This window comes from Cryptomeria japonica, chromosome 11 (assembly GCF_030272615.1).
Source record: "Cryptomeria japonica chromosome 11, Sugi_1.0, whole genome shotgun sequence".
Taxonomy (NCBI): Eukaryota; Viridiplantae; Streptophyta; class Pinopsida; order Cupressales; family Cupressaceae; genus Cryptomeria; species Cryptomeria japonica.
Genome location: NC_081415.1, coordinates 261,377,631 through 261,449,719, shown reverse-complemented (window position 1 = coordinate 261,449,719; position 72,089 = coordinate 261,377,631). Strand labels below are relative to the sequence as shown.

Sequence of the window (72,089 nt, the reverse complement as noted above, 5' to 3'; positions counted from 1 at the left end):
ACTAAAGATTAGATGTCTCAAGCACCGTCAAGCACTGAAAATGTTACAGCTAAGACTCCTAGTACCAAGACACCCAAGGACACCATAACAGCTACAGGAACCTGTGTGGGGGAAAAAGCGAGACTAGGCTAATATGCCCTAATCCTACCTTTTGACACACATTATGGAATACGAAAGAGCCTAGAGGTATCACACAATTGGCTACTTCTTTTTGTAGAAGAGAGAGCCACGGGCTACCTATTAGGATTTCTATTCCTTTGTTGTAATTGAAAGATAAAATGATGCAAGTTCAATCCCTAACCCCAAAGTGCAAGTATGAACTAATAACAAGATTGCAGAATTGAAACTAAACAATGGAAAGCTGTAAACACCAAGACAAAACAAGAGTGTAGATGCGTACCCAGAGTCAAAATCTGAGTGAAAATGTTTGGGATGGGGGCACGAGCGCCACTATCCTGATTCTGCCCCTGAAATTGCTCCTGAAACTACTGTTCTGCAACCTGAAAAGCTGTCTGAAACTTGCTGTCTGACAGAAGGACCAGGGCGCCCAGCACCCCTGTCCTGGCAAGACCAGGGCGGCCCACGCCCCTGTTCTATTCTTTTTCTTTGAAACTTGGTGTGGAGTTATGTCTCGGTCTGCTTTCGTCAGATCTACAACTTGCGGCGTCGTCTGAATCCCGAAATCTGCACTTATATCTGAAAAGGTATGGTGGGCGGCTATATAAGGTTTTGCCTTAATCAAACCCCCACTTTGGTGATTTCCACCTCCATGAATAGCCAAGTTGTAGTGTAATAATATTGTGTGTGCAGATCTTGTGTGTGTGCAAGATCCTAAAAATGCAACTAAGCAAACTAGAGCAACCTAGAAAGTAAACCCTAATTGCTTGTAAATGATAATGTGAATGCTCCAAATCAAGATGCAAAGTGATCTAAAACATGAATACAAATGATATAATGAGGCTTATGGAAAGACATGAAAACAACATGAAATCATACCCAACCCCAAGGGAGGGGTACAAGCCAATCTTCAGTCGGTGATCCCCTATTGCTCTTCAATGCCTTCAAATCCCTAAATGGATGAATGAAATTGATGAATGCTTGATGGATGGATGTTGAATGTTGTTGAAGTCTTCAAAGATCTGCTCTTTCGCTACATAGAAGGTCCTTGAAAACCAAAATTCCCTCCCTTCAAATGAAGAAAGAGAGCTCTTATATATGAAACCCTAGGTCTTAATTTCAACTTTTGGGTGACCTAGAGATTGAATCTCCCACCAATTTCTTGGGGTTAAGCTTTATTTTATGATTGGATTGCACTCCTAAAATTTTGGGAAAAATGTCCGGGACCATGTGCACTTCGGGCGCCATGGTCCCAACAACTTTTCACCAAATTTTCAGGGCCATCAGATATGATGATTTTAGAGAGAATCCCAAATTTACAAGTGACTTCAAGATGTTTTGACCCCCGAAATCAAGCCCCCAAGTTCATAATAGGACTTAATTAGGGTTTTTGATTAAATGATGTATTGGAGGAATAAAATGAAAAGGGCACACTTTAATGAAAGGGCCCAACTTTATGATATAGGAGATGATGAAATAGAACCTTAGACCTAATTAATTTAATTAATTAAGTGCTAAAGGGGAAATGCGATGCAAAGTGCAAGATGCGCCAAGGCGGGTGCTAAACTAGGTGTGAAATTGTACCACCCTAGCAAGTGCGTACAATTTATGATGCTACATTTAGCCCCCACTTTAGCGGTCATATGAACACTACGTGCATATGCAAGATAAAGTACAGAAAAGTAAACATTATTTGAAAAAGGATATATCCATAAGTCTGTCGAACGAAGCCCCAGCGGTATATGCAGTACACAGTTAGGAACCACACCCTACAAAACACATGTTAGATCACAAAATCACCTAATGCTTACTAAGGAAGGTGATGAAAATTCGAGGGTAGCTATATGCCCCCCCTGTTTCGGCTTGCTAATTTTAGTGAGTTGAAATAGGGTATCATGTTTACCACTTCGAATTGTTAAAGAATATTGATGACAAATGCTCCCAAGAAGATTTGATATGAGATCAAAAACTAATGGAGAATCATTTGGTAAGAGAGAGGACTAAATCTCAATTCCAACACAACAAAGAGTGTGAGGATTTGAGAGTTCTCTAACACAAGATGAAGGATATAAATGGAAACAAAATGCAAAGAGAAGAAAAGAAAGGAAAAAAAAGCATGAATACACACATTGGTGATCCATGAGAAGAATAGTGAGAGAGAAAACATGGACTTCTCGCCCCTAGATCTTGTCTAGGTGATCCATGGGAAAAAGGACATGGAAAACTAGCCCCTAGAGTCTGTCTAGGTGATCCATGTAAGGGAGGAGAGTGAGAAAGTCTAGCCTTATGCCGCTAGTTCCACTCAACCTCGTGCATGTGTGTGTAAGGGAGGTTAGAATCACCTCATAGGAGTCTATGCCTGAGTATGCTACAACCTGTATATGTATAGTACAAAAGCGTGACATCTCGCTCTAAGAGTCTGTGCTCTGGTTCCAAGAATGACCCATTGCTCAAAAGGTGTAATGTTTATGTCATAAGCAAAGTAGAACAAGGATACCTACCTTCCTCACAAAAGAAGATACCCCAAAAATGCAACAATGTCATAGATCCAAGTAAGAGAGTTTTGCACTCTTTAAGCAAGGATAAGATAGTTGAAAAGGGATATCTTGTAGTATGTGTAAAGGAGATCCTTAGAGGAGAAGAAATCTTTGTACAAAAGACACCTATCCCTGAGAGGAATTGTCTTAGACAAATATAACATCTTCTAGAATAAGACAAAGAAGAGAATAAGAATGCAATACTTCCTTCTTTTGCGAGGTGAAAGTGTTTCTTAATGAAGGATGACACTCTTTTTAACCCAATTGGGAGAGTGAATTCATTATGGATGTATTTTACCAAGTGCAAAAGAGGTTGTAGTCAAGGACTTACACCTCTTGTAAGAGAGAATCCTTGAACAAACAACAACAAATGCATACAAGGAATAACATCAAGTAATAAAGTTCACACCATCCACGAAATAGGAAAAAGTGGATCCTTAGATAAAAATAAGGAAAGATCATTGCCTCCCAAGGATAAGGACAATGAGAAGGACTTACACAATCTTCTAGGGAGAGATTTAGACATAAGCAAAATGTACTACATACTCACATGAGTTCATGCAAGCAAGACATTAGTGTATGTAAAATGCTCCTCACAAGAAGTGGGTAGGATAAGAAAGAGAATACGCATCTTCTCCCATATCTAGGAAAAGAGGATTCTAAAGAAAAGATGATCAAGATTTCCACACTATTACCCAAAGGGAAATTTTAACCATAAAAAGAAGAGATGTATGAAATCACTCTTGTCCCCATAGGAGCAAGAGATAACATAGAAAATTAGGCTATTATGTTGCTTCAAAAATATGATTGCACTTGAAATTGTACCATCATGAATGACAATGAGCCCCCAGTAAATGAGCTACCAATGTCACATAATGATGAGCAACATAATAGCCATTAATGTTATTTAAAGACATGACGGATTGAATGAGGTATTTGAATATGACATGCTAAATGCTCAACTATAAGTGAGATCAAAAACATGTATAAAATGATAAAAATTGAAGAAGAAAAGTCACAAGAAATCTTAGAAGAGGGATGAGTGTAATTTATTAGAGCCTTATCCCTAGAGGAAAGGACTTTATGATGAATAGGAGATAAAGATTCCTAAGTGGATTTAGAAATTTGAGGGGAGTCATAAAGAGATTTGTTCATCGCCAAGATTTCCTTATGAGGGGAATGAGAGTTGATAGAAGTAGAAGATGATTTAGTTGAAGTGAGATCATCATCACTATTAAATATAGCATTCACATTGAGAGATGGTCTTTTAGATGCTTTGGTGCGCTTGGAAAGATTATATCCAAGTCCAAATGAATATTCATGTATGTTATGTTCTAAAGGAATTTTAATTCCTTGTTCATTTGTGCCACAACCATTTCCACTATAGCCACTCTTAGCCAAAATATGAAAACCATGACCATAACGATTAGCCATTTCAGAAAGAGAAGGTGGTTTTTCATAAGACAAAGAATCAAATCCTTCAGAATTAGAGGTGTGAGGAGAAGAAGTTTGAGAAGCAGCCACAAAATTATTGTTCATAGGTTCAGGTAAGGTTGATTGATCTTTAGTTTCTTCCTTCTTTTTGACTTTAAGCTCTCTAGGAGGAACCCTATACTCACCTACAAAGGTGGGATTAAAGTCAAGAGATCCCCAATCGTCTTTTGCGAGAACCTTCTCAGGATCAAAAACCTTTTCATGTGTAGATTCAAGTTGAGAAGAATATTCTTCAAGAACTTCAGACTCCTCCAAAGAATTCTGATTATCAGAGGGTGATGATTCATCCATAGGTATCTTATTTAAAGAGTCATCACTAGTAGAGGAAGGTTTAGAAGAACTCCCTTTGGAAGTAGATGTTTGCAAACAAGCTTGAAAATTAGTGTCACCTATCAAAGTATATGTCTTATTGTTATAAATAAATTTAACTTGTCTATGCAATGTAGAGGGGACAACTTGCATACTATGAATCCAAGGTCTCCCTAATAACAAGTTGTATGTTATATTTCCTGACATAACATGGATAGGAGTAGGCAAAGTAACTGGTCCCACTGTGATGGGTAAGGTGATAATACCTAATGAAGACTTAGCCACATTACCAAAGCCTTGAATGGGACGAGAGTCAGGCTCAATAAGGGATGTATCCACATTCATCTTATGCAATAGATTAATGCTACATACATTAAGGCCAGAGCCATTATCTACAAGTGTTCGTCTTATAGCAGTGTCATTTATGATAACCACAATCATCAAGGGATCATATTGATGTTGAATTTCACTAGTAGGCAATTCATCTTGAGTAAACACAATTTGAGCTTTAGGATTCATCACAGAGTTAACCAAAGATACTATATTACTAGATGTATTAGGTGGAGGAACATTCAAATCTTTCAAGGCATCTTGTAACATTCCATGATGAGCAGAAAAAGTTTGGATCAAATCCCAAAGGGATATCTTAGCAGGGGTAACTTTAAGTTGTTCTATGAGATCATATTCCTTCCCCATAACTTGTGAAATGCGTGGAGCTCACGGAAGAATTGTTTGAGGATTAGGAAGAGAAACCAGAATAATAGGAGGAGGATTAGGTTGCCTATTATTTCTATTATTATAAGTATGGGCAACTGCATGATAACTCTCCCTAGTTAATTGCTTAGCATACTCATAAGGGCTCTTAGTAGAATAACCTCCTTGCATAGTAATAATAGGTTTCTTAGGAGTGCAAAAAGAATCATTAGCATAACCACATTGAACCACTAAGATAGGCTTATTTAAAGGTTGAGAATTTTGAGAAGGACAAGCACTTTGGACAGTGAAGAGAGGTTTGTTAGGTGTTTCATTCACATGTATCAAATTGATTGAGGATAGTTTAGAGGAATGAACAAAAGTGTTGGAAGAATTATTGATAGTCTTCTCTTGCACTAAAATCTTATCACGGATTAAATCAATTTTAGGAGAGAGACAAGGGATATGCATTGATGCTCTAGTAGGAAGAGTAATACTAGGAAAGGTCATATCATTCTCTACCATCAAAGGATCTACATGGGGAATAAACTCTCTAGGAGAAGGATCAACATTACTCTCTAAAGTCTCACTTTTGAGAGGGAGATCTTTGAAAGAGATGTTAACCATCTTGCTTTGAACTAGGGTATCCTTATGAGTAGAACCAAGTTGAGGAGAGGGAGATGCTTTATTTTTAGAGGGAGAATAATTGAGATTCAAGGAAGGTGAGAAACTATCAAGGGAGTTTTCAATCTTGATTTCATCCCCTTTGGCTAGGGTTCTCTCATGGGATAGAGAATAATCTACACCTTCTTCTAATGGTTCATCCCAAATAGTGAAGTGATTGAAAGGAATGTTTGAAGTATTGTCAATTTCGGGAGAGGAGATAACATTGTTTATTAATTCCTCATCCTTAGGAGGGAGAGCATCAATAGATGTGTTAAACTCATCCTCTTTCCTCAATATATGTTCAATATGATCTTTAGGGGAGAGAGAATTAAGGAAATTGCTTATTATTTCATCTTCTTTCTCTAAGGGATGCTTATGGGTAAGACTAACTTTAGGAGAAGGGTAAGCGTTTATCATTAATTCATTATCTCTAGTGGGAATTTTGTTGGAAAAGGAAGTGCCATCACTAGGAAATGTAGGGATAATGTCATCTTCTTGCACAAAAGGATCCTCATGAAGGGAGTGTTTTTTAGGAGCCACAAAGTCATCAAGGGCATCATCCAACAAAGCATGATCATATCTATTAAAAGGTTTATCTTTTGATTCAAAAGGAGACATCTCTTCATAGAGGGGATCATTGAAAACAACCATGTTACTAGATTTAGTGGAAGAGCTGATAGGAATGTACCCTTGAGAGGAATCATTCGACTTATCTTTCTCATCACAATGAAATAGCATAGTAACAATGTTTATGAGTTTTTGGTAAAATGAAGGTTTGGTATCTTTAGGGTTCAAAAACTCATCTAAAGCTTCATCTAATTCATCTTGGCTATGCAAATAACAATCTGACATTTTGAAATAAAGATTGCATAAAACTTAAACACACAATGCAAAGAAACAAAGAAACACACTCTTTCTTTTCCCTTTTTTTTTTCTCTCTTTTTTTTTTCTTTTTTTTTTTTTAATGAAAATGCAACTTAAATGAAACACACTAAATATAGATCTAGATCTAACAAATGCAATGCAAGAGAAAGAAATAATAGATTTCATGTCGGGTTCACCAAAATGTGTGGGGGAAAAAGCGAGACTAGGCTAATATGCCCTAATCCTACCTTTTGACACACATTATGGAATACGAAAGAGCCTAGAGGTATCACACAATTGGCTACTTCTTTTTGTAGAAGAGAGAGCCACAGGCTACCTATTAGGATTTCTATTCCTTTGTTGTAATTGAAAGATAAAATGATGCAAGTTCAATCCCTAACCCCAAAGTGCAAGTATGAACTAATAACAAGATTGCAGAATTGAAACAAAACAATGGAAAGCTGTAAACACCAGGACAAAACAAGAGTGTAGATGCATACCCGGAGTCAAAATCTGAGTGAAAATGTTCAAGACGGGGGCACGGGCGCCATTGTCCTAATTTTGTCCCTGAAACTACTCCTGAAACTACTGTTTTGCAACCTGAAAAAGTTGTCTGAAACTTGCTGTCTGACAGAAGGACCAAGGCGCCCAGCGCCCCTGTCCCAGGGACCAGGGTGCCCAGCGCCCCTGTCCTGGCAGGACCAGGGTGGCCCACGCCCCTGTCCTGGCAGGACCAAGGTGGCCCACGCCCCTGTCCTAGTCTTTTGCTCTGAAACTTGGTGTGGAGTTATGTCTCGGTCTGCTTTCGTTGGATCTGCAACTTGCGGCATCATTTGAATCCTGAAATCTGCACTTATATCTGAAAAGGTATGGTGGGCGGCTATATAGGGTTTTGCTTTAGTCAAACCCCCGCTTTGGTGATTTCCACCTCCACGAATAGCCAATTTGTATTGTAATAATATTGTGTGTGCAAATCTTGTGTGTGTGCAAGATCCTAAAAATGCAAGTAAGCAAACTAGAGCAACCTAGAAAGTAAACCCTAATTGCTTGTAAATGATAATATAAATGCTCCAAATCAAGATGCAAAGTGATCTAAAACATGAATACAAATGATATGATGAGGCTTATGCAAAGACATGAAAACAACATGAAATCATACCCAACCCCAAGGGAGGGGTACAAGCCAATCTTCAGTCGGTGATCCCCTATTGCTCTTCAATGCCTTCAAAGCCCTAAATGGATGAATGAAATTGATGAATGCTTGATAGATGGATGTTGAATGTTGTTGAAGTCTTCAAAGATCTGCTCTTTCCCTGCATAGAAGGTCCCTGAAAACCAAAATTCCCTCCCTTCAAATGAAGAAAGAGAGCTCTTATATATAAAACCCTAGGTCTTAATTTCAACTTTTGGGTGACCTAGAGATTGAATCTCCCGCCAATTTCTTGGGGTTAAGCTTTTTTATGATTGGATTGCGCTCCTAAAATTTTGGGAAAAATGTCCGGGACCATGTGCACTCCGGGCGCCATGGTCCCGACAACTTTTCACCAAATTTTCAGGGCCGTCGGATATGATGATTTTAGAGAGAATCCCAAAGTTACAGGTGACTTCAAGATGTTTTGACCCCCGAAATCAAGCCCCCAAGTTCATAATAGGACTTAATTAGGGTTTTTGATTAAATGATGTATTGGAGGAATAAAATGAAAAGGGCACACTTTAATGAAAGGGCCCAATTTTATGATATAGGAGATGATGAAATAGAACCTTAGACCTAATTAATTTAATTAATTAAGTGCTAAAGGGGAAATGCGATGCAAAGTGTAAGATGTGCCAAGGCGGGTGCTAAACTAGGTGTGAAATTGTACCACCCTAGCAAGTGCGTACAATTTATGACACTACAAAACCGACCAAAGTGTTGCATCTACCGAGCAACCTACTAAGGGTCAGCAAGCCTCACAAGCACTTGTCTTAGTACAACCGACCAAAGGTAAAGAGAAGAAGGTGAGAAAGCATAGTTTCAAAGTTGATTTAACCAAACCGATAGTGTTGCCCGATGTGGATATCTCAAAATTAAAAGGGCAAGCACTTATTGATTTTGGTGAACAATACAAAGCAAAGGCCGAACAAGAAAAACAATTGGCCATTCAAAAGAAGAATAAAGTACTACAAAAGGTAAAGACACTACTAATAGATATGCTACCTTCAACAACAGTGTCAACAGATGCAGCCATCCACATTCAACTGGATGAACTCCTTACTCAAATAGAAACATATGGAGTTGATGCATCTAAGTACTTGAGCAAGCTAAAAGATAAAGAGCTTACTGCAAAGATGATAGAAGAGGTACAAAAAGCTCTCGCTATAGGAAAAGTAAAGCTTGTCAAACTCATTGCGGAGTTGTCCCCTCAACTCAAGCATATTCTTTATTTATTTCAGAAACTTTGTACATTTTCCTTATTCATTAAAGATATCAAGAATAAAACTGATGCAATTGAGAAAGAGATCACTGATCTCTCAACTAAGTTGACCACCAAGCTTAATTCAGTTCATAATTTTTATACCAAGCTTCAACAACTCATGGCTCAACAATTAGAACTCAGAAATGAAGAGCATAAGATCAGGATGGATATAATGACCCTCCAGACATTATTCCTTCCTCATCTCTCATCAATTCAAGAGAAGATTAACCATGCTACACGCCTATCTACTACACAAGAGGGAAGCACTCTTGATGGCTTAATATCACTATTGGTTGATATTCAAGCACAAAATTCTTTAATGGAAAGTGTAAAGGATGCACTCTTAGTCGCACTCACTGATGCTCGGAACAAGTATAAATCTATTTTTGATCAGTTACCGCCCCCAGATGGAAATTAAGTTTTTGGTGTTTGCCAAAAAAAGGGGAGTAATACTACATAAGGGGAGTAACTTACTATATTTGGAGAGTGATACAGTTTTGGTAATACAGTTTTGAAGTATTGTATACAGGGGAGTATACCAAGCAGAGCATGTAGAGCACACAAGCATAGAACAAAACCGAGCATCATGCAAAATCTGAGTAATATACAAAATAATGATAAGGGGAGTATATCTGCATATACTATTTCATTGACTATTGTATATATTGTCAAGTATAGTCATTTTGCAAAGTATATAGATTTTTGAGTTATGACTTTGAAAGTAGTTTTTGTCAAACATCTCAACTAATGTCAAAAGGGGAGATTGTTACTACTTATCAAGTTGCCATTAGTTTTTATATTCAAAGTCATACTATACATTCTAGTCGGTTAGCACTACCGAATCAATGAATCAAATGACCAACATAAGAAATCTATTTATACAACATGAATTTAGGGTTAGAGATATATGTGAATGAGAGAAATGTGTGTGCATATGTCTATGAAGCAAGACTTATGTGATTCATGAGAAATCACAGAGTATTATGACTATTACAGAGATACAGAGGTCACCGAGAAGGTTTTCAGAGAATAGTCAAAGAACAGAGTAAATAGAAGGGTTTACCAAGTTACTATATGGGTTATCGAGGTATGCTATAAGCAAGGTAATCTTATCCTGAGCACATAGAATCTGCTATAACATTTCAGATGTAAAGTTGTAGATGTTTGTAATGATTTTATTGTAATATTTTGAAGTTGAAAGAAAAACCTTTAACAAGGTAAAAGACTCTAACCAAGTCTATAAATTGTAAAGCCTCTAACCAGGTGCAACATTCAGAATAAATGTTGTAAAATCCTTTAGCAAGGTAGATCTAATAGATCTTGTTACTCCTAACAGGGTAAGCTATCAGAAATAGCTAAATGTAGCTCTAACCGAGCATTCTTTATTATTGCAATAGTGAAGTTGTGGGTGCCATCCTCACCGCAGTTTTTCTCTCTAACCAAGAGTTTCTGCGTAACCAAAATACATATGTTATGGAGTGAATCATGTATGATTGTTATCAATTTGTTTTAACTTTATTTTATGTTACTGCACTATTCTGTTTATGCATAACAGTAAGGTTATTGTTAAAGAAAGGTTTTGAAGTACTGATTCACCCCTCCCCTCTCAGTACATTAGCTTTCCATATTTGGTCTAACATGTGGACCAACAATTTATTCTATTTTGACTTTGAAGGTTTAGCCACGATCTTGTGATCTTTTGCTTACTTGATCTGATGTTGCAAATTTTGGATTATTTTCTTGCCTTACTATTGAAATTGACAGTTTATTATCTTTATTCATCTATACTTTGGTGGCTAAACTGATTCATCTTTATTATTTTTGTATGTTGGTCTTGTATTGAAATGTGAAATTCCTCTCCAAAGACGTATGAGACGGTCTTGGTTGAGTGTGTACGAGGAAGTAGACGTAGGGAACCTTGAGGATGGGGGTATGTGAGGCTGTGATATAGCTAGGATCCACTACTTACCTATGTGTGGTGACTATCTCTTGGAGGCTAACTACCTTACTCAACAAGGGATGTTCATGAGGGTCTTGTATGGAAGGTAACACCGCTATGGTGTGCCCTAACACCATCAAGACTTTGAGTGAGATATTGGATATTTATGATCATATTATTATTATGAGATTAGGCATAGAGATGTTGATCGTGCATGTTATCTTTGACCGAGCATTAGACATGCTCACATGTGGCCTTTTGAGTTGTGCATTCCAGCTATGTGGATGATTATTATGTGTAATCATGGAGTAAATTGTGTTAACTTGTCACTATGTTATGGGACATAGTCATTGGAAAGGTTTTTATATGCTTGACAAGTGTAAACAATTGAGTTATTTATGTTGCTCTTATTTCATGAAAGTTAACTTGTTCGTAGAAATTGATATTTGAAGCTAGTTCTATGTGATAAATTTTTATGATGAGGATGGATTGGTAAAAGAAATTGATCATGATGGCATTTTTCTTGTCATGTTTGGTCGATGAGTATGCAAATTGTTGTTTACCTCTTTTTAATGCTTTAATTTGGTGTAATGAAAGGAAGAAAATTCTTGTTTCTCTGCTATGATTGTGGATAATTCCTAGAATGTTTTAAGAAATGTATGGATTTAGATGTATCTTAGCAATGTATAATGGAATTCGTAGAGATTTTATCAATAATGTTTCATTTATTTGTGAAAAGATTCCTATGTGCAATTTGATGTATGTTAAATGAGTTTCAGGGCTAATGCGTGCTACATGCTTTCCGTCTAGCCTTATGACTTCCAGGAGTAAGTCAAGACCTAGGGGGGGAGAATGTAGTACCCCTGCCCTAATCAGATTCTAATCTCAATTTGATCTTGGTTAGTTTATCATGTTATCATGTTATAGTCAGATGTTTTGATTATTGTGCGTACTGGTTAATGTGGTTTTCACATCAATTTGTATGTAAGCTTAATAGTTCTCCTGATTCGTGTTATTAATCTCGGGCTAACACTTTCATTAAATATATATATGTATACATGTGTGACTCATGGTTGCAGGAGATTGCAGGTACAATACCGCATAGGTACGAGGTTCGTCTCCACCTGGATTCGCAGGTTTGAGTGTCCTCATTGACCCTTAGAAATTGGATTAGGTGGTCGTGAGACCCTTGTTTGACCATAGTTATGCTCAAGTGAGCATTGTTAGTCATCCATCAGTATCCCCTTTGGTGGGGTATATAGGTCATCAGTCTATCTAGCTTTCTTGGGTTGCATGTTTTGTTGTGGTTAAATTGAGTATTTAATCCTTAGTATTTAATTTGATTAAATATGTGTTTAGGCATTGTAATTAAGGGACTAAATTAAATAGGTTCCCTTTTATGCGATTAATTGTTAATTAGAATTGCTCAATTCAAGTTGGTAGCAAGTTCGATTAAATGGTTAATCTTAATGACGAATTTATTCAGTTTATGTTCTTTTGAAAGGAAAGATTAAATTTATTTGAAATAGAATTAATTTAATCTCTTTGGCATTTTGGGATAGAAAGGTTAATTTCAATTATTTGGGAAAATCAATTTTAATTAGAAAAGCAAGTTTAATATATATGATTTGTTGAAAAGAATGAATTTAGGGATTTTATTTTAAATGAAAATATTTTAAATTCAAAAATGGGATTTTTGGTCAAAACTTTTCCCATTTAACCTAGGTTTGAAAATATTTTTGGGAGGATGATTTTTGGAGAGCATTTTTGAAAAATATTTTTGGAGAAGATTTGGGCATTTTGGGGAAGAAGGATTTCTTGAGCTACAGGTTGGGCTCTTTATCAAATCTTGCCAGGAATGCTAAATGAGGTAGGTTTCTGGTTCATCTCTTTGATTTCTTGTTTTATTGAGATTGTATGGTTTTTGGAAAGAAATATGGTTGTGTTTGTAGATAATCTCTTATTTTGTGTGGGAAGTGGAAGAGTTGTAATGAAATCACAAACTCAAACCCTCCTTGCTCTCTTATCAAACCTCCAGTTTAAAATTTTGGTTGTTCTCAATAAACTTGTTATTAAAACTCCATGAATGTTATCAAATTTAAGTTTTAATTTGGGGAAATTAGTTTGTTTTGGACAAGATTGGTGGAATGGATTGGATAAATGGGTGTAAATTTATTTTATTTTGTCAATATGGTGTTTGATTGAAAACAAAATTTCCCTTTTCTGGGTCTGGTTATTCTGTAAACGTAAATATTAGAAAACCCGTGGTTTTCTGGAAAATTGTTTTAAGTCTCTGTTGAGACTGTATTTTGGACTGGGAACTTATTATTTTTAAAAGTAAAGAAATAAAATAAAAATATATATCTTTTATCCCCCTCCTCCCCCCACACGTGGTAGGAAGAACCCACCACATGGGAAGGTAGTTGACTGCTACCGTATGGTAGCAGCGCTACCAAGGGTAGCGGATTGCTACCATGGTAGCAATCCGCTACCCTTGGTAGCGCTGCTACTGTATCCGCTACCATTGCTACCAATTGTAGTAGCTCCCTTCCCCATACTTCTATTTCGCGGTGTGCTTCGACCCGCATAAAAATGCATCGAATTTTATAATTTGGTTTATTTAAAAAAAAATTTAATATTATTTTATTAAAGAAAAAGTTTTTAATATAGTTTTTATTATTATTAATTATTATTTAATATATATTTTATTAATCAAAGATTAATATATATATTAATTAATACTTAATTTATAAATTTTATTATTAATTATTAATTGTATATATTTTATTAATCACAGATTAACATATATATATATATATATATATATATAATTTGTAGTTTTCTCTATGTATGCAAGGAAGTATCGGTTTAGTTAGGAAATGACTATCGATTTTTATTTTCCTTCGTATTGTATATTTCCATTTTTGGAAAGTATATGCTTGTTTTGCAGATATGAGAGTGGTTTATTTATTTTGAAAAAGAATAAGAATGATGTTTTATTTTGAACAATAAATATCATATGTTAGTTGATTAATTTGAATATTTGATTTTATATCATTGGGTATTCTGCGTATAGAATATTTATATTAATGTGATTTTAGTTGAAAACTCATGAGGAAGTATTTATATTAATGTTATGATGCAAATGAACTTAGTGATTTAGAAAACCATGAATGACTTGTACCTAGACGAGGTAGACAAACTACAATCAAACTTAGATCCTTTAGAAAATTGGATCAATTGTTGTATGTAAACAATAGGAGAGAAGATTGTCTTTTCCAATCTATGCCCATGCATGTTTAATTTTCTGTATTCACATTTTCTTAAGAAATTGCAAGTCCTTGTTTTTGTTTTGTTGAATACTGTCATATGATTGATTTGGGCACCTACTTATGTCCTTGATCTCGAGCGTTGTTTGCTTTCTTGTGATGGTGTTGTATTTGGTCATGTCCTTTATGTAGGTGTCGAATGTTGATTCATGGTTGACCATAGCTGGTCAGGTCTCTAGTTAGAGTACAGTCAGTCAATGCACCTCATATGAAGTTTTGTTTGACCAAGTGGGTATTTCTACCGTGTTGAACTCTGTTTGCTTGACCTTGTGTATTCCTTGGTTTAGGATTTTGTTTGAGTGTAATCTAGTGTCATTTGGGAAAGTGGCTTTCGATTGGGGGCCATGCCCAAAGTGGTTGTTGGGTAACCTATCGAAAGTGTGTCTAAATAAGTGTTAACCTAATAACATATTAGAGAGTTAGTTAATGAATCACCAAGTAAGTTAATTGTGCCTCACGCATGGGATGAGTACTAGTACAAACTCGACATGTAGTGAGAAGGCTTGAAATGGCAAACCATCAACCTTGTCTTCACAAAAGGATGTGTGGTCCACATGAGGCTTGGATGGGTCGAAGGTTCGGATTAGGTTTCCAGGGTAACCCAGTGGATGGGGCCGAAACTTATGAAGACCTGCCATGGTAACCATACCAGGTTATGTGATGACACTTGTCCCTTATGTTCACTAGTGTGTTGTTGTGTTGTCTTTGATAAGAGCACTGTGGTGGAGTTGTCTTGTTGTCTATGCCAGTGCGAGAACCTGATATTCATGTTAGACCATGGGTTGCGAAGACTTAATTTTGTGGATGCTCCAGTTGATCTTTTGTAATTGCTTATTATTATGTTCAGTTAGATCTTTTCCTATTTAGGGATCATTCATGTATTTATTTGACCGATGTGGTTGTATGTATTATTGGTTATGTTCGCCTTGATGGCAGGATTGTAAATGATATGACCTTATGTATTCTTCACTATTATTTAATTATCAGAGGGGTCTTGTAGTTGAGCAGACCCAGAGATGTAGCCCTCTAGGGGTGAACTCCGATATCATTTCAGTGTTATGTGATGTTTATGTTCTTATGTGTCCTTTTTAATTTAGCATGTATGGATGGCATTATGTAGAATTTATAATGTGAATTTGATGAAGGTAATCCTAAATGCATGTATGTAGTCATCTTATTAAATGCATTAATTTGGATCATGAAAGAATGTAGGTTTGAATAATGGAATGTATAATGTTATTAATTATGCAATTAGGTATGCATGGAAAGTATTCATTAGTTTATGATGAAATTAAAGTACGTTATGAAATTAGATGCATGGCATGTGTTTAATCTAAGATTGTAAGTAATGTATGGTTAAATTTTATTGGATGAACTCATCATGTTATCTGTAATTTTAATTTACCGAATGGATTTACCCTTGCTCAAAGCATTATCTTGTTATTAAGTTAATCAAATTAATTGGATTAATTAGTGTGAGTTGAGTTAAGTGTTGAATTAAGTAATCGCATTGGGAAACTCTTTAGGTGTTATTTAAGTCTTCCATTGTGTTATCTGAACTTATGATATCTCATTGTATCATTGTGTTGTGTTTAATTAAAAAAATATATATATTTGCACTCTATTCTTGTGTTTTAGCTTAATCCCTTCGGGGTTTCCTAGTGGAGTATTACACTTCTCCTAATTAGTCTTACAACCAATACTGAGGGGTTTCTCTTAGGGCCCCTTTTCTAAATATTTTTGCTGCAATCCCAAGGCTTGAGAGGCCTTACCATTTTTCCCAGAATCCACCTTTCCCATGCATGAAGAAGATCCCTAAGCACCCAAGGCATCCCCATCCTTCTATATCAACCTCTCGCCTACTTCATGAGCAGTTGGAATCTGAGTATGCACATCAGTTTCCATTAACCCATCCCACTAAATATTTAATGATATACCTTGATTATCCCTCCCCCTGATAGTTCTGAAAAATGACTACACAAAAATTTGGTGTTCTTTACAAGGTTTTAGTCATTATGAATTATTGTTGCTTTCTATTTTTACCCTCAAGGTTTATGGTTTTTTAGGTTGATGTGTTTATGAGTGAGCTTTCTATTTTAAACCTAAAGCCTATTATGTTTCTTCATTGCCCTTTTCACTTAAGCATGAGGGTCTTTTCCATCATCAAAGGGGACCATGTTCCTTTTCCTAGGCATTATCTTCTACCGGCCTTTTAATTTTTCCTAAAGATTATATCTTTTCCATTATGGTCAGGCCCCTTCAATTTTTCGGTGGGTATTTATTTTCCCTTAGTCTGGCCTTAATTTTTTGGCTTATATCTCCATGTTTAAGTACCGAGCAACTAAAAATCTCATGAATTTGCACATATTTCAAATGGACGGTGATGTTATGACCCAAGCGGAAAGATGCTCGAAGGATAGCAACAACTATTGGGCAGACTTTGTAAGCGGGCACATAATGAATGAGTAGATCGGATAGCCCTCGCAGTCCTACAATGAAATATGTAGGGAGATTAAGGACCACAACATCATGAGATGATGCCACATGTCCCAAGAAGGCTGAGAGATCCGACAGTGGGGCAACTGACAGAGTTGATATTCAAAGATGATTTGGCAACACTTTGTCAGGATTTTGATGGGCCCACTTGCTGCATTGGAGGGTCAATATCCATGTTGACCGATATAGACCAAGTGATGTGCCATGATGGACAGATCAACGGTGGAAAATGACTTTTTTTCAAAAGGGTGATTTGGATTGTTTCATTGTTAATCACTCCAAAAAAATAAAAGAAGGAAATAAGGTTGTCGACATGGAATAAACAAAGACAAGTTGAGGCACGTGGATGCTGACCAATTCTCAAAATGCCAACTTAGGAGGTGTTTTGTTGGGTTGAGTCATGTTTAGTGGACAAAGCTATCAGTTCCAGAGGTGGCAATATCAACAAGTTTTCATTGCCACCGTGAGAAGAAGTTGAAGTTTTCAGAGGGATGAGAGGATAAGGATGATTTATGAGCTGGAAGTGAAGTGATCAAGGACTCGTCAACAAGATCATAAGACGCGTACTATCAGATATTCTCACAGATAAGGCAAAAAATCAAGAAATTGTTGCCGACAAACTTTCAAAAGATAAAGACTCAATATCCAAAAAAGGGAGATTTTGAAGTAAAAATTTTGCAGTCAAGAAATCAAGTAATCAGGAACAAAATCATTCATGTAAGGTGAACTTGGTCAGAGGGCAGTGAATTGGATGTTTAAGTCTGATGGTATTTCTGATTTGATGGATATAACTTCTTGAGTCCATTTGCTAGTAGGATGAGTAGAATAGCATTGACATGATGATTTTTCCATGCATGAACACCGCCAAGAAAGGTAGTTTCATTATAAGTGTAGCTGGGTGGTGTCTTGAATTGGTAGAAAGAATGAAAAAATTCATTATCTTCTCACAAGATTTTAAAATGGTGGAAATAATTTTTGAGTAGTATCGTGATAGGAGTTACACTGAGGTCTATGATACCAGATGGAATTCCTTTGGGAGTGAGTATGACTATAGTCAATGGAGCCTTGAAAGTGCAGAGGATAATCGATGGAGGCTTGAAACCCAATTTTTATCAGAACAATTCCTGCATGACTTATCCTATGTCTCTCCTCTATCACTCGTTGGCAGAGGATTATAGGAGGAGCCTTATAGAGGAAAAGGAGCAAAACAAGGTTGGGATGGATGCAACAACTAGTCATTTCTATAATGGCATGGAAGCTGCAACACCTTCCCTTCACTTTATGTTCATCTGCAAGCTCCTCTTTCCACTTTCTTTGATCCTGGCATGACGGTTGGAGGTCCTCCTCTAGTTTAGGGGCAACTTTACTTCTTGTCAAGACCTAATTTCCAAAGGGAAATTATTTATAGAACAAACATGATGCATCTCATGGTCCATTTGGAGGCATCTACAGTGATAGTGGCATGACTCATGAAGTTTTGTTTCTACCAAAATGCAGTTAGGGATTTTGGTTCTACTTCATCATGAACGCCAGCATGGACAATTTCTTTTGGGAAACTATGAAGAATGTTTTTATAACAGAAACATAAGTGACCTTATGAGCTTATGGCAGGTGTCTCCTTTGGCTTGAATCTTGTTTGCTCCCTTGATCTTTAAAAGGGAAATCAAGGCCATGAGACGGGGTTGAGAAATTTGCTCCAGAAGTTTGGATCCAAATCCTTGGTCATGTATAGTAAGTCTAGGTGAAGTGAGTAGGATGTAATAGGAAATTGCAGAGCAAATTAAATGAGTCTTGTGTCTTATTTTGTTGTAATTTCTTGAAGGAGTTATATGTAAGATAATTTGTAACATAAAATAGCTTGTTCAATGAATCAAAGCATTGTCTAAATTCATTTTCTCTAGTGTGTAACTCTGTTATGTTTTGAATGAGTAAGATCAAAGGTTTTTCTTGTTCATTGCATTGTTATGATGTATGTGTTTTTTTGTCTTATACTCTGAGCTAAGGGGCTGGTTAAATTGCTTAGATAGTATTTGCAGACTGATAGGGCTTATGCATGGATTCTGATAAGTATTTTGGGTTGGGATAGGTAGATGAGATACATTGTAAGGTAGTATTATCTTAAGATCTTTAGCTATTAGATTAAGATTTTGTTATATTCTCAACTTACATTTTACAATTTCAATCACCTAATGGTTAAGACACTGATTGTGGCTTATAGTCATTTCCTATAATAGTTCTTTAGTCATTACTTATCGACAACTTGCTATAAAATTGCTAATATCAGAGTATCTTTTAGTTTTTGTATATGTTGTTGTTTGTCAAAAGTCGTCTCACGCTCCAAAGAAAGTTGAGGATCACTGTGAGCTAGCAACTCTGTAGCATTCTCCCTCTTTGTTGAGCCCCTTTATAGGAGTGAGACTATCTGCTTTGTTTTAATATCGCCTACAAGTGTGGTGCAGAGATTGCAGAAGTATTAAGGGAACACCCTCCCAATTTTTTCACAACCAAAAGTGTAGAAGGATCAACAAAAATACTTGTCATATGTTGGTCCAAGTCCCTGAGTTTTCTAAACGGTCTAGAGGTTGGCCTCTCCACGCATGATTTGAGGGCCTGACTTGGTTTCTGTCCCCGTGATAGTGTAAAACCCCACCATGTGCATTCTGGGGAACCGACGCCACCCAACCTGAGTAACCCCATGCTATAGATCCACCATAGAACTAATTGGTTCCTCATGCATCTTAGTGCCTACAACATCAATATAATCTACTCAGGCACCCTGAGTTAAATCCATAAGCACCCCTTCTTCTTGAAGCAGATTATCCAAAAGTTGAATTTGATTAAAATTCTCATCACTTTGTCTATCCTGTAAAATCCACTTTTGGCCTCTTCCTCTATTACGAGCCTTAACAGACACAAAACCATCTCTATCCACATGATCATCTATCCTAAGGGCCTTTCCCTTATCCATATTTGGGTTAGGTTTGGGAGGAGCAATAGGGGTTGCCGATGATTGATTGAAACGAAGACATTTCCTTTGTAAATGTCCATACTCATGACAAACCCTACACCTAAAGGGTGGGGTTTCATAATCTAATTGATGGATCCAAGAAGAAGATCACATACATATTTCAACTAAATTAGGCAAAGGATTATTTAGACCAATTTCAAAACAAATATGAGAATAAGTGTGAGGCCCCACCCCGACTCAGTCTGGCATTTCAGTAGTTTTTTATGTTGAGACTATTATGGATGCTTTATTTTTATGCATTATGGATTTAGAACATGTATGATTCCATGATTCAGATAACATTGCTATATGTTGATGCTTCATTTATATGCTTTATGATATAGAACTCTACATGATTTTTGAAATAGGATGAATTTGCGGTGATAAATGTCGTTATTGGATTGCAGGACTTTACTATGATGATAGAAATAGGATGTATGTTTTATATGTGGATCAAAATTATGAGAATTAGGATAATTGCTTATGTGAAATTACTTGGATATAAGATGTATTAAATTATTCAAATGTAAAATGTATGCAAGTGTTTGATGTGTACTATTATTCTTGTGTTTTATATTATATGAGGTTATTTGAAGTTGCTAATGTGTAATTGAGATGCGCAAGAAGTTATCCATGTGACCATGGAAATATTACGGAGAACCAAACCTAGACCTATGTATGTTCGTAAAACCAAGGTTTGTCTATTTGGAGAGACAACACCCCATTTGTGTCATATTTTATTCGTAATAGTAAATGATGCATGTATGTTAAATGTTATTTAATTGATTTATGTAAATCCAACAAGAGACACGATTTCATGTATAATTTTGTAAAAGTATTTTCTTTGTGTCACTTGACACATGTGTGGATTTATGTTGGAGTTTTTTTTAAAATTTGTCTCTTGGAGGGAATTGTTTAACTATAGCTTTTTTTTAAAGTAATGTAATGTGATTTCCATAAATGCCTTGGGTAAGAAATCTTTAGGATGGTCAACATAGGTTTGACCCGAAAATAAAATTCAGAGGGGTTAAAAAAGTGTTATATGGACACCTAGGGGTAGTTTAATAGGGTTTCCTAAAGCCCATAAGCTATACCTAAAGGTTAGGGGTAATTTTAGGCAAGTTTCTACTCCCATGTGACCTTTTAGACACCCTAAAAAGTGACTTTTCTAAGTTGTGCGAAAATTGAAATTAGAAGGCTTGAACTAAGTTGTAAACCTTCCTTTTCGAATGAGAGTTCCCTTTCCCATTTTACCTTACCTTCCTTTTAAGTTTTTAGAAACTTGTGAGAACTCTCACAAAGGGATTCTTAAGCGAGAATTAGAAAATTAGTGGGTAATCACCCACTCTCCATTTTTGGAGATAAAAGAATTTTGAAAAGAAAAATATAGATTTGGGATTTAGAATTTGGCTAAGTGTGGAAAGAAAAGACTTGTGGAATTGAGCTGCTCATCCTCAACAAAACTACCATACCTTTGGGCAGTTTAAGGTTGGTTCTACTTTTCTTGTAATGTTTTCTTATTGCATGTTGTTTTAAAAGAAATGCTTGTGTAAAAGACTAGTTTTCTTGCATGTATTTCTTGGAAATTTATTTGGTGTTTTATGCTTATGCAATGTATGTGTTTTGGGAGTAATCAAGACCTCCTACTCTAGGGAGAGAGGATGGTCTTGTGGGTGGTAGAAGTGACAGCCCTCGAGTGAGAGGCTCTCGTTATGAGAGTGATCACAAGGGATTTTATGTGACCCTTGCTGCATGGCTTGTTTATGCATTGGGGGTCATAAGGAGGGAAAAAAGGCATGAATGCCTTGGGGGGCATAAGGAATATGGGGTTGTTATACTTGATGTATTTGGTTTGCCATGAGGTGGCTATATGTTTTACCATACTTGCAGTCTCCTCAGAGTACTTGGTCCACTACCACCCATGAAAAGATACCACAAAGGTGTGGTGCAGTGTAGCCTAGGTTGGGGTTGTGTTTGAGTTTGTGTATCCCCTTGTCTTTTGTGTTTGCATGTGTGTTACCTATTTAGGGCTTGGTTCTCCAAGCTTGGGGTGGCTACTAGTTAGCCTAGGTTGGGAGGTGAGCTCTCCATGGTCATAGCTCTTGATTTAATTGCAGGTTGATAGAAGAAAATAGTAGGACAAGTAGATGTGGCCAGATTTAGTTGTTGCAAAAAAAAGAAAAAGATTTGGATATGTATTTATTACTTTCCTCGATTATTAGAAATGAGAGTCCTAATTGTAAAGTGACAAGAGTATCTTGGAGATAAGATTTGAATATTTGTAATAGTCATTTAAGTTGTATTGCAGAAAAGAAAATGATTATTTCTGAAAGTAGTTCCTAAAGCTTTGAAATAAATGTTTGTGTGTATAGGATATTTTGAAAAGGAAGAAAATTGTTATTTCCCGTACGCATCTGAAAAACAATTTATTTGAAAAGAAATGAATTTGATTTGCATGCATGTAGGAGGCTGAAAATAAAAGCATTTAGATCAATTCATGGAAATGTAAAAGTCATTTTATTTAATTCTGTGATTTTATTTTATTTGTGATTTTATTTTTTTTATTTGCAGAAAATAAGAATAAAGATTTTATAGCCATCTCTAAGGTTTTAGATTAATAAATTATAGCTATATTTAGTTGCTATTAATTTTATTAAAATTTGTCATTTAAATAGTTGCTATAGAATTATCAAAGTCTGTCATTTTGTTTATTGTAGAAAATGAAAATCATAATTTATTATAGTTTTATTTTAATAAAATCTAGATTTATTTAGCTGCTCGTGAATTTATTAAACTTGGTCATTTATATAGTTGATGTTAGAATTTATTAAATACTGTCATTATTTATATACAAAAAATAAAATCTACAGTTAAACCGTTTAAAAGAAATAATAAAATTACTTTACTTTTGTTGTAAGTAAATCAGGATTTAAATAATCCATCTATTTTATTTTTGCATCTAGGAAATTTATGAAAAGAAATAAATCAAAAGAAAATAATATAATACTTCAGTATTCTGTACAGTAAGATCCTGTGTTTGAATACATACCTGAAATCAAAATATTTTTGTCTATTCATTATATATATATAATTTTTTTCGAAAATAAAAAATTTAAAAAATTAAAAAAAAATTAGCAAAAAAAAATTGTGCATAGTAGCGGGGTTTAGAACCTCCGTGGGGCCTCGGCCACGCAGTGCCTGTGTGGGCCGCGACTCTCATAGAAGTCGCAGCCTCTATGCGGGTTGCGACCCTCACAGGAGGCCACAACTCCTTGTGTGGGCCGTGCTCCGTGCAGTGGGCCGTGCCACTGTGCGGGCCACGGTGACCCCCACAGTGGGGCGACCCACTGGTGGAGCTTCATGCACCACTGCGCCCGACACTCCCCAACAAGCATCGCCCATCTGCCATGGCTATTGTTGAGGTTTCCATTCGGCCCTGCATAATCCCTTAATCAAAATATATATATATATAAAACACTAGCCCGGGTAGGGCTAGGGTAGTAATAAGAAATGGTAAATTATAAAATAGGGAGTATTTTATAATGCAAATTCCTAGTTAGGGTTTGCATGGTTTTGCTTTTACAAATTTGGGAAAATTGTTATATTAATTAAATATATGGCTAAATACACACACACACACACACACACACACACACACACACACACACACACACACACACATATATAAAGTTGAGATTTAATTAACATATTTGGAAATAGGCTTTGGAATTAAACCTTATAGGACGTTTTCGTCATGGACTTAATTGTACCTTAGTTAATTTAATTTAAGCACATTTTAATTATGAATTAAAATGAATGCTAGAAGAATAATTTTAATTAGTTTCTAAAATCAATTAATGGCTATAAGAGATTAATTTTGCCTACGCCATTTAATTATCTAAATTAGTTGATTGATTAAATTCAAGTAGACAATAAAACTACTCACTTAGAATTCCACATTTAATTTTAATTATTTTTTAATACTTGAGCTAGTAGATAAAGTTAACTCTAAACATAGTTAAGACAAAACATGTTTGAGCTTTTCATGTTAGCAAATTTAATGTCTTCAGATATAATTTAAAAATAAATAAATTTCCCATTCTTGCCCTAAATTTTGGGCATGACATTTTGGTATCAAAGCCAAGTTTCCAACACTAGGAACCTTTCTCCATTACGTTTCGCTTTAGATTATTTAATTAATTTTATTATATTGATTTTCTAGGATATTTAAAATTTAATTAATTAAATTTTTTTTTCCAAAAGAAAGTAGTTATTTAATTTATTTTATTTTCTTTTCTTTTAGGATGCCTCCGACTACGCGACAAGCTCGCAAGCGCGGAAGGAGTCCTAGGCGTATGTGCATGGCACACAAAGAGGTAGCTAGGGAGGAATCGGTTCTGAAAGGGAACCCAGAAGCTCCTCCTGAACAGCCAAATGATCCTAACTGAAACCTCTTAGAAGCAATCCAGAACCTAATTGGTATAGTTCAAGAAAGGATTCCAGTAGAGGACCCTCATGTTAGAAATCAGAACTCTGGGAGTCATAGATCAACTGATAGGGAACGGAGCAGGAGTCCACCTCCTATTCCCGTAGAGAGTTAGGGTGGGAATGAGCCAGAGTCTGTGCACCTACCAGGACCACCTCCAGTTGTGGAGCCAGTTTATTTTGAGAGAGCTCATCGGGATCCAGGGGATCTTATCAGGGAGGTTATGCGCCTCCAGCCACCATCTTTTGGGGGTTCTACCGATGGGGTAGAAGCTGAGGCATGGCTTTTGAGCCTTGAGAGGTGCTTTGCATTGCGCTCTTACGAGAGCAATCTAAAAGCACGTGTCGCAGTCCATCTATTGAGAGGAACGACCTCCACATGGTGGAGATAGGAGGAGTACAAGTGCGGATTAGTTCCTGATACTCTCACTTGGGAGATATTTATAGAGAGGTTCAGGGAGAGGTACCTATCAAAACATTTCAAACAGCATTGGATAGATGAGTTTCACGACCTCCAACAAAAGGGCTTATTAGTAACCCAATACGAGAGCAAATTCTTTGAGCTCTTGCCCTATGTGGATTATCTAAAGGACGAGAAACTTCTCGTCAACTGTTTCATTAGAGGGTTGAATGCTGGTATAGCCAGGCCAGTGAGGATGTCCACTCCAGAGAGCCTTCGGGTTGCCATGGAGAAGGTACTGATAGAAGAGGAGATTCAAGTCAGACCACAAGACACTAGGGATCGGTTTCAAAACCAAAACCCTACACCCCAGACTTATGGATTCCAAAAACCCCATTAGAAGGGAAATAACCGAAACTCACAGGGGTTCTCCAAACCCCCTCCTCCACAATAGACACAACATAACCATAGGCAGAAGCCTCCACAGTATCAGCAGGGCACAAAGCCCAAGCAGTGGCAGTCTCAGGGTCAGAGGCGAGATCAGAGAGCGCAGGTGCCTTACACACCTCCGACGAGGACTCATCAGTCCTCTAGGGGTGGGTATAGCAAATTTAGTAGGACAGGAGGACAGGCTTTCTCTAGGCCTCAGGGCGCCCAGTTTCAGGCACGGGGTGCTTGCTTTACATGTGGAGCCATGGGGTATATGGTGAGAGATTGTCCTCAGGGTTAGATGGCAGGGAATCAATGGATGGCCGCTTCAGAGCTGACAGTTGGTGATATGGGTAGGTCCTATAGAGTATTTGCAGTGGTTGACAACCACCAGGCTGAGCACCAAGCCATGGTCATCGAGGTTGTAGTTATGATCAAAGGTAACAATGTATCTATTTTATTTGATTTAGGAGCTACTGACTCCTTTATATCTCCATTGGTTATGGAGTGTTGCGGGCTAGTGGCAACTAGACAGGGTGTCAGTCAGGAAGTGGAATTAGCTTCAGGGGCTAGAGTGTCAGTGGAATTAGAGGTTAGGGCACGTCAACTGCAGATTGGCAAGACCACCACTTGAGTAGACCTTAGAGTGACACCACTTGGATCTTATGGTATCATACTTGGCATGGATTGGCTTTATGACCACAGAGCCAAGATGGATTGTCGCTTGAAAAAGATCAAGTGTGAGGATGATCATGGTTCGTCCATAGTTATCACCGGGATTCAAAGACCCGTGTCTCTTCATATGATCTCCGCAATGTAGCTTAAGTGGAGCATGCGAAAGGGATGTCAGTTTTTTGCTATCACTATCAATGACAGAGGAGAAGATGAAGAAAAGGAAACATCGCTTGATGACCATTCTATCCTTAAGGGATATTCAGATGTGTTTCCTTCAGATCTACTTGGAATGTCGCCCCGTAGATATTGACTTTCATATAGACCTTGTACTAGGAGCCGAGCCAGTTTCCAAAGCACCTTATAGGATGACCACAAATGAGCTTAATGAGCTCAAAATATAGCTTGAAGAACTCCTTGAGAAGGGTCATATTCATCCTAGCGTATCCCCTTGGGGTGCACCAGTCATCTTCGTTAAGAAGGGCGGATCTCTCCAATTATGTATGGATTATCGATAGTTAAATAAAGTAACCATCAAGAATCGATATCCATTACCTAGAATTGACGATTTGTTTGACCAACTTCAGGGTGCCAAAGTCTTTTCCAAAATTGATCTGAAGTCAGGATACCATCAGTTGAGAATAGTGGAAAGTGATATCCATAAGACCGCATTTTGCACTAGATATGGTCACCATGAGTTCACCGTGGTTCCATTCGGTCTTACGAATGCTCCAGCCATTTTCATGAGCCTCATGAATGGGGTATTCTGCACATTTCTGGACCGCTTTGTAATTGTGTTCCTCAATGATATATTGATATATTGTCAGAATGAGAAGGAGCATGAGGAGCACCTGAAACAGGTATTGCAGTGTTTGCAGGATAATCAGTTGTTTGGCAGTTTGTCAAAGTGTGCTTTCTTTCGATCAGAGGTCAAGTACCTTGGGCACATTATTTTTGGTGATGGGATCTCAATTGACCCATCAAAGATCAGGGCTATTATGGATTGGCCAGTGCCAACCAATGTGACAGAGGTCAGGAGCTTCATGGGCTTAGCAGGTTATTACCGACATTTTGTTGAGGGATTCTCCAGAGTCACACATCCTATTACTTCTCTTCAGCATAAAGGGAAGAAATTTGAGTGGATAGAGAAGTGCGAGAAGGCCTTTCAGGAACTCAAAAGGGCACTCACTAGTGCACCTATACTCGTTGTACTAGATCCCTCAGTTGACTTCATGGTTTGTATAGATGCTTCACTAGAGGGTTTAGGAGTAGTTCTTATGCAGGATGGTAGGGCTATAACTTTCGAGTCTAGGAAACTTAAGACTCATGAACTTAATTATCCTACTCATGACCTTGAGCTCGCAGCAGTAGTGCATGCACTTGTGAGGTGGAGACACTTCCTTTTGGGTCATCACTTCGAGTTGCATTTAGATCATCAGAGTCTTCAGTACATTTTCACTTAGCCGAACCTTAATGCACATCAGAGGAGATGGATGGAGTTCTTGTGCGAATATGATTTTGACGTTCACTACATCAAAGGAAAGGAAAACGTAGTTGTAGATGCTTTAAGTAGGAGACATCACGAGGTTTACACCATATCTATGGGCACGGATTTGAGAGACCGTATACTATAGCATTTGCCAGAGGATGGATGGTATGCAGCGGTTTGTCAGGTGATACGATCTCAAGTTACTCTAGAGGGGAAATATGTGGATTATTCTTTGGAGTCCGATGGACTATTACGCCATAGATGGCGCATCTATGTACCTTCTTTTGGGGGATTTCAAGAGTATATTTTCACATTGGCTCATAGAGCTCCTTATGTAGCACAACCCGTAGTTAAAAAGATGCATGCTGACTTGAGGCAGTTATATCATTGACCAAGAATGCAGCAGCTCATTGTTGAGATAGTAGCCTGATGCCTCAAGTGTTAGAGAGTAAAGGTAGAGCATCGCCATCCAAGTGGGTTGCTCCAGTCTCATGCTATACCAGAGTGGAAGTGGGATACTATATCCATGGATTTCATCATTGGTCTTCCTATGTCTTCTCATCTCCATGATGCTATCTTGGTGATAGTTGACAAGTTGACCAAAGTGGCCCACTTTTCACCTGTTCGGACTACCTTCACAGCACCAGCGGTAGCACAGGTGTTCTTGCGTGACATTGTCAGACTTCATGGTGTTCCATGCAAGATTATTTCTGACAAGGATTCCCTCTTCACTTCTTCCTTTTGGAAGGCATTACAGGCAGCTATGGGCACTAAGCTCAATTTCAGTACAACCTATCACCCAAAAACGGATGGTCATACAGAGAGGGTTAATCAGGTGTTAGAGGATATGCTTCGCATGTACGTCATGGATCATCAGACTAGATGGGAAGAGTACCTTCCCTTAGTGGAGTTTGCCTATAACAATGGGCATCACACCTCTTTGGGGATGCCACCCTATCAGGCATTATACGGTAGGCCTTGCAGGACACCGTTGAGTTCGGACCGCATAGAGGACAGAGTTGCTATTGGTCCTAAGATAGTTCAGGATATGGAACAACAAGTGGATTTGATTAGGCAGCATCTTAGAGAGGCACAGGATAGACAAAAAAAATATGCAAATGCAAAGAGGATAGATCGTAGCTACTTGGTTGGAGACAGAGTTTTCTTGAGAGTGCAACCGCATAAGAGTCCAATCCATTATGGAAAGGGTTCTAAGCTCGCATCTCGCTTTGTACGATCTTTTGAGATCCTTGAGAGGATAGGCCCATTTGCCTATCGTTTAGCATTGCCACCTAGCCTGTCACGCATCCATGATGTGTTTCATGTATCAGTTTTGAGGAAATATATCTATGATGAGTCTCATATTTTAGATTTGGATGCTTTGTAGGTGGAGTCGGACGGGCAGCTAGCTTTGGAGCCCATTTGCATTTTGGCACGCTGGATGCTGGCCCTTCGAGGTCGAGAGCTGGACCAGGTTTGGGTCTAGTGGGATTGCTATGATGAGGTTACAACTTCATGGGAGGACGCGACACGTATGAGATCAGAATACCCCCACCTTTTTTATGAACTCCAGGAGGAAGTTCATGCCTAGAGGGGGAGGGTGTGAGGCCCCACCCCGACTCAGTTTGGCATTTTAGTGGTTTTTATGTTGAGACTATTATGGATGCTTTATTTTTATGCATTATGGATTTACAACTTGTATGATTCCATGATCTGGATAACATTGCTATATGTTGATGCTTCATTTATATGCTTTATGATATAGAACTCTACATGATTTTTGGAATAGGATGAATTTGTGGTGATATATGTCGTTATTGGATTGCAAGACTTTACTATGATGATAGAAATAGGATGTATGTTTTATGTGTGGATCAAAATTATGAGAATTAGGATAATTGCTTATGTGAAATTACTTGGATATAAGATGTGTTAAATTGTTCAAATGTAAAATGTATGCAAGTGTTTGATGTGTACTATTATTCTTGTGTTTTATATTATATGAGGTTATTTGAAGTTACTAATGTGTAATTGAGATGCACAGGAAGTTATCCATGTGACCATGGAAATATTACGGAGAACCAAACCTAGACCTATGTATGTTCATAAAACCAAGGTTTGTCTATTTGGAGAGACAACACCCTGTTTATGTCGTATTTTATTCGTAATAGTAAATGATGCATGTGTGTTAAATGTTATTTAATTGATTTATGTAAATCCAACAAGAGACACGATTTCATGTATAATTTTGTAAAAGTATTTTCTTTATGTCACTTGACACGTGTGGATTTATGTTTGAGTTTTTTTAAAAATTTGTCTCTTGGAGGGAATTGTTTAACTATAGCTCTTTTTTTAAGTAATGTAATGTGATTTCCATAAATGCCTTGGGTAAGAATCTTTGTGATGGTCAACATAGGTTTGACCCGAAAATAAAATTCAGAGGGGTTAAAAAAGGGTTAAATGGACACCTAGGGGTAGTTTAATAGGGTTTCCTAAAGCCCATAAGCTATACCTAAAGGTTAGGGGTAATTTTAGGCAAGTTTCTCCCATGTGACCTTTTAGACACCCTAAAAAGTGACTTTTCTAAGTTGTGCAAAAATTAAAATTAGAAGGCTTGAACTAAGTTGTAAACCTTCCTTTTTGAATGAGAGTTCCCTTTCCCATTTTACCTTACCTTCCTTTTTAGTTTTTAGAAACTTGTGAGAACTCTCACAAAGGGCTTCTTAAGCGAGAATTAGAAAATTAGTGGGTAATCACCCACTCTCCATTTTTGGAGATAAAAGAATTTTGAAAAGAAAAAGATAGATTTGGGATTTAGAATTTGGCTAAGTGTGGAAAGAAAAAACTTGTGGAATTGGGCTGCTCATCCTCAACAAAACTACCATACCTTTGGGCAGTTTAAGGTTGGTTCTACTTTTCTTGTAATGTTTTCTTATTGCATGTTGTTTTAAAAGAAATGCTTGTGTAAAAGACTAGTTTTCTTGCATGTATTTCTTGGAAATTTATTTGGTGTTTTGTGCTTATGCAATGTATGTGTTTTGGGAGTAATCAAGACCTCCTACTCTAGGGAGAGAGGATGGTCTTGTGGGTAGTAGAAGTGATAGCCCTCGAGTGAGAGGCTCTCGTTATGAGAGTGATCACAAGGGATTTTATGTGACCCTTGCTGCATGACTTGTTTATGCATTGGGGGTCATAAGGAGGGAAAAAAGGCATGAATGCCTTGGGGGGCATAAGGAATATGGGGTTGTTATACTTGATGTATTTGGTTTTCCATGAGGTGGTTATATGTTTTACCATACTTGTAGTCTCCTCAGGGTACTTGGTCCACTACCACCCATGAAAAGACACCACAAAGGTGTGGTGCAGTGTAGCCTGGGTTGGGGTTGTGTTTGAGTTTGTGTATCCCTTGTCTTTTGTGTTTGCATGTGTGTTACCTATTTAGGGCTTGGTTCTTTGAGCTCGGGGGTGGCTACCAGTTAGCCTAGGCTAGAAGGTGAGCTCTCCATGGTCATAGCTCTTGATTTAATTGCAGATTGATAGAAGAAAATAGTAGGACAAGTAGATGTGGTAGGATTTAGTTGTTGCAAAAAAAAAGAAAAAGATTTGGATATGTATTTATTACTTTCGTCATTTATTAGAAATGAGAGTCCTAATTGTAAAGTGACAAGAGTATCTTGGAGATAAGATTTGAATATTTGTAATAGTCATTTAAGTTGTATTGCAGAAAAGAAAATGATTATTTCTGAAAGTAGTTCCTAAAGTTTTGAAATAAATATTTGTGTGTATAGGATATTTTGAAAAGGAAGAAAATTGTTATTTCCCATACGCATCTGAAAACAATTTATTTGAAAAGAAATGAATTTGATTTGCATGCATGTAGGAGGCTGCAAATAAAAGCATTTAGATCAATTCATGGAAATGTAAAAGTCATTTTATTTAATTCTATGATTTTATTTTTTTTATTTGCAGAAAATAAGAGCAAAGATTTTATAGCCATCTCTAAGGTTTTAGATTAATAAATTATAACTATATTTAGTTGTTGTTAATTTTATTGAAATTTGTCATTTAAATAGTTGTTGTAGAATTATCAAAGTCTGTCATTTTGTTTATTGCAGAAAATGAAAATCATAATTTATTATAGTTTTATTTTAATAAAATCTAGATTTATTTAGCTGCTGGTGAATTTATTAAACTTGGTCATTTATATAGTTGATGTTAGAATTTATTAAATACTGTTATTATTTATATACAGAAAATAAAATCTACAGTTAAACAGTTTAAAAGAAATAATAAAATTACTTTACTTTTCTTGTAAGTAAATCAGGATTTAAATAATCCATCTACTTTATTTTTGCATCTAGGAAATTTATGAAAAGAAATAAATCAAAAGAAAACAATATAATACTTCAGTATTCTGTACAGTAAGATCCTGTGATCCTGTGTTTGAATACATACTTGAAATCAAAATACTTTTGATATTCATTATATAATTTCTGTTATATATATATATATATATATATATATATATATATATATATATATATATATATATATATATATATATATATATATATATATATATATATATATATATATGTAATTTGCATGTATATATATATATATATATATACATGCAAATTACATATATATATATATATATATATAATTTGCATGTATATATATATATATATACATGCAAATTACATATATATATATATATATATATATATATAAATGTACATATATATATATATATTTTATTTTTTTGGAAAAAAAAATAAAAATAAAAATAATAATAAAAAAAAATTAGGAAAAAAAAATTGTGCATAGTAGCGGGGTTTAGAACCTCCGCGGGGCCTCGGTCGCGCAGGGGTTGCAACCCCTGTGCGGGCCGCGACTCTCACAGAGGCCGCAGCCTCTGTGCGGGTGGCGACCCTCATAGGAGGCCGCGACTCCCTGTGCAGACCGTGCTCCGCATAGTGGGTCGTGCCACTATGCGGGCCGCGACCCACACAGCGGCCAAGGCCACTGTGTGGGCCGCGACCCCCACAGTGGGGCGACCCACTGGTGGAGCTTCATGCACCACCACGCTCGGCCCTCCCCAACAAGCACCGCCCATCTGCCATGGCCATCGCCGAGGTTTCCATTCTGCCCTGCACCCTTAATATATATATATATATATAACCCTAGCTCGGGTAGGGCTAGGGTAGTAATAAGAAATGGTAAATTATAAAATAGGGAGTATTTTATAATGCAAATTCCTAGTTAGGGTTTGCATAGTTTTGCTTTTATAAATTTGGGAAAATTGTTATATTAATTAAATATATGGCTATATATATATATAGATATTAAAGGATAAAGAAAATCTTTAGATTTTAACATTTTATTTAGTGTTTGTAGAATACTTATGAGTATATAAAATCAAGTGGACAAACATTGTTTTTTAATCAACCTAAGGGTATTTCTTTTAAAAAGAAAAAAAAAAGTTGAGATTTAATTAACATACTTGGAAATAGGCTTTGGAATTAAACATTATAGGACGTTTTTCGTCATGGACTTAATTGTACCTTAGTTAATTTAATTTAAGCACATTTTAATTATGAATTAAAATGAATGCTAGAAGAATAATTTTAATTAGTTTCTAAAATCAATTAATGGCTATCAGAGATTAATTTTGCCTGCGCCATTTAATTATCTAAATTAGTTGATTGATTAAATTCGAGTAGACAATAAAACTATTCACTTAGAATTCCGCATTTAATTTTAATTATTTTTGAATACTTGAGCTAGTAGATAAAGTTAACTCTAAACATAGTTAAGACAAAACATGTTTGAGCTTTTCATGTTAGCAAATTTAATGTCTTCAGATATAATTTAAAAAAAAAAAAAATTTCCCATTCTTGCCCTAAATTTTGGGCATGACAATAAGAAACTACCTTGCGATCTTGCGTCTGATAAGCAGAACTGGCTAGTTTTCCCAACAAAAGTGCAATAGAGTGAAGAATTTAACCCTTCCAAAACTCTAGTGGAAGTCGAGGAAGCTGAACCCAAATAGGGACATTGGAAGGGATTTCCTCGGCTGAGTCAAAACCCTCATGTTAGGTTTTGATAAAAAGCCCGACCTGATTAAAGAAATATGGCCCCCCTCAAAAGCCTTATTGCAATCATCCATGCATGAGAAGATGACTATAAAATAATTATTGACAACAACCAAGATCTTCCATATCACCTTCTGGGTTCCAAACCCTTCATGCCCAAGACTCCAAAACTAGCAGGGAAAGGCGAAGCCCCATAAATTTGCAGATGAGAGCATGCTTGCGCTAGTACTCCACCTCCTCCAAAAGTGATTCAAGTTGAATCACCAAAACTAGAGGATATGTGCTCCTCTCCAAACACCCATTTACTTTCTTAGTTTTAGTCGCACTCTTAAATGAATTGCCCAACGAGGGTTTGCGTTGATTCTCAGCTCCACTAGCATGCACACCAACTTCACATGCATGCAACCTAGAGCTGCTTGCATGCACTCCAAGAGAGGAATCAGACACAACCTGAGATTCAATAATCCCCAAAATTTGAGGATCACATGGAGCCGCCATGCTATGAAACCAAAAGGTAGGTAACCACCGACGAGCAAAGAGCACAAAGGCACTGAAAAACTAAGGCAGCCACCCCAAGCCAACTACAAACCACAACACAAAGGGAAGATAAACACACAGGCTGAAAGCAAGAAAAAATATTGAATAGCCCTCAAGAAAGAGGTGTTAGAGGCTCCCACTGCCTCACACACCCCCAAAACCCCCTGCATAGAAACACCCCCACCCTCAATGCAAAAAAACGTAGAGAGGGGTCGCTTCTAGGGTTTCCCCTAACAAGCGATCAATCTCCTTGTGACACCCTCCATACACATAGCTCGTTGTCTTTCTTTAATTCTTTTCCTTTGTTAGAACTAAATTTATTTTAAATTGTCAAATTATTCATTTAGTGACACTTGATATTTATTACCAAATCAAAAATTCAAGATTAAAGTAGTCACAACATTGTAAGTATATATACAATTAGTAATATGCTTGGATTTGGGATGTTAATTATTGAATGGAATACTCAGTTCTAGATTATCCATTTTTCAATCAAGTACTTGGTTTTTAATCAATGTAAAGTTGTTGACCTTAATCTATAATAAAAAATTAATTAAATGAGCAATGTTTGATACGATTATATAAAATTTTCTTGCATGTTTTTAAGTCATGGCTATATGAATTATTCTATATACTGGATTGCATTCATCATATACATTGCTTCTAATAAGGTCTCACAAATCTTCATTACCAAAGTTGCCTTTCTAATATATACTTTACATAGTTATTCAATATTTATTGAAACATGCAAATTTTAATTTTAGAATAAACCTTTATTAGAACATGCAAAATTTAATTTTAGAACAATGGCACTTTTGGTTCAAAAGTATAACAATTTCTTCAAATAGAAAATTAGAAGCCATAAGAAAAAGATAAAAAGGCTTCTTTGTTTGTATGTCTTTATGGCATCACATGTGTATAGTAATGGAGTTTGAGTTGCATTTTCTTTATTTTAAAACACATTTTTTTGTAAACAACAAGTGCTTAAATAGAAACTTCTAAAATATAATGTTGCTTCAATGATATGACTTTTTCTTTTGTGATATTTTTTAATGTCTTGGTGAAGAACCTAAAAAACTGTTGAAAGATTATTTTTCATAGTAATCTCAAGTTTGTTGGGTTTGCAACAAATTTAAGGACAACAAGCATGCCAATGTTATCATTTTCCTATAATACATTACAAATTGATTTTACTAGATATCAACACTTGACTTTCTCATTAGATTATGATGAGATATGTACACCTTTCCTTCACAATTAATTTCTTAAAGATAACATTTATTTCTAAATTATAAACATAAATGCTTATTAATTAATCTAGATTAATTTATGTTGTATACAATTTATAATTAGTAATAAAGACACTTCATAAAAAATAAATATTTCTAAAAGAATTAGTGTGTCATGTGACAAATAAATCATGTTTAAATTGAACAAGCAACTAAAACCATGATAATAAAATCGTAATAAGGACAAAGAAAAATTCTATTAAGTGAGAATGAAAAAGAATAAAATGATTGCTAACAAGATATTGATGAATTATCAATTAAAATTTTAAAAAACTCGTAATGAGTGAATTTATAATTAGATTAAACCATCAAAACATTAAAATAATATTTTTAAATTGATATTAGCAAGAAAAAAATTAATTAACACTGAATTTAGACAACAAAAATTTAAAAAATTTAGTTAATACTAAATTTAGACAACTAACAAGTTAAACATTTCGATGCTGAGTATTCTAAATTTAATTAATTCTAAATTTAGACAACTAACAAGTTAAACATCTCGATGCTAAGTATTCTAGGGTTGATTTGTGCACATTTTCAAAAGTGCAAATTCAATCCAAAGCTTTGAGCAATTTACACATGTTTACCAAACTAAGAGAAGTATTGTTTATTCAAAGATAAACAATACTGATTTTAAGATATAAATATTTTAACAAAAAATGTTCTACTTAATCTATACAAATAAGGTTTGTCTATGAATCTCTCCACATTGACAATGAGGTTTCTTAATATGAGGAATCTTTCAAAATAATGGAAACAAGCAGCAAAAACTTCTACAAGAATGTGAACAACAAATGCAAACTACAATGATGGAATATTGTGAGAACAAGAAGAATGAAAACTAGAAAAGGTTTGGGTTAAAAAAGGTAGTAAAAAAGCTGAGTTACAACGACTGCTTTAAATGTGCTATTTAAATCTCACAATGTGCTATTTAAATCTTCCCCAAATTGATTAATAATATTTTACAAACTTTAAAAATATGAGTTAACTTTATCTATAGTATCAAAATAACAATTTAACAAATAAAAACTAATATTTTAAACAAATTACAATTTTAAAGAATTCATTTTGATGTGGATATTCTGGGAAGGTTAATATACAAATTTTCTTGTTCTAAAAATAGCCACTCATGAAGAGATTGCTAAATAACCCCTTCGTTATTCAGAAGATTCAATTCAGAACATGCCCTAACAACACTCAAATTACAGAGTTATGGCCGTTAAAAAAATAGTGATCATTGAAAAAGCAGGATTTCACTTCTTATAAATGAACAATTTACTTGAGTCATGCTTTGTCCCCTCAATTTGCCAATTTGGAATTAAATTGCTCTTTTCGAATCTTTCCTTCCAATTTCATGATTTCATCATTTTCTCTATAAATTGGGTTCAATTCTTCATCATTTCAAAAAACATGCTTCAAGTAATCTTATGTTGTTGCTTTCAAGTAGATTTCTTGCAATCATCTTGCTTGCTATTCACTTGCATTTGTAGGTGACACCCACATAATTTGAAGGTGAAAGAAGAACAATAGAGGAGTTATGAAGGAGATTCATGTGCTTTGGTTTGTGTTTATTTTAAATCTTATTTTCATTTCTTCTATTGAATGTATTATGATCTTTTCATTTCAATTTAGCTTTCGTGGTTGGCTAATCTATTACTTTGAATCTTATGCCTAATTTCCTATCATATAGGATGAGTAACTCATGGAAGCCTCTGGTTGCTTAGAATATTCAACTCTTTCCCTATGCTAAAGGTTTTTTCATTGCTTCCTTTACATCTTCTTCTAATCATGACCGGATTTTGGGCAAAATGTGGGCCTAGGGAGTTCACTGCCTCTATGTTAAACCCTAGATTACTTCTTTCAATCCCCTTATTGAACCACTCAATGTGCGTCCAATTTGGGTTCAACTTCCGAATCTTCCTCTACATTTTTAGGAACACTATTGCTATGAGGTCATTGGCAACTCTATCGGTCGTTTTTTGATGGTGGATGATGCCATGACTTCCATGGGCCACTCCACCTTTGCTCGTATCTTGGTGGATATTGACATCTCCTTGCCCCTCCCTAGGGATGTGGTCCTTATGGTCTAGGATAACTGTTGGACTCAATCGCTGGATTTTGAGGGCCTCCCCTTTCACTGCGAAAAAGGTTTTGTCATAGGTCATTTAGCATTGGATTGCTCCCTCCCACGTCACAAGGGTGCACCTAATTGGTGGAAGGATGCCACCTTGGATCACCTGACTATCTATGCTATTGACTCGGCTGATGAGTTGCCCTTTGCTGATAATGTTGTTGTTGTTGTCCATGAGGTTTCAACTCCTGTTGCTCCTGTTTTGGATTCAACTCCTGTCACCTCTGACTAGCAGCTTCGCTCTACACCTATTGGTTCTGCTTCTGATGCTGCTCCTCTGCATCAACTCATTGTTATTCTGCAACAACTCCTTGCTATTCTGCAACAGCCGACTGCTGCCTTGCAACTGCCCTCTCTTGACTCTATTGATGGTATCCAAGCGAAGTCCTTATCGCCTGATCATTCTTTTGATGGTCCTAATGGTAGTATCACCTGGATTGTTGTTTGTTGCAAGCGAAAGGGGAAGTTCTACCTGCCCCCCAAACCCTTCCTTGTCAAGGTTAAGGTGCCCCTACCCCTCCTTAAGTCAACTTTGGGTTGTTGAAGGTTTGACAAGTTTATTGATTGTTGTTAATGTGTTGTTGATAGTCTCTGACTATGTTAAAGGGTCGACACCCTAGTTAACACTACTTATTAATAAAAGACAAATGCAAACTGCGATATTGGAATGCTACAAGAATGAAAACTAGAAAAGGTTTGAATTAAGAAAATTGGTAAAAAAGTTGAGTTAAAAAGGGTCCACATACAACAACCACTTACATAGTCAATACTTAGAATGTGTTATTTAAATGTCACCCAAATTAACTAATGACATTTTAGAGACTTAAAATTATGAGTGAAATTTATCATACAAAAGTTTAACAAGTAAAAATCAATAATTAAAACAAATTACAATTTTAAAAAATTCATTTTGACGTGGATTTGTTGGGAAGGTTAAAATACAAATTTTCCTTTCAGAACATTGCCCAAAAACCCCTACGAACTGCAATGCACCTTCAGAGATTCAATTTAGAGATGTTGTGTCCAGTGGGAATGGGATTTGTATTCAAACGATTTGTGTTCAGAGATTCAATTCATAACGTGTCCAATTTAGCAGTGCGCTAACGGCACTCAAAGGAGCGTGTCCCGACTCAACTCGGAACGTGCCCTAACGGCACTCAAATTATAGTGCAATGGCCGTTTAAAAAATAGTGACCGTTGAAAAAAACAGGAATTCACTTCTTATAAATGAACAGTTTACTTGAGAAGCAGGTCAAATTTCTTGTTCTATTTTCTTTTTGGTTTGATTTGTCTCCCATTGTATGTTTTTGGCATGGCCATGCCTATTTTTGATTTTTATTTTCCTGAAATTTGGTTTTGAATTTTTCTTTCCTGAATTTTGGTTTTCCGTGTATCTTCTTTTTTCTGTGGGTCGTCATTTTTCAGTATTCAGTAGCAAGAACACTACATTCTGGAGTGGCTGATTGGAGATGTGGCCAGAAAATAGTGAGTATATCTTATACCCTGCTCTTTTTTTCTCTTTCATTTCGAAGAATTTATATGTTTGAAGTAGGTTTTCTTGTTAGTTTGCTTTGTGAGAAAAGGGTTCAGAAATTAAAATATGTTACCAGATTCGATGTCGTTCACTAATTTAGGTGAAATTTTACTTCTAATATTCCAGCTAAGATGGGTTTCATTTGAGTAATTGAAAAACAAATTCGATGGGCTCCTTAATGGAAGGGTTGAAGGGATTACAGAACCTAGGACTCATATGTATACCAATGTCTCGTGTTCTGACTGTGTAGTCTCCCTGGCCATCTTTATCAAGGCTACAATTGCTATGTTTTCCAAAGGCAAGCAGAGTGGCAGGAGCCATTGTTTCGTCTAGTGACTAAGCCAATGAGCTCTAGGGCAAGTTGAATTCGAGGTTCTTGATGTGGACCTCAATCAATTCTGCCAATTGTCCGCATGTTTTGTCGAAGGTGTCAGTGATTTGCATGGTGCATTTCCTTCCTCGAGTACTTGTTTTCCTTGTGCTTCTTCATTCTCCATTTCATTAATTGGATATTTTGAATTCTTGCTCGTCTACTTTATGTGTAGAGGTTGTCTCTGTTTCTTATACAGTCCACCGGTCTCCATTTGGTCCTCAGTCTTAATGGATGCATTATCATCATATTCTTCCCTTTTTGTTAAGGAGGACTGTTTTGGTTTTGATTGAGATTCTTGTTCCTTATTTTGTTGATTTTTGGTATTCTTCAAAAGAAGAATAGCTAGGTTTCCTTGATAGCATCTGTATGTAAGGAATTCAGTGGACAAAATTGTGATCAGAATGCTTATTTTGAGACTGTTATATAGCATAAAAAATTATTTTATAGATTTTTTTGAGATATTGTCCATGGCCATGTTGTGGTAAAAGTGAAATGGATGATAAATTGAATCCCTGGAAACAAATTTCACCAACATGAAAAAGTCACCCGCAAATACATTACATGTATTATATTAATATTATAATATATTTCCTCTGTTTTCTAAAATAGACATTCTTACCCAAAAGCCAGTACAGAACTTCAGTTTCCTTGTCACTTGGAAGAGCCTTCTCTTTCCTTCTCATCAATCACAATTGTGAGCTTTCTACAGAATTGAAATGAGAATGTAAACGTAGAGGCAGTTATCCTACATCGTAGTACCTGGAGTTCTGTTCTTTCAAATCCTCATTCTAAAATCTTCTGCAGCCAAGATATTTGAACTTTTCAACAATTTGCTGGGATTTTTGGGTGCGAGATCCCTTGAACAAATGCAGCCTCACCATACGCAGAACAAATGTTTCGTTTCCTTGCCTTTTCTCTTTTATTAATGCATTTAGTTTTTATGGAGTTCAGGATTTTGTTTTGTTATAATTCTGCTTAGATCTATTGAAAATTACTATTTTTTCCACTGCTATTTTAATCACATTTTCTAATAGACTTAACTTGAATGCCATTAAATAGTCTCAGATTAAATCTGGTTAGCTTGGACTTCTCAATACAGTCAACTAGATTTGATGCGGCATACTATTTAAAATCTGGTATTACAGTATCTAAACAAAATAAGTAGTATCCCTATGGATGATAGAATGCTGACTGTTTGATTTGATTTGGAGAATCTTCAAACAAAATGTAGATCTATAGATTGAGTTTCTACTATTATTAATCTTATTAATGATAATTTCAATAATGATAGGAAATGCTTTCGCTTGAAAATCCTTACAGCCAAGTCCACCCAGCAGTAATTACTGATTCCATTTTTCTGCTTGATCTACACATCTTAATTTTATTTTATAGAAACACTTTTCTCTTGAAAATCCTTACAACCATCAAATCCACCCAGCAGCAATTACTATTTCACCTTTTCTGCTTGATCTTTACATCTTTATTTTATTTTATTGCTGAATGTTTATTCCATCCGACCCCAAAACAAATATTAAAAAATAGATTCCCTTGAAAGTATCAATCTCAAGATTCGTAGCTCACAAGTAACCCTGAGATCTCAATGAAAATATCTTAGATGCATTTCATATTTCTGAGTTTGGAGGCGGATTCTGAATATATATAGCTGCCAATTTAGATGTAAATTTCTTCAGTTGAGATGGTCTAAAATTATTCGTACTTTAAACAATGAAATTTCTACACAACCCCGCATTATAGACTTTTCAAGTTTAACTAGCCAAAGCTCTTCCATACATTTTATTAGGATCCAAATGACTTTAATGTTTATCTAAGATCAATTTGAACTTTTATCAGAGCCTTTAACGCATAGAAGAGTAGATGGCACTGTTAATTCATAGCTGCGGTATTAGCTAGACAAATTACAAACAAAGATCTAAAATGTAGGGATTAGCTTTGAGTGATAATGATTGATAATGATTGTCTGTTTGAGGATGGCTTTTTCAGGTAGACCTTAAATAACTATTTAAATTAAATTATCTGAATTGACTTAGTAATGCTAGTTAGATATGGTGGCATCCTCTACATCACTTTCAGTTTGAAGCATGAAATTTGGTATTATCTACTTAGTATCCAGCAATCAATTAGTTTAACACTCAAAGACATTATATATCAACTATATAATAACTATATAAAATTTTTCTCGAACAGAGCAAAGCCAGAGGTGATCGACTCTGCTTGACCATTTTAACAGTATCTTGGTCACCAAGTTGTGGAGGTAAGCTTATTTCTTGGTTCTATCATCCATGCATTCTGAGATTTTATATTGGTGCCTATTTTGCAATGCTCTTTCTGCTGACATTAGGTAGTTTTTTATTCTTTTGTGTTTTCAATGTTGCTCAATTCTGTAATTGATTCTTATACATTGTCAAAACCCTCAACATAATTCATGCTTCAAAATCCAAGATCAAGATATCTTTGTGTCCATTTGGGTCGACTGCTGCATTCCGAACATAGCCTTTTTGCGGAATCCAATTTGTGGATACACTGAAATTATTTTACTCTATTTATTTTGTTTTGAAGTATTATGATTTGTACCTTGACCATACTTCTATTTTGTGCATACACTGAATTTTTTTTTTCTCTCTTTTATTTTGAAGCTTTATGAGTTGTACCTTGACTATACTTCCGCATTTTGGGTGTATTTGGACTTTGTTATCTCTGTGTGATAGAGGACTTGTGTGCAGAATTGATGTGTTACCCTGTATTTTATTTTTTATAGTTTGCATGTATACTTCTCTTGACGGATTTCTCTGTCCTTTGCGTTTTGCACCTATCTCTTTTTTTTTCAAATAGTTTGCATAACTTAATTATTCATTTTGTATACATGGTTACCAACAGACAAGATCACTAGAAACAATATCATAGAAAATCATCCAGAAAATGATTGTCTGTTTGAGGATGGCTTTTTCAGATAGACTTCAAATGAGTAACTTATTTATGCATTTTGACATGCATGGTTACCAAACATTTGTAATCCTAACATCTCAAAAAGGGCAGTAGCCAATAGGCAAGATATTAAAACATTATCATAGAAAATCATCCAGGAACTTAGATTATTGGTATTTCCAAGGTTTTTCTTATCTCGCTTACATAATATTTTGAAAATCCCTGGATATTCTTGGTAAAAAATAAGAGTATCTCAATAGTTATGTTTCTTAATATAATCATTGCATGTTTAACAACACAGCGAAAGTCTATCATAAGTTTTCCTAAGGGTAACCAACGAAGATTAATTTCATAGATTATATTAACACCACGGTTAATCCATTTAATTAGATAAATTAAATACTTAAGATTAAAACTACACATACATCCAAATTTCACAAAATTACATTCTTCCCACAAACAAGAAATACACATCAGGCATGAATTTTCAAACAAAACTCGAATTCACCAGAAGAGAGTTTTGGATTTGACAATTATTTTACACACACATCAAGCAGAAAAAAATAGAAATATTTTTAATAAAAAACAAAACTAAGAAATCATCCAACTTGGTATAGCTTTCTTGGAAGAATTCTGTAGAAGAGCCCTAATCCCTTCAACAACTTCCAATAAATTTCTTCACCTAAATTCTTGACCTGTTCCTATGTATCCCTGTCTGTGTTCCTGTGTATCCCTGTTTGTGTAACTAAATAAAAGACCTAACCCCCTATTTAAACTAAAATTCTAGGTTCAATAGCTTTTTTCATAAAAAACCTAAATTTAGAATAATAGTAATTTTTTTATTTTATTTTCTAAATTTATCACATGCAATAATTAAAAAACATTATACTTTCTTTTATTTTCTCTTGCACATTAATTAATTTTTTAAATAAAGAATTAAAACAATATTTTAATTCCAATTAATTTTTTTTCTAAATAAAGAATTAAAACAATATTTTAATTCTAATTAATCCTTTTTCTAAATAAAGAATTAAAATAATGAATCCTTTTATTCATTTATTTAATTATAACTTTAGAAAATAATAAATACAATTAATCTAATTTATTTTAAAAATAAAAATATATTTTTGATACCATGCAACTTAATTTAATAATTTCTTAAATTAACTAAATTTATAATCTCATTGCCATCGTCCATGCTTTTTCATTTCTATAGAGAAGAATTGCAAACATATTTTGCATTCCACATTTATGTGGGGCATACTTTGTTATATTTGGCAAGGAAGAGTGTTATTTTAGTGTTATATTTAAGTTTAGACTATCACTTTGTATATCAGAATTACAAAGATTTATAATTTTATTTTATTTTTCTAAAGGTTTTGATGTATTTAAAAGATTTTGTAATACTATTTGTGTATTTTCATTAAATACATTTATTGAATCTTTTAATGTCAGTTTTATTTTTTATAAGAAACATTCATTAGCAAGTAAATTGATTCAAATTTCAATCATGATTGATGTTGACCTTTTGACTTGTAGTGTCTACAAATGTTTGGAGGCTTGAATGGGTAGCTGCTGAAGTGAAATAATGAATGTAATATTTAAAATTTCAGAAAAAAATGTTACTAGAAATCTTGAATGGCTTGCTGAATTAATTATTGAAATCAGTATTTGTAAACAGATTTGTTTTTTAATGTGAAATTTTTATTTGGAAGAGATTGAATTGGCTCCCTTTCCAAGGCTGTGGAGAATGGTCATTGGCCATGCCCATTTTTTTCAGTCTAGTTTCTATTGGTTAATTTTTTATATTTATTTTTTACTGCATGAATAAGTTGTTGAATCAACTACTGAAATTAGTATTTATAAATTGATATGTAAACAGATTTGTTGTTTAATGCCAAATTTTTATTTGGAAGGGGTTGAATTGGCCCCCTTCCCAAGGCGGCAGAGAATGGTCATTGCCATTCTTTTCAGTCTAGTGTCTATTGGTTAATTTTTATATTATTTTTTATTGCATAAAATTCAATATTTTTAAAAATTGTTATTTCATCATATTTAATGATATGACTTTTTCAGTGTAGCTTAATTTTTTAAGTATTACAATATCCTTGAAATATAATATTTAATGATATTGACTTTTTCAGTGTAGCTTAATTTTTTAAGTATTACAATATCCTTGAATTATAATATTTTCTAATATCATTATAAGAATTGTAGTGTAATTGTGTTTGAACATTGACTTTTTGAGTGTAGCTTAATTTTTTAAGTATTACAATATCTTTGAATTATAATATTTTCTAATATCATTGTAAGAATTGTAGTGTAATTGTGTTTGAACATTGCTTTACTTGTTGTCTATTGAAGCACGGTTTTGAAGTTTGGCATTAATTTATATTTGATCAATTTTGATATTTGTTGTGTAGGTTCAAATTTTGACACTTTGGCTTTCACTTTTATTACATTTATTGTTAATATGAAGTGTGTATTTGAGCTTTGGCATATACCAATTTTATGTTTAAAGTGACTTTCAAACTTTTTTGTTTAGTGTGGTTCACTTTAACATCTACTTGTGAAGTGTGTACTTTAACATTTGATTTACTTATTATTATTGAAGCATCCGTTTGAACATTGAACAAAATTTGTGTGAAGCATGTTTTAACTTTTCACATTCACTATGTGTAAAGAGTATGGTAAACTTTAACGTTGTATATGTTTTAAGTGTGTGTATGAACAAACTATGCTTTTGTGTTTTTGCTTTTACTTTCACTTTGTATGAAGAGTGTATTAAGTTCGACATTCACTTATTTTGCATGTTTGAAATTTAGTGTTGAAGATTGTTTGAAATGTGTTAGCTTAAGTTCGACATTCACTTATAACATGTGTGAACTTAAGTTTTTACTTTGTGTGCGATTAAAGTAACTTTTTGCAAAATGTCTTTACAACCATTTTGCTTATAATTTATAATTTGAACTTTAAATTTCATTTTACTTTGTATGAAGATTGTACTAAATTTACTTTGGCACTTAACATGTTTACTTTGTGTGTGGCTGAAGTAACTCTATTAACTTTGAGATTCACTTATGTTGCATGTTTGAACTTTGTTATTCATATTCTCTGTGTTTGTACCTTGACATGTTTGCTTTACGTATGGTTAAAGTAACTTTTTTGCGAGACATGCTTAAATTAGGCATGCCATCACTTTTGTTTAATTATATTTTGGTATGCTTGAAAAAACTCTAGGTATGAACTAGCTTTGTGTATGTTTAAAATTTAGTAGTTATTTTGTATATGCGTGAAAGTGTGTGTTTGAACAAGCTATGTGTGAAGTGAATATTGTGTAAAATGTGTTTTAACTTTGGGAATCGTTTTATTTTTGTTTATACTTAAACATGTTTGAGTATGTTTGAACTTTCTCAAACTTTGACAAACAAATTATGTTGCATTTTTTAACTTTAGTGTGAAGTATCTTTCAACTTTAGCATTCATTTTGTGTGTGTGTTTTGAGGTTTCTTTAAACTTTAGCGTTCACTTAGCGTGTGTTTGTTTGTGTCTTGGCATGTTTAAACTTAATTCTCTAGTTTGTGTGGTTCAAGTAACTTTTTGTGAAATATGTTTAAATTTTATGTGTCTGAATAAACTCCATATGTTTAAACAAGTTTGCATGTTTATTTCATGGTCAACCTATAGCATGTGTTTATTTTTTCACTTATGCCAATGTGTTGTGACCTTGAAATTCATTTATGTGAATTGTGTGTATGTGTTTTAAAGTTAATATTGCAATTAAGTTTGCCTATGTTTGAAATTTGGCATTCACATTGAATTAACTTTGACATTTACTCTGTGGAGCGTGTGTTTTAATGTTGTCATGTTTAAACAAACTTCATGTGTTATGTTTATGTGTCTGGGTTTGAAATTTATTTTGGACATTCAATTTGTGTTGTGTGTGTATTTGATCTAAATTTGGCTTTCACTTTGTGTGGTGTGTCTTTAAACTTTGTCATATTCAATTAAACCCAATGTGCATTATGTTTGGACTTTAACATGTTTTTGTTTTATAACTTTAGTATATATTCACTTTATGTATATGTCTATTGTATTTGTTTTAACTTTGTTATGTTTGAATAGAATCCATGTATTGTATGTTTGCACTTTTGGATGGTATATAAATTCAGTATTTGTTATATGTGTGTTTTTGTATTTTAGCGTTGTGTGTGTATTTAGCATCAAAATTCAATTTGTGTATATCCATGTGTTGTATGTTTGCACTTTTGGATAGTATATAATTTTGGTATTTGTTATGTGTGTTTTGTATCGTAGCATGTTTGAATTAGTTTTTATTTTGTTTGTGGTTATACTTTGTGTCAAGTATAATTAGCATTATAAGTATAATTAGCATCAATTCAACATTCAATTTTTGTATATGCATTTGTGTTTGAATAAAATTTAGCAAGGACACTTGTGTGTGTTTGTTTAAATAAACTTCAAAAGTCAATTTATGTGGAGTATATTTATGTGCTTAAATTTTGTAACTCACTTTAGCTTTGTGTGTGTGAAAGTGTCAACACACACACAATCACTTTTATGTTTTTAAACTAATTTTGTATTCACTTTTGTGTCAATTATGTGTTAAAAAAATGATATTTCCCTTCGTATGGTGTGTGTGTGTGTGTGTGTGTGTGTGTGTGTGTGTGTGTGTGTATCGTAGCATGTTTGAACTATTTTTTATTTTGTTTGTGGTTATACTTTGTGTCAAGTATAATTAGCATTATGTGTGTGTATTTAGCATCAACATTCAATTTTTTTATATGCATTTGTGTTTGAATAAAATTTAGCAAGGACACTTATGTGTGTCTATTTAAATAAACTTCGAAAGTCAATTTATGTGGAGTATATTTTATGTGTTTAAATTTTGTAATTCACTTTAGCTTTGTGTGTGTGAATGTGTCAACGCACACAATTACTTTTTATGTTTTTAAACTAATTGTGTATTCACTTTTGTATCAGTTATGTGCTGAAAAAATGATATTTCCTTTCGTATGGTGTGTGTGTGTGTGTGTGTGTGTGTGTGTGTGTGTTCAATCAAGATTTGACATTTCTTTTGTTGTATGTGTGTGTTCAATCAAGAGATAATGTGAGTGTATTATAATATTCTCACATTTATTTGTATGTAGAAAATAAATAACAATATTAAAAACATTTGAATTTTATTAACATGTGCATGGTCTACTTTTTTCATAAAAACCACTTATTTTTTATAACACAGTTTTTTTAGTTTAGTGGAATTGTAATATTTGTTTGATTAATTTACCCCACTTCCTTCTTGTATTTATGTAAAAGAATGAAATTACATATTTTAAATTGAATATAGAGTATAAATAGTTATTATCATCATATTTCAACTTGAATTTGAATGATTATTTTTGTCTTAAAAATAAAATTGTACATTTTAAATTGAATTTTCATATTTTGAAGAATTTGAATGATTATTGTTGAGCTCCTTCCTTCCAAGTATAGGTAGGATGACACGCTGTTGAGCTCTAGGCTACAGGTTTCTAGAATAGATGCTCTAATCTAGTTGAACTCGATTGAGTAGCGAGATAGTGAAATGAGGAGGGAGGATCAATATCTCTATACATTCCTGCTCATAGTTGAACGAGTGCTAACTACTGTGCCCTTATGGAAGGAGATAACGAACTGGTGGAGGAGGAGCAATCCAATGAAGGCCTGCTGACACCCCCTGGTAACAACTCATTTTTTTAAGTTTGACAAGTGGTATCAAAGCTTGGTCACAGGTTCAAACCCCTCGCTTGCGTTGGGGGGATTGTTGCAAGGTGTGTGCCCTTGGTCTCCTTGTGCTGTGCAATGCAGTGCTGGAGTTTGTGAATGGCTTAACCACTTCCTGCGGATTCTATAAGTCTAGTGGTTGTATCGAGCATTAATAGGTTGATATTTTGGTGCAATGACAACCACACTTGTAACAAGTGGTATCAAAGATTGGTCATAGATTCAAACCCCTCGCTTGCATTGGGGGGATTTTTGCAAGGTGTGCACCCTTGGTCTCTTTGTGTTGTGCAATGCAATGCTCGACTTTGTGAATGACTTAATCGCCTCCTGTTAATTTTGTAAGTCTAGTGGTTGCATCAGGCATTAATAGGTTGATCTTTTGGTGCAACGACAACCACACTTGTAACAAGTGGTATCAAAGCTTGGTCAAAGGTTCAAACCCTCACTTGCGCTTGTGGGGAGGGGGGAGGGTTGTTGCAAGGTGTGCATCCTTGGTCTCCTTGTGTTGTGCAATGCAACGCTTGGGTTTGTGACATGGCTTAACCACCTTCTGTGAATTTTAAAAGTCTAGTGGCTGTATCGGGCATTAATAGGTTGATCTTTTGGTGCAACGACAACCACACTTGTAACGGTGTCCTTTGTTGATGAATTGTATGTGTGCTCACAAATTTGACAACATACTAGTAAGAGTGTTCAAGCTATGAAGGTTGGAAGGATGAAGGTGATGACATGTAAAAGGTAGTGATAGCAATGATTCTTCAAAATGGCATGAGCTCTCCAATTCCCCTCTTGCTTGCTTGAATGTTGCATAATGAGAGAATGAATTGGAAGTTTTGGTTAAGTGTGTGAGAGATGAAATGGAGGATTGAGATTAAAAGATGGAGATCAATGGTGGAGGATGATTAGGTTCTCACACTCAATGAGAAGTTGACAAATGCCAACTTAGGAGAGGTATAGAGGAGATAGAGGATTGTGAGAAGTGATGAATGGAGTGAAAGGAAGACTTTTCATTGAGACATTTGTTGTCTCCACACTCAATGTTACCTTGAAGAAGGGAATACAGGGATTTTTAATTCCTTGGAGGGGGCAAAGGGGAAAGAGACCCATGTGGGTCCTTTCCAAAAGTACTTGGAATTTACAGTTGAGGTGGACATGGGTTGACTTTGGAGAATGATTTTAGGAATGTGCATATGATTAGAAGAATAATCATGGGTTAGAGTGCCAATGGGAAATGGTGAAAGGAAGACTTTTCATTGAGACATTTCTTGTCTCCACACTCAACGTTACCTTGAAGAAGGGAATATAGGGATTTTTAATTCCTTGGAGGGGGCAAAGGGGAAAGAGACCCATGTGGGTCCTTTCCAAAGGTACTTGGAATTTATAGTTGAGGTGGACATGGGTTGACTTTGGAGATTGATTTTAGGAATGTGCATATGATTAGAAGAATAATCATGGATTAGAGTGCAAGTGGGAAATGGTGGAGGATGAGACACTTGGAGAAAGAAGCAGTGGGGAAATTAAAAATTAGATTCTAATTTCAATTAGGAGGAAAGGGATTAAATAAAATAAATAAGGAGATTTATTTAATTTAATAAGTGGATTAAGATTTAGTTTAGTGATACAAGTGAGATATATATGAGAATGCAAGTGGATGAAGAAAAGGGGATTTTTTCAATTAAATTTAATTTAAAATTGGAGGAAAGGGTGATAAATATTTGATTAAATAAATGTTGGATTTTATTTAATTAAATGTGATCGAGGACAATAGATAAATTAATTATACATAGGACAATAGAGGAAGTGGAGTTAAATTAAAAATATTTTTTTTTATTAGTAACTGGACTATAGAAGGGAAGGGATTATGACAACTAATTTGATCGAATATTAATGGTCAAATTTAAGTGTCTACATTTTTTCCCTCTTCAAAATGACGAAAATTAAGATGTTAACAATGTGAAAAACTTTGAACATAAGCATGCCCCAGATCAAAGAATACATTAGTTGAACTAGTAGGGATAGGTGATGCCCCCTAAAGAGGAAGGATAGAAACAAGGGCACGAACAACGTCTCCATAGGAAATAGGGTGAGAAAGATGAAGGTAAATGGAGAAATGTTATAGAAAGAGAGAAAGAAATGGAGCATATTGAAGAAATTGGGACAAAAAATGGAGATCATAGGAGAAAATAGGATGAAAAATAGACATCTTAAAAGGAAATGTCGAACAAATTAAGGTTTTAGGTGGCTCTATATAAAAGGAAGTTCAAAATTTACCCCTCATTTGCACCCATAGAGTTAAAAATTGAGAGAAAACCCAAAGCATTTATAGTGAGAGAAAATGGGTGCTAGTGGACAACTGAGGCATCGTGTGGATGTTGTTCAAGCGTTACAACGTTGTAGGAAGCCAGATCTATAGGTATGTGTTGAGAAATTGTACCTTATACCACTTTTTTATTGCATTTATTAATTTATTAATTTTAATTTTGGCAATCACACCAGATTGCATTCGATGGGATCGCCTATGGATAGGCAAGAATGTAACCCACCAAACTTGAGGTAAGTTTAGATTAATGGGACGAATAGGTGAGATCGTTAGAGGATTGGCAGGATCAGATCTCGTTGGGTAAAGGGTAGGAGGTAGAAAGGATCAACGAGACCAACATCCTTGCCAGCTTAGGAAATGGAAGGGATAGGATTAACATAATCACCCTAGGTTTGGTGAGAGTGATGATCTCGCCGTACACTAAATGAAAGGATTAGCGAGATGGGTAAAGACTGGTGAGACTCTTGTGTAGACTAGTGGGATCTAGGATTTCACTAGATTAGAAAAGGGGTTTAGCAAGTCAACTACATGTACCAACAAGACTATTGGTTAGTTTGGCGGGAGCAATGTTCTTGCTAGAGTTGGGATGTGGTTCAACAAGTCTACAACAAGGACAAGCGAGATTGTGAAGAAAGATAAAATGATTGAGAAGAAATCTTAGGATGGACTTAGAAGAATATTTGGCATGGGTTCAGGCGTGTGTAGTGGAGTATAGACATACTGGAGGTGTGACAACCAAGATCTACACTATTGAGGCTAATAGATTACTTTGGAGATGCTTAATGGGAGATCATAAACTAGATCAGGTTGCGATACTTGGCTAAGATGTCCTATCTTTGGTCCCACACAGGATTATTGACAACACTTATTGAGAGATGACAATTTGATAAGACCACATTTCACTTCGAATTCAGAGATATCATGGTCACAACAAAGGACATCTATGTTGGCATTTGCATGAAGATTGCATTAATGATTTGTTATGTTGTCATTGATGTCAATTAAACTGGTAATGTTATTGGTATAATGTTGTTTTGTAATTGGTAGGAAGAGCTAGTGAAAGGAAACTGTAACCAGTAGGTAAGTTTTTGTAGTGAATCGGTATTGCTAAGTATTGGAGAGTTGAATCGGTAAACCCTACCTATTGTTTTGATAAACCCTAATTGATTAAGTTTGGTGAATTTGTTATATTGGTTTATGATTTGATGATGAGCGGTAATGATTATGACACATGCATATTGTATGAAGAGAGTTTCAAAGTGATTTTGGCGTGTTGAGGTAATGTTTTTTTTGTCTTGGGAATGAGCAAGTATACTGCATGTAATGCAAAATGTGTGATGAGTTACTAAGTTTGATGAAGCAAAGATCAAGGAGCGGTCAAGGCTTTCGTGAATGATGTGTAGAGATTGTTATGTAATCCAACGGTCATACTTGAACCGACTTGTTTGTAATCTCTATGAGAGAATTAGGTTTTTGTTGTGTTATCGACCTAGTTTGTTTGTTTATAAGGTTGATGAGTTGTTTAGTTTGAGTGTGTTGGCAAAAATTAATTGAGTGTGTTGTTGCCAAACTAGATGATGTATCTGCAATTTGAGTAAAGGTAAATAAAAGCATGAAAAGGATTTGAACAAGCAAGTGAACTACTATTCAAACAGATCAACAAACTCCTCTTGTTTTCTAACAATTATAGCAGTTAAATCCCCTAACCGGATAAACTCTAACAAGATTGGTGTTATTCAAATCCTCTAACAAGGTGATCCATTAGCTTGGATTCTAAATCCTTTACAAAGGTTATTCCTCACAGGGTATTGCTTCTAACAAGGCATTATAGTCAATCCCTTAATCAAGTGGTTCCTAACAGGATTAGTTCTTAACAAGACTTTTTGTAAAAGCTTTAATAGGCTTGGCTCATAACATGGTGAACTTCAGAAGAGTTTAGATAGTTATCTTGTGAGTCTCATCTCACCGTGGTTTTTCCCATTTTGGGTTTCCACATCAAAAATAATGTGTCAAGTGGTGAATGTTTTTGTGGTTATGTTTTTATGGTCGATTATTTTAACTACTTAATCCAATTTGATAAGTCATGATAACCGAAAACAATATGAAGTTTTACTTATGTCAATAATAGTATTTGAATGGTTATGAGTTTCAAGTTGTCTACTGTTATCTGTTGTAACAGTTAATCGGTTTAGCTTGACAATTTTTATCTTGACAGAGATATTGCATTGATAGTTCTAAGTTTACTTTGAGAGATTGAGGAAAGTTTATCAGTTTTTCTATCTACTGATTTAGCCCCCCTCTCAATAGTTGACCAAATCCTTGTTCTTTCATCATACCATCAATCTACTATATATTGCAACTCTTGATTAGGGGGTTGAGGGTAGTGATGCGAGACATTGGGCATGCAACAACCCTACAAATGCTACTGAGACAGATAAATATGCCCTTGCATAAGGAGCAATTTGTACTAGTAGAGGCGTATGAAGCAATGGTGCTTGATTGATACTTTTATTTATATATTGGTGCCCTAGCAAGTGGATTCCTAATCCTAGACAAAAGAGAGAGATTATTATCATTTGGGATATTGCAGATCATGGTAGACATGGTCGATTGGAGGAGACGGTATGCATGGGGGACACTTGTACACAGAGCTCTACAAGGAGATGCATATAATACGTTATCATGGGGTAGCAACATAGGGTGCAGGATCTTGTTGTAGGTATGGGCCTAGATAACATCATGCTTACACACCCAATTGTCGAGAGGAGGGATAGAGCTAATGATGAGCCAATTGTATATAGTTGGCGGGGACCATGGAGATATGTTGGGGTACATGGGGCAAATTACTAGTGATTGATGTTGGATTAGTTGATTGAGGGGAGTGTGGTATGACGCCCCTATAGAGGCATAGCTAAGTGGTTGGAGGATCATATGCATATCCCGTTCATGACCACTCATACATACATCATTGGACAAAGGGACTTTGTGATAGAGTGTTACAAGCCAAATTAGGGTCTTTAGTAGTTTGGCATCACATAGGACATTCTTGGGTCGTTGCACAGGGTTGCATGACTGAGACACAAGGGTGGGGTGTGCGAGAGTGTGGTAGACTGACAGGCGGCTAGGGAGGAGTGGACGAAGATGGAGGATGTGATATGGGATCCAGTGGGTAGTGTGGATGATCTAGGGGTGATAAAAAAGTATGCTCGGTGGTGGAGAGATCATAAGCCATTAGTGGTACCATTAGGATTAACTCCACTGGTAGTATAGAGGAGACTAGTAGTTCGAGGATAGGGGATGAGAGAGAGGGGAGGTAGATTATTACTACTTGGTTATGGGAGGGGAGGGGAGACAATGGAGGCAATTGAGGAGGTAGAGGTGGAGGTATCAGATGAGGAGGAAGAGGTCGAGAAGGACACACGACTCAAGGGTGGTATGCGAGTAGTCAAGGCCATGAATTTTGATGAGTTGGTAGGAGAGGAGAGGTCGGGGAGACAACAAAGGAGAGCAAAGAAGTAGAGGCTAGTGGTGGTATCAATAATCATGCCACCGAGGAGGAGCAAGGAAAGATAGAGGATGGGAATGGAGATAGAGTAAGTTGCACAACATGCCAAGGATATTGAGCACTAACAGTGACACATTGAGGGTCTTACTAAGCAGTTAGAGTGAGCACATAGGCAGGAGGAGAGTTCAACACAAGGGGATTCTCAATGAGAGAGGACTTGTGAGTTAGAGACATCTCTATGCTACTTAGAGGGATTATATGAGGGGGTGAGGATAGAGAGGGATGAGCTCAGAATAGAGAGAGATGGGCTTAGGATAGAGCTAGCCACAATAGTGGTGAGGAGGGACAAGGCAAGGGTAGAGAGAGACAATCTACAATCAACCAGGGATACATTAGAGTTGGCTAGAAATAGGGGAACAACAGAGGGGGAGAGGATGAGTAGAGAGAGATGAGGCTTGGAGGGAGAGGGATGATGCAAGGAGGGGTGGTGGTGGGCTTGGTGAGGGGGCTTTGGAAGGAGTGGTGTAGTAGTAGATCCTACAGATATAACAATAGTTATCATAGATACAACAACAATTTAATTAGTTGGGGCCCTTATGGCAGAGGCCACATGGTATAGGGAAATGTACGAGGCGACAATGTTGGTGGACAAGTATATGCACCATCTAAGAGATACACCCGCTCTAGCTCATGAAGTGGATCATCTAGCAAGACTGGGTCTTCCATGCACATTGGTGGTTGATACAGGAGTGCGGGCTCCTTCTAGAACAATAGGCACTCAGAGAGGAACAACTCCTCTTAGCATAGGTCAGGATCAGCAATGGTGCCTCCTATGTACCAACTAGACTTAGCATGGGGTTGACTAGATTGGGAATGATAGTGACTTAATAGGGAGAGGTGGTGGGTCAATATGGGATGGGGAAAGGTGGTTGAGAGTTGGGATAGAGAGTGCAGGAGTTGATTTCGATAAAGGATAGGGATATGAGTCTAAGGGTATAGGTGATTCGGGGGAGGGTAGAGCACTGGGGGAGGATACTTCCATGCCACAAGTGCCACCACAAACAGATGTATAGGTATCTTCAAAGGACATGGTACAGGGGGAGATACTCCCATAGCATAAGTACTGTTTGAGATAGAGGAGGGATCATGGGAGGCTTCATAAGAGAGCTGGATAAGATTAAATTTTCTAGTGACTTTTTGAGCTCATGTGTATACAAATGATTATGCTACAAATGATTCTTATGTATACATGATTCTTTTGGACTTGATGGACATTGCATATTTTTTAGACATTTTTTAGACATTGATATATGATAGACTATTGGTGGCAACCAATACATGATGTGTTATGCTTATGTGATTATCATGGATGCTCATATATGCATGTGTTGAACTTTGTGATGTAGGATGCGACGATATATGATGCATTTATGGATATGATGTGTTATTATTGATGCAACTGATGTAGGATGTGAGGACATGATGATCATGAAAATGGTTTTATGCAATGTGATTATGAATATGTGACTAATGTGGGCGATGCAAGATGTGATGATTTACATGTGAGTCATTTATTAATGTTTTATATGCATAAAATTATGGTATTGATCTATATACCATATATGACATGATGTCTATGATGATGTATGGATGTTAATATGTGATGCACATGTTATGGATGGCCTATGTGGATAATGATGTATGCATGATCTATGATGATTAATGTAGAATGATTATATGATGTCATAACGTAACAATGCACCTAAATGCAATTCCATAAGATTAATAAAACCTAATGGAATAAATGAAACTAAATGAAATTAACCTAAAATAACATAGACTAATAAGCCTATATTATGTCCCCTAAATGAAATGAATTTAACGGATGTATTAATGCAAACTATATGGATAAAAGGTATCTAATGAGTGGACTATGAATGCCAAACAAAAATGAATAAAAGGAATGCGTAGGAAAATGCAAGACTAAAAGTGAATGAAATGAACCTAATGAAGGTGTGTTAATTGGAAAATGAAATGAATGATAATGAATGCACACTAAATGTGAGACCACATGATAATTAATGTGAATGCTAATGAATGCATACTAAATGTAATATTAATATGATTGATGATGAACTCAAATTAAATGCAACACTTTATGAATGGAATAAATGAAATGAACTGAAAAAGTCACTCATAATGAGAGCCTTGTCAATGATAGTTGAAAGACTTAGGACAAATGTGCACACTCTTAGTCACAGATAATAAGAGGAATATGATGTAGAATGGGATATGAAAAGAGGATGATGTGGAATGATGTGAGGGGGAGCTTGAGCATGAGCACCTCAAAAAGATATTGCCATGTAATGAGCAGTTATTTTGATTTAACATTGTAGACGAGGCACTAGAGTATAAAGAACCAAGGTGTGATTCACAAGTAATGCATGGACTAACTCAACAAATAGAAAAGGTTTGGCTAATCTCTCATAGAATTATAGAGAACGTTGAGGTAAACAAGGCTAGAAGAACCACAAGCAAGGTATATGCCCCAATGTAACATGAGACAACCAAGATCTCATGAGGGAACAACATAGGACACAAATCACAAACACATGCAAGCAAAAACAAAAAAAAAGATTGTGCCCCTAGCATTACCAATTACTGCACACAATAATTCAAAGGATCGTGGTGATGATAAGGAGACAACACTAAGAAGCTTAAAGACCAAGATGGACAAAAGGCCCAAAAAGTCAAAAGAAGTAACATGTATCTCAAATATCTTTTGCCAAAGGCTAACTAATGGATGTGGATTGATTGGTCTAATATGAGGAAGGATACATCCTACAAAGACCTAAGATGACAAGATTACCTAAAATTGATATGGCTAGAAATGACCAAGAGACGTGAACTACAAAAGACTAAATAAATCAATTGTTGAAGCACTAAAGATGTGTATCTACAACTGATTATACAAAGTTTAGGAAATGTGATAGTAGGATGACTTTACCATGCATAACGATGAGAAGAAAACCTAGATAACAACTGCAGATGGAGATGGGAGGAAATGAATGATCATTTTGTAGGTCAAAGGAGCACGAAATGCAAATGTGAGGTGAAAAGATGCAAATGATCTGAATGTAAAGTGAGAAGGATGAAATGAAATGAGGAATTGAAGGATAATGTCAAGGCCCTCTATACATGGCACTTGTTTCCAAGTTTTCACCATAAGTACTTGTCCAAGTTGCCATCAACAATACTCTTCACCATAGGACAAATTATTTCACTTTTTTATTGACATTTTTTTTTGTATTTTTTAGATTTTTGAAGGGTGGGCTACACTATCATGATCTAGACATAAACCTCTTCATATGAATGATGTTGAAAGGATCACTAAGGTTCACCCTTTTGTTTAGACGATTGATATGCTCTTCAACCTTATTTTTCTATAATGACATAAGGAATGTGCTAATTCGATTCAAATTTTCCTTTCTTCTCACGGTCCTATTGTACTTTCTAATTCTCTTTCAGGACTAGATCAACTACCTAAAATTGATAGGGCCTAATTTTCTTGTTGTAGCTCCTCCTAAGCCTATTCTGATAAACCAACAGTTGTCATAAGCCTTTTGACACTTCTCATCTAATAGATCCAACTATGTGAGTTGAGTCATGCAGTTATTTTCATCAATGACCAAATGCTTGAGTGACACACAAAGGGATGTAAGTTTGACCTCAATTGGAAAGACTGCATCAACACCATACACAAGTGAGTATGGAGTGACACCAATAAGAGTATGGAGGCTGATATGGTAGGCCTAAAGGGCAAGATTAAGATGGAGGTACAAATCACGACCAATATCATTGAAAACCTTCTTGAGGATTTTGAGGAGAGTTTTATTAGCTGCCTCAACCTAGCCCTTGGCTTATGGGTAACATGGAGTGGACCACCAATTTTGGATATGGTACATTTAATAAGGCACCTTAATATAATTTTTCTTAAAGGGAGTACCATTGTTGAACATGATGGTGGAAGGAATGCCATAACAACAAATGATAGGGTAAAGGGTGAACTTGGAGATTTGGGTGCCAGTTGTAAGAGAGTGGAATTGCTTCAACCTACTTTGTGAAATATTTTCTGGTAGTGATAATGAACTTGTGCCCATCAAATGAGGGGAGAAATCTTGTTGATGAGGTGAAGGCCCCAATGTGATAATGGCCATGGCATGATGATTGGTTATAAATCCTATGCTGGTATGTGGATAAGATCTATATGCTGCTGACATTGGAGACACTTCTTAACAAACTCATAAGCATCATGCTCCATGGTGGGCTAGTAGTATCCTATTCTCAATACCTGTTTGGCTAAAATCATGCCACTCATATCAACACCACAAGTACCAACATGTACTTCTTGTAATGTTTGGTTTGCTTCCATAACATCTAAACATGTAGAGAGGACATCATGATAGCCTTGATGATATAGGATATCTCCAAGGAGGATGAGTTTTTGGCATTGGTTTCGAGTGAGATGGGGAGAGATGATATCATTTTTTAGTAAGCATAAATGTCTTGGTACCATGGTGATTGAGGATCGACAATTTCACACATCTTAGTGTTAGAACCTTCATAAGTGGACATATGAAGTTTCTCAACTAAGAATTCATATTCGGATACATCTAGAGGGACATTAAGAAGGGATCCAATTGTAGCCATGTTGTCTATTGCTTTATGTTGTAGCGTCGAGGTTGCTCAAACTGGATGGAATATAAATATTTCTTGAATTTTTCAACCATTGTTTTATAAGGAAGCAACTTGTCATCCTTTATTTGGAATTCATCATTAACTTGTTTGATTATGAGCTGACAATCACTAAAGACTTGTAATTGGTGATGTTCTTTTTTATGTCAATTTTGAGACTAGTTTGAAGATCTTCATACTCAACTATAATATTTGTGCATGGAAAAGATAGTTTTAATGCCTTAGGGATATAATCCTCTTAAGGGTTAACAAACAAGATCCCTTTAAACAAGTCATAATCAAACAAACTAATGATGAATTCCAAATAAATGATTATGGAACCCTGGATGCTAGTAGAGGATTTTAGTATGATTGTTAGTTTGAATGAGAAAAAGGGAGGTAATATAAGGCTTGATCATTTTGCAGGTCTGTTAAGGGAAAATATTGAATTTTTGAAGGTTGATGTAAATCTTATCAATGGTTTGTTTACTTGGAATAATAGAAGACGTGGAGAGGAAGTTATAGCTAAGAGACTTGATAAGTTTTTAGTTTCTTGTTATTGGATGGGAGATAACTAGAGGACCAACTTTGAGATTTTAGATTAAAAAGGATTAGACCATTGGCTGATCAAGTTTGTTGTTGCTCACTTCAAAATCTCAAAAACTTCATCCTTCAACTTTCAGTTTATGTGGCTTAGGGACCCGTAACTCTAGGGCCTTATGCTTCATTGGTTGTGTGATGGGAAGCTTGCTTATGGATCGAAAATGTATTCTTTTGTCAAGCAACTCCAATTTGTCAAGTACAAGATTAAAAGGTGGCATAGGTTGTGTTTTGGTAATATCTTCTTGGAGAAGGTGAAAGATCAATCTCATTTAGACACCATTACAGGTCAAATCAAATATAAAGGCTTATCAAAAGACTTATATAGAGAGGAATCTATTGCAGTAAAGGAGTTGAAGGAACAAGACTTACACAAGACTTATTAGAAGAAAACTTCAAGGGTGGATTGGCTTCAGGTAGGTGATAGGAACACAAAGTTCTCCCATAACTCAATGAAGGATATAAGATATGGGAACTCTATTTCTTCTCTCATATCTCCAAAGGGGGTTCAACTTTCTTCCTCTTGGGAGCTTTCTCAAGAGGCTAATAGGTACTTTGTTGCATTGCTTGCTTAGGACTCTTCCCCCACTAGTGAGGAAGAAGGTCTTGTGCTTGATTGTATTCCCTCTAGTGTAATAAGATAAATGAGGACCTTTTGAGACTTGTCTCTCTATCTGAAGTAGATGAAGTGTGTTTGGAATGAAGAAAAGTAAAGCTCTTGGTCTAGATGACTTTCCCATAGAATTTTATTATGCATTTTGGGAGATTGTTAAGTTTGACCTCTGGGAGGTGGTGCACAACTCTTATAGAAACAGGTGGATGTGAAGGGATATGAATGCTACATTTATTGTTTGCATTCCTAAAAAGGAATGAAATAAATCTTTGGATTCTTTTGGAACGAGGACTGGGAAGATTTATTAAACCTCGAGTTAGGTAAGGTTTAATTAAAGATTGGCAGTGGGATTATGGTCTTCCTCTCTTTTCTCACCTTTAATTTGCAGATGATATAGCTCTAATGGAAGTGGCTAGAATTATTGAAGCAACTAACTTGAGGAAGACTTTAAATATCTATTTGTCGACTTTAGGACAACAAATTAATGAAGATAAATCTTGCATCTTCTTCTTTAATAACCTTCCTCTCATTTAGGCTAGGATTGCTAGAACTTTGAGATTTCAATTTGGTGTCATTCCTTTTGCTTATTTGGGGATTCCTCTTTCAATTGGACCATTGGAAAGTGAGTTTTAGAAGGACATTTTGGATAAGCTTTGTAGGAAGGTTAATCATTGGATTAATAGGTGGCTCTAAACTATTGGGAAAGTGATTGTTTTGAAATCTATCATTCAAACTCTCCCTATCTATGGATTCTTTGTGTTGACTACCCTAACTAGTTTTATTAAGAAATTTGATGCCCTTTCTGATTAATTTTTGTGGACTAGTAATTTACTTTCTTCAAAGTGAAGTTCAGTTAAGTGGGATCTTGTCTGTAGGTCAATATAGGATGGCGGTCTCAGTCTACATCAAGCTAGTATGAATAGTTAGGCTTAAGTAGCTAAGCTTTTTGAGAGATGGTACATCCATCAAGATTAAGCTTCGGCTAAAATACTTAATATAAAGTATTTAGGGGGAGTTGATAGCAAGGATGTTCTTTGATTTGATATGGTTGGTAAAGGTTCTATTATCTGGAATTCTCTAAGGAAGGGAGCACATTTGGTTAAGCAAGGGATTTTCTAGATATGTAATAAAGGTGTTTTTTGAAAGGATTCTTAGGATGTACAACCACCAATTATTGCTCGGTTCCCATAATTACAACTTTTATATGATAGCTTTGTTGTTGAAGGCTGGTGTAGAGTGGAAGATTACAAAACTACCCTGTGTAAAGGGCAAGTGGAATTGGCTAGATGGAAGGAGCAACATGAATGGCCTCCTGGATGATTAGTGTATGCTCAGGTGGAACTTCCTCAGATTTTGGTAGAAAAAATGTGTAATTCCTTAAAGGAAGAGGATGTTCTATCTTCGAGTCAAAATCACAGGGGGAAGTATTCAATTACATTAGGCTACATGGAATTGAATAGATTGACATATGGGAAGTTGAATGTTCCTTGGTGGAAGTGAGTATGGAATATGTTTTCTTGGCCCAAGTGCAACTATTTCCTTTGGCTTGCTGTCTAGAATAGATGTCTTAAGATAATCTGCTTATGTGTTATATGATAATAGTGAGGAGAATACTCCTTATTTTTTCTTTCAACATGCCTTTACCATGAAACTTTGTCATCTTGGAAGCATGCTTGTGTTCATGATAATTCCTTGATTGAGTTTTGGAATAGCCTTGGAAGGCCACCAATTAAGACTCCTTCCCTCCATGTCACCTAGGAGATCATTGGTCCTTCATTTATTATATGGCAATTGTGGCTAGAAAGAAATTACAAAAAAAATTAGGGTGAAAAGATGTTTGTTCAACAAGTTTGGCAAAAAAATATTATTATGATCTAGGAAATTTTGCTAGCAAAGTGTGATCTTTTTGTTTATGTGAATCTTGGTGGCATGCCAATCATTCAAATTCTCAAACTTTGTCACATGTATGTTGAATAAGCAACAGTTGGAGGATGTTGATTGGCATCTGGCAATGGTGGGCAGACATATCCTTTGGCTGAAAGACTCCTTGGAGTCGATTTCCTTTTGTTATGTATCATGGGAATTATAAGGCAATGTATTGTTTGGCTAAATGGGTTTATGAACATCTTGATAGCTAGAACATTGAGGAATGTAGCCAATTGTCCCTATAAATTTCTCAAGTGATTGATAAGATTGTAATGGATGATAGGATTGGATAGTTGTGGCCATATTCAGGTCACTTTTAGGTTGGTGGTTCTAGTTTTCTTTTCTTTTCTAGGATGATTGTCTTTTGTCTTTGTACTATTATTTCTAAATCAATAAATAACACCCTTTTCCAAAAAAAAAGAAAAAAAAAGACAAGAAGTAATATATCTTGGCAATGAGATACAAAATGCAAAATGCCTACCATTTGTTCTTTTCATAGTCTACTATATTATTGATTTTGATATTGTTTGCACTTCAATATTTTAGTGTATAGTCACCATCAATTACTGCTTTCACATGCTAGTGGTTTTAGGCTATAAAGAAGTGCCACCACATCTTGATATATTTTCATGAACTTTAGTGTGCAAGTTAAAAACCAAACATGTACATAGGAAGCCATCTAATCACCAATATTTAAGATGCAATTATAACAATTAAATCCACTGCACAACGTTGCCTGAAACATGAATCTACATGCCGATTAAAGTATATATTCTTCAAACCCAATATCTAAAAGATTTATCAAATGGAATGGCCTTGATCAAGAAAAAATATTCCAACTTAGGTCCCAAATGAAATATTCATTTCAAAGTGCGACTATAAGGGCTAGGACATAGAGCTACAATAAGATCAAATAATTGATTGATAATTTCATTAACTACTTTAGAACTGATCTTTTTATACATAATTTCGTAAGGCAGACAGGACCTTGTGAGGAAATAATTGCTTGCATCTATGAAGGATATAATACATAGGCTAGTCACAAACAGGGAACATTTCTAAGACTACTTCTTTTTCCCTTCTAATATAGATATTAAAATTTTGGATGGATAGCATGCCATTTCTTTGTGCTATAATTTGGTTGTTTTAAAAGAGGGGATCTTTTGTATCAAGTTGTACGTCAACTACAAGGGGACCATAGTGGTTATCCTCATCCACAAAACCATAGTTCAACAACAATCTCTTATTTGGCTAAGGGCTACAACAAGAAACAATTGACTCTTCTAATTTGTATGGATTATCTACTTTCAATTGAACAAAGTTAATCATAGCTTTCAACATTTCCTTACAACTGCTCTTGTAAGCTGAAAGAGGTGGCCCTAGAGGAACCAAAGCAAAATTTCATGCTAAATTGGGCATTCGCTTAATGAACAACAAATGGTTAATCTACAACAATTGCTTACTTGAAAATTTCAAATGGAAATGTCTCAGTGGGTATATCATAGGGATATCGCTTAAACAAAGATCCAATGATAAAGCAAAGAGCATCAGGCTCTTCATATTACCTCTTAAATCCTTGCACTCCTTTCTAACACAACTTCATTGGAAGTTACCAAAAAAATACTTTAGGTCCTCAAAAGACCAAAAAAGTGGAGGCCCTCAAAAGACCAAATAATTTTTTTTGTTTTGGGGTAGAATTTCGTGATCTGTACAGTGGTGCAGGAGTTTTCTATTTTTTGGATATAGGTTTTTCAGAAATCATGAAATCTCTATTTTTACAACTTTGGAGGCTTCATTTGGGGGCTCATATGGACTCCTTTTCAGGTGCCATTTTTTTTGAAAGTGCATAATTTTTTGTCTACTTTCATAATCTTCCATTAGTTTGTAGTGATTTTGAGTGGATATTGCACTTTTAGTATTTGGTCCTTTTTTGCCTATTTGGTACTTGTATTTTGCTTGGATCTTAGTTTAGATCACTAGCAGTATTTGTTGAAGTCTCTTATATCTCATTTTGAGAAGTTGTAATCATTGAAATTAGAAGTCCACTTTGCCATTATTTGCATGTGCCAACATGATCTTTTTATGGGGGGTCAGTTGTTCATTTATATCTCTTGGTGAAATTCCATTCGGAGGCATTTTCATCTACAGTATTCTACAGGGCTTTTTTGTTGGTGGCATCATTTTCATGTTTCCACATTTGAATATTTTATCATGATGTATGCTCTTGCATGAGCAATGTTGTACTTGCACTATCATAAAGTGTCACACCTCTTTGTATCTTGTCATTGTTGACTATTTGATGTAATCCTCTTGTACACGTAGATTAGGAATATCTTATGAGGCTTGGTGCATGGCTCCAATTGAGACTTAGATTGTACACATTTATGCATGGATCCCGTGAGACTTGGATTGTACCAGTATTTTTGCCATTTATGAGTATGCAGATGATGCTCAAAGCAGGTTGTCTCCATGTCCGATCTTCATTTTTGTTACAGCAAGTGATTCATCGTCATCGACATTGGTACCTGGTTTTGTCACACTTTGACATTCTTGGTGCAACATTGGCTCTTTTTCTTCCTTATGGGGAGGTATTTTGGTCATCATCATTGGACCATCCTTGCAGGAGATTCGACATTGAGAGAGGACTTCATGGTCTCTTCTTCTCTCTTGGGGGGGGGGGGGGGGGGGGGGGCATATTTTTGTTCTTCTCATTCATCATTGAGAGCATTGTGTGCTTTCATCATCTCTCTTTCGAGGGAGGGTTTTTTCCCATTGATTTTTTCTCTCTTTCTCTGTTTATGGGAGATTCGATTTGCCTTTGTACATGGGTACCTAACATGGCCTTGTAGTCGGGACCCATATTGCATTGCTTAGTTGTATTGTAGACTTAAGTGCATTCCCCTAAGTTGCACTTAAGAGAGGGTGTTGGTGTAAATAATTATTCATCATGGATATTATTACACTTTACTTAAGTTTACTTAGGTACATGCATTTAATTGGGATAGTGTGTGTAGGAGAATTTCCACCTTTTATGGTGTTGATCTTATCTTGTTGTTACATTCCACCTCATGTGGAATAATATATTGTTTCTCTTACCTACCAACACCTATTTCCTACATACCGTTGTTTCTTATTGAGCCACATGTCATGTTTGTGTGCTCACATATCCATTAGCGTTGCCTATATAAGCAGGCTCATCTACATTGTTTGTACAGACAGACGAGCAATCATTGAACATCTTGTAATGATCTAGTTGGTCACATTTTGCATCTTCATAGAACACAGTTTATTCCTATCATATATTTTGTCTCTCTTATTTGTGCTTTCCATTGCCAAAAATTCATAATGTAGTCACCAAATAATTTAAAATGGCAAAGATACAAGGAGAAAAAATAGTTTGTAACACTTCTAAAAGAATAATAGTAGTTGATTCTTCATGCATTCTAAAACAACCAAAAAATTTTAAGGGTATGATTCAACAACTTGAAAAAAATTCCACTTAAAAGATTTGCAATAGCAATCAAGTTCAACTGAAAATGAAATAGTTACTAACTAACTTAACTATCAACTAACTAACCATTTCAATAGAAAGGAAATTAACTATTAAATATTATTTTATTCCTAATGAATATAAAGAGAAGTATTGAGAGATTATAGAGTAATGATCTTCCTATGGAAAAAAAACGTAACTCGATACAACATGGGAGAGGGAGAGCATGATCAAGGGCTTTTTTGCCCAACCATAGACATAAGTCCACTATGCCTCTTCCTACTAGAACCTAGCCTGACCCTTCATGAAAGTAGTAGACTAAGGATAGAACAATGCCATTAAGCCCCGAGCTTGGTGTTAAGATTCTACATTGGCTAGTCGATCATACACGATCATACACTATAGGTACCTCCTGACTAGCATGACACTATGACTAGTGGTGTATCTGACTCTTGCAAATTGAAGGTCACTTGTTAACTGTAATGCCAACTTGACCAAGGTTTCATAACAAAGCATGATAGAGCGCAGCCAATGTTCACCACCCTTGCTTGGCATAATGAAAGGAAGTATTCCCAAACACAACATTACATAGGGTCTTATTAAACAAAAATAGTTTCAAATAACCATTCATAACATAATTGACTACAACAACTACCAACACAATGGGTTTGATATTTTAATACATCTTGTTGCAAAAACCAGAAGCTTACATTCCTTCTAACTCGGTTCAGATAAAGATGTGATAGATTTATTTGATAAACATAAGTAATACATCATTATTACAAGGTTAGGGAAATGACATACAACTACTCAAACTTTTTTTTATTTTATAAACAGAAATTCCACAACACTTACAATGGTTCTGTAAGAAAATAGACCTCCCAAACAGAATCAATTCAGACATAGTTCAACAAATAAAAGAATGCATGCTCAAGCCTACGTTGCCCATTGTAAATCAGATCGATTAGTTTCAGCACCATGAATTGGTTACTCTAATTGGTATCTTGATGAATGCATTCACAAAACCAAAACTTTTACATAGAGAAACACTAATACGAAAAGTAAGAAACAGATAATATACGCTCCTTCGAGCTCTCACATGCAATATACATCAAGTAAATGGTTCGCAAGGACTCATAGACATAAGTAGAGAAAAACATCTCAATATATCTCTTTAAAAAATCAATTAAGAATGCTGAAAGTAAACTTGATATGAGAATCAATAGGATAATCTCATGCTTGAGTGATTCAGATCAAGCTGACAAGCTTCCGCAGCTTCACTAGATTTGGCTCCAATATGGATGGTGAACTCTGCACTTGATCAAGCTTGAAAAAGGAATACCCAATAAACTCTTTCCTCCTCCTCAATGTCAGACTATGATTCACTGTTAAAGAACATGGACTCACCCGACTTGCTTGTCAGCACTGATAAACATACCATAGCTTGGCTTCACATCAATCAAGCATCTCTAAGATTGCATCTTCATCGCACCTCCTATTGTTCCAGGTAAATATACCATAGCTTGGCTTCACATCAATCACGTTCAGAAACTGAATATTCCGACTAAGAAGATGGGCAGAAGGATCCAACCTAGGTACACCCCCTCTTTTTTCCTCCAAGACACAAACAACATTGAAGTCTTCTACCAAAATCCAAGGAAGACAAGGTGCTAACAACCAAAAATATATAATGTGCTCCCAGAGATTAGACTTTCCAAGAATGTCAGAAGGTGCATAGGCATTAGTGAAAAGACAAACCTCGCCCGTCTCCAAACTAGAAGCAGCTAGGGAGATAGAAGATCCGCTAGACATCCACCAAAGAGGGTTAAGCTTCCTTGGGTCCCACAAGCAAGCCCAACCGCCTGAATTACCCAAAGCTCCAACACGCTGACAGAGCCCACAAGGCCAAATACTAGAAACCTTGAAAAAAGAATAGGCAACCCCTAAACAACACACACTAAGGTACATTGACCGCTTATGTGTGGGGCCCGTTTCTGTCACCAGCGTCCCTTCCCGTTCCCGTTTAAACTGTACTAGCCAAGTGTGGTCCGTTTTTGTCACCAGCGTCTGTTCAAACTGTACTCGCCGTTTCAAACTGTCACCGTTAATATCAAACCCCAACTATTCCCGCCCACATGCCCGGAAAATGCGTTTGATTGCATAAAACGATAAAACGATAAATTGGTTGGCGTTTGATTGCATAAAACGATTTAGAGTGGTTGGGCAAATGCCTACATCCACGGAGGGAAATAATCTATTAACCAATTTCCAGTACATGGCTATACACATTTATTTATATATTAAGTCAGACATTAAAAGAAGAGTCTAGGGAAGGCAAACAGTCATGTGACGGTTGGGCTTCATATACCCAACAGTAGGTTCTACTCCCATTTTTGTGGAATAAGTTTGCATCCCGCCCCATTTCAGTGAAAATTGCTACTTGTAACTTGTAAGAAAAAAATTACGGTTGAAATTCATTGACTACTAAAGTTAATTTTTAAACTTGCATTTAATCACTTCAGTTTGTAATAAAAACATTAATAGTATTTCATTTTTATTTATTAAGAATAAATTACATTTATGAGTGTTTTATTTTTAATTGAAATAGTTTTCAAAACAATCATATTGTTTAAAGCGATATCAAATATTTATATATTAGCATATATATATAAGACGTGGAGAAATATAATTCATTACAATTTAAGGATTATAAATTAAGAACATGACGGTAAATTTTTTATTTTTAAGTGAGTAGGTTCACCATTTAGTACATAATCCCTCAATTGTTTTGCATGTTCTCCTAGTAAGTCATATAGTCCCAGTCCTTCATCACATTAACATCCCTCATGCTTGCCATTGACCCTACAATATGTATCACATTTTTCATTGAAGTACATATGGTTTTGAGGGAGGACAATCCTTTTTAATTAGATCTAATTAACTAAATTGTGTTTAGATAATTTGAATTATTATTGTTTCTATGTATACAAAAAATAGAGTAAAACAATAATAATAATGATGCATGAACAAATATTCGTATTTTATACCTAGGCTCAACTACAATTGAGAAAACATATGTAAACAAATGATAAAAGGTGTAGTACCCCTACCGTAATCGATCTCTAACATTGGTTTAATCTTGATTAGTTATCTTAATATAATGATTATAGTCAGATGTTTGATTTACGCATAGCTAATGATGTGGTTTTCACACTAGTTGTATGCAAGTTGTTAGTGTACCTATTTCGTGGTATCAATATTGAGCTAACGTTCTCATTAAGTTATTATATATGTATGCATGTATGATCTTTGGTTGCAGGAAATTTCCGGTACAATGCCGCTTGAGTGCGAGGTTCATCTTCACCTGGATGTGCAGGTTGAGAGTACCCTTTTTAATCCTTAGAGTTGGATTAGGTGGTCGTAAGACCCTAGTTGACCTTAGTCGTGCTCTAGTGAGCATCGCCAGTCGTCATCGGTGATCCCCTTCCTGTTTGGGTTTGTGAGTCGTCTGTTGGGTTGGCTTTCTCGATTTGCGTGCCTGGTGTGTTTGGTTAAATGATTAATTAGTCTTTAGTAATTTTCTTTATTAAATATATGAGTTTGTGCATTGATGATTAATGGATTAAATTAATCGGGTATTCGTTATGCGATTTTCGTTGTTAATGAATTGCTTATTTTAAATTGGAAGTAAATTCGATTTAATGATTGATTTTAAATATTTGATGCATTTTATATATGCTGTCGAAAAAGGAAATTTTTGTATTTTATCACAATAGACGTAATTGCATTCTGTTGGATTATTAAATTAGAAAGATTAAATTTCAATTAATTGAGGAAATCGATTTTGGAATGGATAAAGCAAGTTAATTTGTTGCTAGTTAGAAAGAATTAATTTTTGTGAATTATTTTTAAATAAAAACTTTTATTCCAAAAATAGAAATTTTTGGGTCAACTCTTCCATATAACCCAAATTTGGGGAAATTTGGGGATGATGGACAAAATTGGAAAATCTTTGGTTGGAAAGAAATTTGAAAGGAAATTTGGGGGTTTTTGGAGAGGAGGCAGTTTTGCTGGATCTGGGAGGGGGGCTCTCCTTCAGCTATGCCAGGATTGCGTGTTAAGGTAGGATCCAACTCTCTCAATTTTAGTTTTTGTTTGAAATGAAAATGGGGTTTTTATCTTGGCTTTGGATTCTCCATTGAATGCCATGCTTTTGATTGATTTGGTAAATTAACCAGCTTGGCTGGAAGTGTTTTTGAGGTGCTGTAAATTCCTCTTTGTTTTGGGCGTTTAAAACCCTTGGGTGTTGTTATGGTTGAGAAAACCACCAAGAAAATTTGACATCAAACCCAGTTCGTATAAACCGAACTCACAGTAAATCAAAATTTATATTCATTACCCATTTTGTGAGGGACGTTTGATGAAGTTCGGATTGCGTGTTCATATTTTTTTTTAAAATTTAAAACCTATTATTTTGCGGACCGCGCGTTTGATGTTTAAGCTTGGGTTTGGGGTTGGAGGGCGGGGAGCGGAGCTCCACCCGCTCCTCCCCCCTTTCCCCCCTTGCGCGTCCCCCGCACGCCCTTACCCTTTGTTTGCACCCGCAGCGACTGTGGCTGCGGCCCACGGCGGTGGCCGCAGGGCGCCGCGGCACCTGCGGGCACCACCATGGCGCCGCCCACGAAGGCTCTCCCCGGCGCTGCGGCTAGGGCACAGCCCGCCCTCGCCTAGGGTTTTTAGAATGTGTTTTTTTGTTTAAAGCAAAGTTTTTAATATAGTTTTTTTTAATGTATTTTTTTTAGTATTTAAAAAAAATGCATATGATTTTTATATTATGTTAATGAAAGGTAATTTTTAATGCTAAGTTTAGATTGCTCTTAATTATGATTAAGAGGCAATATCTTGCTAAATGTAAATTTGGATATTAATTAATTCTATAATGGAGTTTATAAGTTAGTGATTATCCAATTTCATTTCACGACTTTTGTACCCTTTCTAAATTAAGTTCTACAACTGTGAATTTTTGCAATTGAAAAGTAAGCGAAATATTTATCGCTAGAAATTTAAACGATATGCTTTGGAAATGATTATCTCCATTTAGATTCTCTTTCTACATTTTTATTTCCGTAATCCGTATAATGTATCTGGAATTGAAATTATGAATCTGTAGAGATTGATTTTAGACTGGTATGTTAATGACGTTTTGTTGGAGATTAAACGTATCCTATTTTAGTTGATTAATGGTTGTCTGAATTTTATTAATATGATTTGGTTAAAAACTCATTATGGCTTAATTTGCCTGTTCGATGCTTTGAACCTTATAGAGTTAGAAAACCAAGAACAACTCATCCCTAGTTGAGGTAGATAACTGTTATCTGGTATAGATCTTGTAGAAAACTTGATCGTCTTGTAATGATTAAATCAATTCGAGGAAATATTGTCTTTTCTGATTATTGCCTTGTGAGTTTAATTTCTGTATTCGCCTTTAATTATGAAATGGCATGTTTTGCTTTGTTTAGTAGGACCCTGTCGTATGGATTGACTTGGGGTACCTGTTTCAGTCCTCGATTCCGAGTTGACTGTTGTATTGTGGTAGTGTCATTTTGGTCATATCCTCCTTGTGAGAGTCGAATGATGATTCGTGGTTGACCTTAGTTGTCAGGTCTCTAGTTAGAGTACCGTCAGTAAGTGATTACCCTTGAGTCGTGTTTGACCAGATGATTGTTTCTCTCTTCTTGAACTCCGTTCGTCTGACCATGTGTATTCCTTGGTTTTGAGTTCGTCCGAGTATAGTCTAGTGTCGTATGGGAAAGTGGCTTTCGATTGGGGGCCGCGCCCAAAGTGGCTGCTGGGTAACCCGTCGAAAGTGAGTCTAATAAGTGATAACCTAAGTAGATTAGAATGTAATCTCTAAGTAAGATAATGTGCCTCACACATGGGACGAGTGCTATCATAGACTCGACATGCTGTGGGAAGGCCTGAAATGGCAAACTACCTTCCTTGTCTTCACGAGAGGATGTGTGGGTCCACATGAGGCTTGGATGGACCGGAAGCTCGGATTAGGTTGCCAGGGTGACCCAGTGTATGGGACCGGGACCTATGAAGACTTGCCATGGTAAACATACCAGGTCGTGTGATGACACTTGTCCCTACGTTCGTTAGTGTGTTGTCGTTTTGTCCTGTTTAGAGTACCTTCGTGGGTCATCCTTTTGTCTCTGCCCTTGTGAGTGTCGGTTTCATGTTAGACCTTGGGTGGTGATGGCTCAGTTTTATGGATGCTCTCATGGACCTCGTGTTTTAGCTTTGATTATGTTCAGCTGGATCCTGTTCTTTTCAAGGATCGTTTATGTATTAATTGGCCGATGCAGTCGTTGTATATTGTTTATGTATCGCCTTGATGGCTGGATGGTATAGTGTAACCTCTTGTACTCTTAACCTTTATTAATTATCAGAGGGGTCTTGCAGTTGAGCAGACCCGGAGATGTAGCCCTTTAGGGGTGAACTCCGAGATCATTATGGTGTTATGTGATGTATTCTCTTATGTTCCTTTATTCAGCTTTATCTTGTATGATTAACTTATGTTAGAATGGTTAAGTGGATAATTGGAATTAACTATAAATGCTTTTATTCAGTTCTTTCTTGAATGCCATGTTGATCGAATGCGTAAGTGGTTTAGATGAGTTTATCGTAGATGCTAGTATGCAATCATCTTTTAAATGCAATAAGTTAGAATATGAAAGAATGTAACTTAGAGTAATGAATTATACTCAGTTGTTGTTAAGGAATTTAAATATGCTTGGAAAGATCTCTTATGTTATGATGAAATCCTA

The 72,089-nt window shown here is 35.7% G+C and overlaps 1 long non-coding RNA gene across 1 annotated transcript; it reads left to right on the top strand.

The window, feature by feature from the left end:
* The first annotated feature begins 38,408 nt into the window (after window positions 1-38,408).
* On the top strand, window positions 38,409-44,279 carry LOC131069698 (uncharacterized). Its single transcript, XR_009112205.2, has 3 exons — window positions 38,409-38,922; window positions 41,550-41,616; window positions 43,827-44,279. It is a non-coding gene; the product is annotated as an uncharacterized LOC131069698 (long non-coding RNA).
* The last annotated feature ends 27,810 nt before the right edge of the window (window positions 44,280-72,089 follow it).